At 42.8% G+C, this 58,143-nt stretch overlaps 1 protein-coding gene across 2 annotated transcripts; it reads right to left on the bottom strand.

The window, feature by feature from the left end:
* Nucleotides 1–1,529: 1,529 nt before the first annotated feature.
* mapk3 (mitogen-activated protein kinase 3) lies at nt 1,530–25,747 on the bottom strand. 2 transcript variants are annotated; one of them, XM_045704999.1, is made up of 10 exons: nt 24,990–25,747; nt 8,272–8,411; nt 7,085–7,149; nt 6,871–6,950; nt 6,620–6,746; nt 3,902–3,977; nt 3,657–3,781; nt 2,842–2,927; nt 2,674–2,754; nt 1,530–2,189 (listed from the first exon to the last, which is right to left on the bottom strand). In XM_045704999.1, the coding sequence occupies exons 1-10, from the start codon at nt 25,281–25,283 to the stop codon at nt 2,034–2,036; spliced, it is 1,230 nt and encodes a 409-aa protein (XP_045560955.1). In that variant the 5' UTR covers nt 25,284–25,747; the 3' UTR covers nt 1,530–2,033.
* Nucleotides 25,748–58,143: the final 32,396 nt, after the last annotated feature.

The following is a 58,143-nucleotide window of genomic DNA, read 5'->3' as shown; positions in this document are numbered from 1 at the left end:
AATAATGCGGTGTGACTCGAGTTTTCGCCATCAGCTGGAAGACCCTTTTTGGTCCGTGTCAGTGGAGGAAAGGGAGAGCGGAGGGATGTTGAGGCGGACCCTCAGTCTGCTGCTCTCTCCCTCCGCTGAGACTGACCATAGATTCAGGCACCATCGACCCAGGAAAAAAAAAAAGCAAATTATTTAAATGTATGCTCACTCAGCTGTGCTGCATAAGTAATACAACAACGGATCTATTACTGGTGTGATCATATACAGTATCCTACCTCAAATTTCTAAACCACAATGCATTGGCAGGGCAATTCAAGAAAAGCCTAAATGCGATGATAATGTATTAGGCCTATAGCTTACTGAACAAACCTCATTGCTACAGTACTGTTTTTAATTGGTTAATGTTGCATAGGCTTACATTTTTTAAGTAATGTAAAAAAAAAAAGTCTAAGCGGTAGATCTCTGCTTGCATTTTGACTCAAAGTGATCTTAACTCAGAAAAGGTTGGTAACCACTGTTCTAGAGTTTTCCCTGTTAACACTATCAATATTTTGCCTTTACTGTGGCAAATTTGATCGAATCAACGCAATATATCCCAAAAAAAATGAACTATGCAAGAGATTTTCTTGTAGGCAGAACGCATCGGAGTTGGATTCTATTGCATTGACATGTACCACTCAGCCCTTGCTCTACACAGACCATTGCAGCTTAACCAATCAGAGCTGCAGTAGGCCTATATGCAAATAGAACATTGCCATATATGGATCTGTGCCATTTACTTTGAACTGGACTGTGTTTACAGCATGAGTGGTTCTGAGCAGATGCCCATGTTTTGAGATCAAATCGAGAGCTGCATGTAGACACGTGTGCACATTTTATTAATATCCTTTGCTAGTTAGCTCAGTTATTAGCCCAGTTATAGATACTTTGTAGTAAGCAATAGAGGAGTGATTGCTTCCTACAAGAGCACAAATCGTGTACATTTCGAGACATCTTTGAAAAGCGAGTCAGGTAAAGAGCTTTTATTATGTCTTAAAGGGGCAGTGTTGTATTTTGTGACAGGCTTGAATAAGCTAAGTAGCCAATAGGCAGAGGGTAGTATAATTTGTCTTATTCTCTGTAATAATGGTATGGGAATAATTATGCATTTTATTTTGTAAAGTGGTTTCTTGCATCAAACAACACAACAACATTTTCAGTCGCCTCCTTGTCTGAAGAACAAGTGGATAAACAGGTTAATGTCAAGTCCTGCATGTTTTTTTCAAAAGTCTCATGGAATGTTGGCCTACATTGAACACCACACATTGGCTGCTACTGTAGGCTGAATGATAGAACAGCTATTTCCATGTTAAAATGTTGTGGGATGCATTTTCTCAATTGTTTTTGATGGTAGGCCACTCTGGAAGGCTTACATTATGCTCAAATAGCCACAGTAGTTTACTTGGCCACTGTTAAAACTGTAACTTAAAGCGGGTACAGCCTCAGCGTTCACAATAAACTCACGCTGGAAGTTGCACAGAATTTTCACAACGTTCAAGTTTGTTTTCAGCAGACCTGAAATTTGCTCAGTGCTGAACATTTTTGGAGGGAACATTGGTTACAACACACATAAACACACAGGCACACACACAACAAACATACATGAACTTATAAAGAGCAGATCCTGAATAACCTTTCAAAATAACACACACACTAACACACAATCAAATTAAAAACTGATGGAAGGCCTACAGTATGAAGGCCTGCTGATCTTGGCTGATAAGAGTTTCATACATTGTCATCACTTCATGTGTCCTTCAATTCGACTGATTGCGGAGCATCTCCAAATCGCATTTCCCTGCTGTTTCCTAACAGTACTCCCTCCCTCCTTTATGCCTCCCCTATTCTCCCTCTGCAGATTTAAGTATGAACACACTCCCCCTGATAAATCTCTTCTGCATGTTTCTGCCCAGACCTCCCACAGCCTTTTTTCCTCCCAGCTGTTCCAGGTGTGTCCTCTGGGCTTCCCTTCCTGTTCTGGCTTCCCTCCCACCTCCAGTCTTTCACTGGCTGTTGCAGACGCTGCCTCCCAATTTTCCCCCGGCAGCGGCCTTCTTGCGTCTCTTGTTGAGCAGTGGGTTGCTGGAGGTGTCCAGGTCTTTGATCTTCACCTGGTCGTAGTCCACACGCATGGTGGCCAGAGCACTGGTCATCTCCTCCTACAGCACACAGAGAGGAAAGGGTTAGGGAGAAAAGGAGGGTGGGCAATAGAGAAGAGAGAGAAGAAGAATCAAAGTGAGGGCGGGTTTATTTAATGATAGATAGAATAAAATAGATAGACAGAAGATAAAGCTCTGCTCTGAATATAGCCTACAGCATAATAAATATGAGAGGAGGCAATAAGCCCTTTGTTTCTAAAAATGGCCTGAGGCCAGACTGTGATGTTTGCCTCCCCCTTGTGGAAGGTCAACCACTCCAGGGTCATCTGGTCTGGGAGCAATTCCATTTCAATATTTTCACACCACAAAAGCACTGAAATTCCGCTCACATTTTGAGATATCTACATGGGAAAACGTGTAATTTTCATTGTACCAACTGTATTTAAAATAATGTCTGGATGTAAAGTCAATGCATTCTATGATTCTGCTGATCCTGGGAAGTTCCTGGATGACCAGAGGGTGTCAGTGTTAGTCTGACGCTGACCTTCACGTCGTCCCACATCTCTCTGTCCTCAGTCAGGACCCGTGTGGTGTGAAGCGGTGTGGAGGGAACAACCATGGACTGCTGCAATGATAAAACACAGACACGATTATATAGTATGCATGCACTGTAAATGCACACACACACACACACACACACACACACACACACATTGATCCAGGGGTGGTTCATAAACTGTGTGATGGTCATTCTGTCGTTGGGGTCTGTCTTCAGCAGCTGATGGATCAACTGTTTGGCTGAGAGAAATCAATTAGAGGATAGAGGTCAAAACACACACAGACACACACCAGGCCCCAGCCAAGGCTTTGTTCTGGAATAAGGCACCAGTTGGTCCATATGAGCAGGAAGCCCTACCAGTGTGAATTCAGAGATTTAGCCAGACTATCCCTGGGATTCAAGAGCTGCAATTCTGAGTTTATGTGCCTTGTCTATGTTTGGGTGTGCTTGTGGATGAGTGTTGTGCTATAAAACGGACTATTTAGAAGTGTGCTTTTGTTTGTCTGAATGAAAGGAATTTCTGGGAGTGACAACATTGGAGGGAATGCAGAGCTATACTAACAAGAAAACTAAAGACAGTGCAGGGATCATCAACTAGATTCCCTCGCAGACCAATCTTTTTCTTGAGCGGATCGTAGGGGGGCCGGAACATAATTACAAATAATTTGCAGACTGCAAATTGACCGCAAGACAGATAACATATTTGACTAAAACATAATAATGTAAAACCTTGCTTACATTTGTATACAACCACATCTCTCTATTATGCCCGAGAATACTTGGGAACAGATTTCCAAAATTAAAATAACTTGGAGCTGATTTTCTGGTATTTTTACCGTATTTTATGTCCAACAAGGAAAATGCATAATTTTTTTGATTAGAAAAGTTGGGGGGCCAAATAAAAACACCCGCAGGCCACCAATTGGGGAACCCTTGTCTAGTGGAAGGATGACCCGACCCAGTCTCACCTTCCTCTGACACCTCAGCCCACTCAGGTTTGGGGAACTCATACTGGCCCATCCTGATCCTCCGTTTCATCCCTGGAGAGATGGCCTGGCCCGTGTTAGAGTAGAACGGTGGGAAACCACACAGCCTAAACAGGAGACAAATGCGTAGAGGTTGATAGTTATTAGGTTGCACTGACTATCAAATGGTTATATAGTATGCATGCACTGTTTAAGCACACACACACACACACACACACACTACTCACAGAATATACATGATGACGCCCAGAGACCACATGTCACATGACTTGTCATATTTCTCCGGGCCCAAAACCTCAGGAGCTTATAAACAGGAAAACAGACAGATGGAAAATACAATTACTTGTCCAATATTATATGCAGAATATAGTGACATACAGTGCATTCGGAAAGTATTCAGACCCCTTGACTTTTTCCAAATTTTGTTACGTTACTGTCACACTCTGATCTGTTTCACCTGTCTTTGTGATTGTCTCCACCCCCCTCCAGGTGTCGCCCATCTTCCTCATTATCCCCTGTGTATTTATACCTGTGTTCTCTGTTTGTCTGTTGCCAGTTCGTTTTGTTTCGTCAAGCCTACCAGCGTTTTTCTCTCTGTTCCTGTCTCTTGATTGTTCCTGTTTTCTAGTTTTCCCAGGTTTTGACCTTTTCTGCCTGCCCTGACCCTGAGCCTGCCTGCCATCCTGTACCTTTTCCCCACCTATTTGGATTACTGACCTCTGCCTACCCTGACCCTGAGCCTGCCTGCCATCCTGTACCTTTGCCCCACCTATCTGGATTACTGACCCCTGCCTGCCCTTGACCTGTCTTTTGCCTGCCCATGTTGTATTAATATACTGTTGTTAATTTGACGTTGTCTGCATCTAGGTCTTACCTCCAAATGTGAAATTTACAGCCTTATTAAAAAATGTATTAAATTGTTTTTTCCCCTCATCAATCTACACACAATACCCATAATGACAAAGCAAAAACAGGTTTTTAGAAATGTTTGCAAAAGGTGTTGAAGCACCTTTGGCAGCGATTACAGCCTGAAATCTTCTTGGTTATGACGCTACAAGCTTGGCACATCTGTATTTGTGGAGTTTCTCCCATTCTTCTCTGCAGATCCTCTCAAGCTTTGTCAGGTTGGATGGGGAGCGTTGCTGCACAGCTATTTTCAGGTCTCTACAGAGATGTTCGATCGGGTTCAAGTCCGGGCTCTGGCTGGGCCCCTCAAGGACATTCAGGGTCGTTGCTTAGGGTCGTTGTCCTGTTGGAAGGTGAACCTTCACCCCAGTCTGAGGTCCTGAGCGCTCTGGAGCAGATTTCCATCGAGGATCTCTTTGTAGTTTGCTCCGTTCATCTTTGCCTCGATCCTGACTAGTCTCCCAGTCCCTGCCACTGAAAAACATCCCCACAGCATGAGGCTGCCATCACCATGCTACACCGCAGGGATGGTGTCAGGTTTCCTCCAGACGTGACTCTTGGCATTCAGGCCAAAGAGTTCAATCTTGGTTTCATCAGACCAGAGAATCTTGTTTCTCATGGTCGGAGAGTCCTTTACTGAGGAGTGGTTTCCGTCTGGCCACTCTACCATAAAGGCCTGATTTGTGGAGTGCTACAGAGATGGTTGTCCATCTGGAAGGTTCCACAGAGGAACTCTAGAGCTCTGTCAGAGTGACCATTGTGTTCTTGTTTACCTCGCTTACCAAGGCCCGTCTCCCCCGATTGCTCAGTTTGGCCTGGCGACCAGCTCTAGGAAGAGTCTTGGTGGTTCTAAATTTCTTCCATTTAAGAATGATGGAGGCCACTGTGGTCTTGGGGACCTTCAATGCTGGGAAATGTTTTGGTACCCTTCCCCAGATCAGTGCTTCGACACAATCCTGTCTCGGAGCTCTACGGACAATTCCTTTGACCTCATGGCTTGGTTTTTGCTCTGACATGCACTGTCAACCATGGGACCTTATATAGACAAGTGTGCGCCTTTCCAAATCATGTCCAATCAATAGAATTTACCACAGGTGGACTCCAAGTTGTAAAAACATCTCAAGGATGATCAATGGAAACAGGAAGCACCTGAGCTCAATTTCGAATCATATAGCAAAGAGTCTGAATACTTAAGGTATTTCTAAAAACCTGTTTTCGCTTTGTCATTATGGGGTATTGTGTGTAGATTGCTGAGTAACATTTTTTATTTAATCAATTTTAGAACAAGGCTGTAATGTAACAAAATGTTGAAAAAGTCAAGGGGTCTGAATACTTTCAGAAGGCTCTGTAAATCTCATTCCTACAGTAGTTTAGAATTTTAACCCAGCTCGCACATGACGTTCTGAGAACCATATGTTTCTTAGAGCTTGGTGAGAGTGTGGTTGTCCTATGTTCACTTTGCATACAACCTTCCCACAACATTCTGGGAATGGTGCAGGACAGTTGCTTGGCTTTGGAACATTCTACGCACATTTAAGGAACTTGACAAAATAACATTATTTTCTTGGTATTTCATGAATTTAACAGAACGTTTCCTAAAAGTTCAATCATGGTTAAATTTAATTAAAATGTTGGTAATGTTCTAGGAACATTCTCCAATTGTTTTGACATTGGGAATGTTCTCAAATATTACAAAGAACATTAAAAGAAAACTCTACCCCAAAACAATTTTTTGTTATTTGTTTCATTAGTGCATTGTTGATATTACAAAATGTTTTGTATGTCAGCAATCAAGTTTTCAAGATATGTAACTTTCAAAATACAGTAATCTGGCCTGTATGATGCGTTTTGCATCATACAGACGTTCTCAGAACTTCCTTGCAACCTAAAAATGGACGTTCCCAGAACAGGTGAAATGTTCACTTCCGTTCTCCTAAACGTTTAAAAAACATATGGCTTCATTCCCAGAACCAATGGAAAACCAAAGATGTACGTTCCCACAACTTCCAAGGAACCAAATATGTTAGCTGGGAACTTACCCACATAGTAAGGGGTGTAGCAGGGGGTCTGCAGGAGGTTGTGTAGAGTGGTCTCCTTAGCGAAGCCAAAGTCTGTCAGTTTGAGAGTACCGTTGCTCTTCTGATGAGTGTACAGCAGGTTCTCAGGCTGAGGGAGGGGAAGTGAAACGTATCTGTCATTAACTGTACGCATAGTATTACTAAATGTATGGCAACTCTGTCATTATCTGCTGCTCTTATCTTTATCTGTGTGTCAGTGTCACATTGCTCACCTTGATGTCTCTGTGTGCGATGTTCATGTTGTGGAGAAACTCGATGGCTGTGCCAATATCCCGCATGATCTCTGAGCCCTCTAGATGAGAGCAGAGTTGCACAGTTTCAGGACAACACTGTCTGTAACATTACACATATACAGTATAGTATGTCCATTCCCAGAAACAGACTCAATCCTTTTTCCTTGGCCCCCTCCACTCTCAGCCCCTTCACCTCTCTCAGTGAAAGCTTGGTCTCCTCTGGCCTGGATCCGGCTGAACAGTTCTCCCCCTTGCATACTGGAACAAGAGAAACACATACACTGAGTTAATATTGAGATGCTGTCATGGAGTTATCATTCGAAACATAACACTGCCTATAACTCTCCCACATTAGACATTTTTCAAAAAGACAAACTCTGCTACTTGAATAAAAAGCCCTAAAATAATAGTGAAAACAGGAACCATTTAGATGAAGATGATGTTTCGTGGGATAACGTTAGACTGGGAACAGAACAGTCTGCTATGCACAAGCACTTCATCTGTCCCTCTGTCTTTCCATTTTGTCATTATACACATAAACATCCATACAGACTGGGACTCCTCTATCCTCCTCAATGATCTTTGTCTTTCGAAAAACACGGTGAATCACTTTCTGTTATGTGGAAAGAATTGTTTATATGCTCTTTTGAGTGTACGTGTGTGTATGCATGTGTGAGAGAGAGTGAACGAGAGTGTAAGGAGGAAGTGAGTAAGAGAGAGTGATCCAAGTCAAACTCAGTTAAAGAATATTCTCCTTCATTAAACTAGCTGAGCTTAGCTGAGCTCAGCTGCCCTCCTCTCAACCTCTCTGAGACAGAAAAGAGCTGACCACAAAGACAGATTACTTTACAGGGAGCAACACACGTCACACCCAGCTCTGAATCATCACACTCACTGTCTATGACTTGCCAGTACACTATACTCCCATTTCTTTAGAAATGCAGCTCATTGGAAATCAATGTCAGTATCTAAAAATTCCACATACACACTTGAGTTAATGCATTATCTCACTGCTCCAACCATGTGCTCTTCATTTCCTTAAAACTTGAGTGGTCTAGACTTTGAGAGAATACAACAGTATATCAAGAGCGTCTGTGTCACCTCTGAGTACTGAGGAGAACCTGTGGTGATCTGTGAGGCACAGGTGGAGCCCCAGCCGTGGCCCAGTCCTGCCCACATACTTGGCCTGCATAGACATACCAAGGCCATGTGACTGACCTTTCCGTCAAGCCTAATGGTATCAGAGAGAAGCTATGAGCGATTGGCTCTATGTCAATAGTTTATGGCTAGTTGCTGAAGACAGAGAAATGGGACTTGTATTCCCACATAGCAGAGGATTCTGGGTAATATAGTCAAAGAGCTGACAGGACAAGATCCTACCATTCCATGATGATGAGCAGGCACTTCTTCCCATGATGCATGTTCTCGTACAGACTGAGAATACCAACGATGTAAGGCCCCCCCGACACCCGCCAGTGAAGCTCAACCTCCTGCCGCGCCTTGGGACTGTCATAGAGGATCTGTGTTGGAGTGAAGTGTGGAGAAGGAGTGGAGTACAGGAAGGGCAGAGAGTGAGATTGAATTACTTCATTTAAGTGAAACAATTGGCATTCCAACCAGGCACTCGTTCTGTCCTGAAGGGAATTGATCAATCATGACAAAAGAGGCTGGTTGACCACGCAGCCGAACCTGATCCATTTAAATGTCAAAGTATTCATCACGATGACACTTAACAACTCCCCTGATCTGCCTGACCTGTCCGTAACAAGACTTCAATATTATCTTTTCCCTCTTTCAGTTCCCTACCACAGTGGGCCGTTAAGTCATTTCACACACACACACGAACACACACACAGTAGATAGCTGGCAGGCCTTGACATAGCACCCGTCTTCCATTCCATCAGAGGATATTTTTGGGTGCTGACAGTTACAGAGTGGGCTCCTGCTGGATACCATGCCAGTCCAGTCACAGAGCTGCAGCTGAGAACACAACACAACACAGACAGTCTGGCCACCACTCATCCTTTTGCCACAACCTTACATGCTCTTTACCTCACTTTTTACAGCTTCAATTATATGACAACGTGGATGGTGAGAAATGTAGAAGCTACTGTACATACATTTCTCTTGCACTTGAAGAAGGAGTTTCATCTAGAAAGTTGTGGTTTTAGAATGACTGGCAATAAACAGACTTTTATGGTCTCATTCGATAATAGAAGCCATAACTGGGGAACCTGACTCCCTCACTTAACAGATAGTTTCTTGAACACAGGGAAAGTATGCAAAAGTTGGGATTTGGCCCTAAGAGACTTGCTCTCATCGTATCCTCGTTGCATCATCCATCCAAACGGAATAGCATATGAGTGGCCAAAGCACATGTTGTGAAGAGCAGTTAATAAAAGACCCAGGTGAAACTTCAACCAGAACAATCATAAACCCTTTTTTAAGATGTACAATGTTACTATAGGAACTAGGTTTCATATCAACTTCACACAAAATAATGAGGGATTCTTCATCTTTGGGTATTCATCTTGTGAATGAGTGTGTTTTTATGTGTGTGTTTATCATACACATGTGCTTAGTTGTGTTTTCTTTGGCATGAATTAGTGTGTGAGTGTATTTTTATATCTATGCCTATAGTGATAGTCTTTCTCTAAAGAGGAAGGCCTTCCCCTTTTGTTGGATGTGTGTTGAAAGTGGAAGCGAAGGACTTCCGTTGGCCTCTTTAACTGATGTGTGTTTAAACTTCATCTCACAACCCACAGTACCCAGGGTCACTATAAAAGAGTGGTCTTCATTTCTGTCCAGTATCTGGAGAGGATGTGAGAAAGAGTCTTGGCTACTTTATTGTGTTTCATGGGTTCTCATATGAAGATACAGATAGCTTAGGGCCCTGTGCGCTTCATTTCCTGTACAGTGGATAAGAGCGTCTGCTAAATGATTAAAATGTAAATGTAATGTAGGCAAAACTGGAAACGTTGGAAAACTTTAGTACAGGTCCTAAGTTCCTCCAGGAACGTCTGCTAAATGATTAAAATGTAAATGTAGTGTAGGCAAAACTGGAAATGTTGGAAAACTTTAGTACAGGTCCTAAGTTCCTCCAGGAACAAAGGGGATTGAAGGTGCTACACATTTTATATCTGCAGTAATAGTGGAATGATGTGTTGATTTGCCGTGATATTCACCTCTCACCTTTCTACCGCTGGGTCGGCTTCTGTTGTCAAAATGGGATATCTGTTTTGACTTTGTGGCTGGGTTATCTGGTGGAAACCGGGGCAAGCGGCCAATGTAGAAATCTCTCTGTCATTTCCTGCTTGCTAGAATTCTATACCGTTCACTCAATTTCAGCACTGAATAGTGTAGGAAATCATTGTTACATCTAAATGGCATTTCACTAACAATTTTTTTTTTCTTCTTTTTACAGCTATTTGAAGCTTGTGGACCAAAACCGAAAGTCAGTGGTGGAAAAAGTATCCAATCATCCTTGAGTAAAAATAATGATACTGTACCTTAATAGAAAATAACTCAAGTAAAAGTGAAAGTCACCCAGTAAAATACTACTTCAGTAAAAGTGAAAGTCACCCAGTAAAATCCTACTTCAGTAAAAGTCTGAATATACAAAATATTGAATATAAGTATCAAAAGTAAAAGTAAAAGTATAAATAATTTAAAATTCCTTATATTAAGCAAACCAGACGGCACTATGGATAGCCAGGGGCACACTCCAACACTTAGACATCATTTACAAACGAAGCATTTGTGTTTAGTGAGTCTGCCAGATCAGAGGCGGTAGGGATGACCAGGGATGTTCTCTTGATAAGTGCGTGATTTGGCCCATTTTCCTGTCAAAATGTAACTAGTACTTTTGGGTGTCAGTGAAAATGTATGGAGTAAAAAGTACATTATTTTCTTTAGGAATGTAGGGAAGTCAAAGTTCAAAAGGCACTCGCACATCTGAGCAATCTTTTTGCAGGTGCATGGTAACAGTTGAACAAGATGAAGGAAAAAGGAAAGCGCACACTGCTCTTGATAGTATCACTGATATTTAATAAGCTTACGTATCGGCTTGACAGCCTTCGTCAGAGCTTTTGTGATAAAAAAAAAAAATTGCACCCTTATTTAGACCTAGCCCCACCCACATCCATCCCTCCTAACATAGCATTGTGTCCTGGTAGCCACAGAGGAAATCTCATATTTTCCTTCATATACCTCCATAGACCTTCTCACGCACACTGGCACATGCAGCATCAATAGCTTTACACACTGCTGCAAATGAGGAAGTTTAGAGACTGTTCAAGGTTGAGGGCAGTCTGGATATTGATGTGTGTGTGTCTCAGTAACAGAGCTTGTTTACCCTACCTTTCCCTCTATAATTGTTTCCAGCCAATAAAGCGGAGGTCATACAATTGAGTAAATAGAGCTGAGAGATAGGTGTGAGAGTGCAGGATATATAATGCTGTAGTAAGTAGTTATGGAAGAACAGATGAAACTGGAGAGAATGTTAAGAGATACTACTGATATTAGATTAGGAACCTTATCTGATGCTCAATAGATAATAAGATTCCACTTGAAACTAAATGTAGCTAAATCTATAGTATTTCCATATAGGCTACACAGGCATCCATTGTACTAATACCGCTTTGTGGTATGTAGCCGGGTATAATCCTGAAATATATATTAACCTGAACTGAACATGTTTTTACTATAATGCTTATCATCACACCATCCCTCCCTGACCGATTAACTGTTTTAATTCTCATAACCAACTTTTCTGGGGCTGGGCTCAGGTTAACTCTGCTACACACTACATTTTTAGCCATTAGGCAGACACACATTGATAGATTTTTCACCTAGTTGGCATGGGGATTAGAACCAGCAACTTTTCAGTTACTGGCCCAACACTCTTAACCACTAGGCCACCTGCCTCAAGGCTAACTGCCACTACAGTCTCTCAAATCACTTTCATGTGAAACGAAACCATAGTATTTTAAGTGGGCCTCAACGGAAGCACAGATGGACCACAATCCTGCCAACCATGCCAAAAAGTGGTATAAGCCAACTACAAACATAAACAAAAGCTGAGGAAGCTGAACAGTGAGCTAAAACCACATAGATGCAAATCCATTAAATGAGATTAATCAAAAAACTCTTTGAAAGAAGAAGGGCTTGGCTATGAAGAGAGTGAATTAGAGTTCCAGAATGAAACATTCCCCAGCCAAATAAAGGTTCTAATGGAACAAACACTTGAATGGAATCTCAGGATTTCCTTCATGGAATAACACTGGGTCTTTTTAGGCTAGACATAGACTCTTAGAGCTTACAGCCAGGCAAGTCTAAGACGAGAGAACCCTGATCGCTGTAATTGAATCAGATTAAAAGGATGGCTTCTCTTCAGGTCTAGTAGAGTGGATTAAAACTATACCCATCCATTACACTTAGCGCTTAGGAGTGGACTTAATTAAAAAGTGACTGAGCTGGACAGCTGTTCATCCCAATGACTCGTTCTGTCGATGGCTGTTTGTCTTGTGGTTAAAAACAAAGGAAAAATCTAGTCGTAAATTACCAGGTGTCAATTTTATACTTTATGCACAAGGCTCACCCAGGCTTATACAAACAGAGGCTGGCTTCTGTACGATCACAAAAACACAAAAGCAAACTCACAAACACCACCACACCCCTGACAGAATATTTTCCAATCCACATTTCACACTTTGTATTTTATTTGGTATACTGTGGGTGGTGTCCATTCCCTGCAGTCAATATTGAAATGTTTTCCATTGGTCACATTCTACAGGCTCTTAAATTGGATCTGAGTGAGAGCCCTTGTAGGACAGCTTTGCCCTGCGGCTCCATGGGTAGTTCCTGGTCACTGTGACCAGAGAGGACGAGGCGAAGCGAGAGGGTCAACTCCACCCAAAATCTGTCCTCACAGATTAAGCAGGCTTGGTGAGGAGTTTTTGTATGGGGGCAATGAGAGAGTGTCAAATTTGGTAAAGATACAAGTGAATTGCTATTTTGATAGGTGAGGCTTATTTGAGCAAACAGAAGTTTCATAATGCTTACGTTTTCTACGAGTATATTGATATGTTTTCTACAAAAGATCAATGGCTAGCTAGAACATTCCCACCTGATCTCGCCTCCTCCAGCCTGTCTTTCACCTTTGCGGACATGTATTTCCATTAGTAGAGAGGTCAGTCGACCATCTTGTCAATATAATAGATCATATTTGCTGTGACCTGCTCTGGGTCCTCTCTGACTGTGGGAGTTATGATCAGGCACCTGGTGAGACACCCAGTTGTGATTGCAATTAAAATGCTTAACACAGCTTCTTACCTGTAATAGGCAACTATACCAGACAATGTCAGTCAACAGGCCAACTTTCAGTCATCCAATTTAAAATTCTCATTACTTATCCACAGCATCCGTCAGTACTTGTAGCCTAATTATCCACAGCATCCATTTGCCAAATGGTGTTTTCCTGACTGATTGCACTCTGCTGTATGTTGTCCCGAACACTGAAAATAACCTCTAATAATAATAGTTATTGTAAAAACATTTATTTGGGGGGTAGATCAGCTTTAATAGTGCAGATAGATTGTAGCTTCCATCAATGTAATTGTCTGCATCATTTCCAATCCCCCATATCTTTTTTTGTAAATATATATATATAATTTATATATTTTTGTTATATATTTTCCTTTATTATTTTCCCCTAACCCTACCACCCCTCCCCTAATTGGAGTAAACTAATGGACAACAACACTTAGGCTTCTACTTCCAGCTTATACATACTATATACATTTTAGGGACATGGTATATTTTACAATAGTTATCTTTTGTTTGTTATTAGTTTCATCCTTCAGCTACACTCAACCCCTTCCATCTATCTCTGAACACCATCCAGATTTGATTTCTATTTGCCATATATTTTTCAACTGTGCTGTGATGTTTCACAAAAGTTCTGAACCTTTCTATTCTAATAGTTTCTACAGATTGTAAATTAGAGATAAACATTTTTGCTAAGAGTATTATTACATTATTGATCGATTGACTATGATTTTCAAATCACCCAGCAGTGCTATCTGCAGAGTTAGCTCCAGGTAAATGGTGCCTGTGACCAAAAACAAGCCACATATTGTCACGCTTGTCGATGGAAATGGAGGACCAAAACGCAGCAGGTATGTGTATGCTCATCTTGCTTTTTAATAAATACAAAATGAACACCAAAATAACAAAGAACTAGAACGAACAACAACAACAACAACAACAACAACAACAACAACAACAACAACAACAACAACAACAACAACAACAACAACAACAACAAACAGTCTGGCAAAGCATAAAGCGCAACACAGAACAATCACCCACAAATAACAAACACAAACACACCCTCATATATGGGACTCTCAATCAAAGGCAGATAGACAACACCTGCCTTCAACTGAGAGTCCCAACCCCAATTAACCAAACATAGAAACAGACATACTAGACAAATCATAGAATACCTGAAAACCAAACACTGCCCAAAAACCCCGGAATACTTAAACCAAATGCCCCTTCAACAAAACACACCACCCCGAACCACATAAAACGAATACCCTCTGCCACGTCCTGACCAAACTACAATACCAATTAACCTTATACTGGTCAGGACGTGACACATATGGACAATACCGACACAAATGATCTAATGATTCTGTCTCTTTGCAGCAAAATCTGCAGAGCTGGGAAGGTTGTATCCCCCATATATATATATATATATATATATATATATATATATATATATATAACATTCTATTGGTTGCAATACTTTTTTATAGCAATTTAAATTGAAAAACTGTAAGTTTAAATAACCTCTAATAATTGAACGTGAATGACCAGATTGATTTGAATTCAGGACAATTCCAGACACATATTACTCTTTTTTCTGCCATCCCCTGTAAAATGACCTGCTCTCTTCCCTTCTCCTATCTCTCTCTTCTCCGATTCTGTACTGTATCTAATCTTTTTATCCTGACCCACGCCCCCCTCTTGTCCTTTGTGTGTGACTATATGCTCCTGATTAGGAGATTCTGATCCGGCTGGATTACTGTAGGACAGCCATTTGTAAAAAGGCGAATCCGGACCAAGAACAGGGTCAATACGGACCAAGGGTCCTGACTATAAAAACAAAATATATATATTTATTTTTTATGAATTCAGTCGGAATTCAACTTCTGGTATCATATGAAGACACATAAAACATAGAAAATGTGTAGAATTGCCACAAAAGAGCTTTAAAACTGCTACATTTTCCCTTCCTTCCATGGCAAAAGTGTAGAATTGCAGGAAATTAGCTTAAAAACTGCATATTTTTTCTCTGCCAACAAGATGGAGGTGAACAGTTTGGGTTTGAAAGGGTTGTGCAGGTGGGGGTTTGTCACTACGCCGATAAATAACATTATCCATCTGGACCTTTGCCACCGATGACCAGACCTTTTCAAATAGTATTTGAGTACCCCTGCTGTAGGCAGTAAATCGCTGCCTCTGTAGCCCTGTACTGACAAGTGACAGCTTTCCATTGGGCAGAACAACGTGAGTTGTGTGTGTGGTGTGTGATCAGAAAACCTACTGAGTTAAAGCATATGTTAACAGTGTCTTGCATCATGCCATTGTGCTAAATACTATATGGTCAGATCACACACAAGGTTCTTGTTGCTCAACCAGAATAGTAACATGCAAAGCACACACGTGCTGGGGTTGGAACCAGTTCAGAGAACAGAACCAAAAACGATTACATTTTTCAAGGAACAGAACCAGAACCGAGAACAAAAGTGATCTATACTGTTCTGGAACAGAACCATTATTTTAAAAGCATGGGAACTGGTTAATAACGTTATTTAACGTTCTGGGCATTTTTTTCCCAGTCCCACAAAAAACTAAACAAAGCACCTACAGTATGCAAAGCCCTCACTCACTCAAAAATATTTTACAGTGTCTGCCTGCCTGCCAGCTGAAAATCTTTCCCAGTGTGTGTGTAGACTGCCTGCCTCTCCCCCTTCCGCCGAAGTATGCATAGTCTGCTGTAGCTACAGACGTTACAAAAATTAAGAAATTAGGGAGAGAGATTTTTAATTAGAGAACAATAGATTAACATTTTCAACGCTAATTAAGGATACTATAGTTATTACGTTTCACAATTGAATTTATTAACTACAAAAAGGTAAGACATGTTTTTATTTTAATTCTGGTGCCACTCTGCACACACAAGCTTGTTGGCTAGCTAGCTGGTCTAGCTCTTGAAAACTCTAGGCGGCATAATGTGTAATGTAATGGAACGGAGAATCATGATCAAGGGCTATCTCTGGTCCAATGTTAGTTAAACCAACTGTCTGAAGTTCAAAGACATTCAAAGTTCTTTCATAGAAGCCGCTCCTCCATAGTTATAATTCTGTGGACCTAATTCAGATAATGCATGTCATAACAACAAGATGCCCACTTGTCTGCCCAATGCATGTGCATAGCTTGCCTGCACCATAGCAAGCTGCGCTATCCATTGGTGAAGTAATTTAATGTCGAGCTAAATGTAAAAATAATATATATTTCAAAGGTTTAAAAAGGATCAGAAAGGAATGATATAAACATTTATTTATTTTTTTGAACCGGTTCAGAACTTTATTTTGCTGGTAGGAACAGTGGAACGAAACTAAAAAAATAATGGTTCTGTTCAGAATTAAACGATTGGAAAATGATTTTGGTTCCAACCCCTGCACACGTGTAAATCAAAACCAGAGTAACACATTTGTTCTGAGCCTCAGCCCATCCCATGATCCCCCCTGCCTGTCTTCCAGGAACCCAACTCCAGGTGCAGAGTCAGCACCTTAAAGGAAAACTCTACCAAAAAACTGTCTTTTGGTATTTGTTTCATACATCCATTGTTGATATAGTCCTAAAATGTTTTCCATGTCAGCAATCAAGTTTTCAAGATATGCAGTACCAGTCAAAAGTTTGGACAACTACTCATTCAAGGGTTTTTCTTTATTTTTACTATTTTCTACAGAATAATAGAATAATAGTGAAGACATCAGAACTATGAAATAACACATATGGGATCATGTAGTAAGCAAAAAAGTGTTAAACAAATCAAATATATTTTATATTTGAGATTCTTCAAAAGTAGCCACCCTTTGCTTTGATGACAGCTTTGCACACTCTTGGCATTCTCTCAACCAGCTTCATGAGGTAGTCACCTGGAATGCATTTCAATTAGCAGGTGTGCCTTGTTAAAAGTTCATTTGTGGAATTTCTTTCCTTCTTAATGCGTTTCAGCCAATCAGTTGTGACAAGGCAGGGGTGTTATACAGAAGATAGCCCTATTTGGTAAAAGACCAAGTCCATATTATGGCAAGAACAGCTCAAATAATCAAAGAGAAACGACAGTCCATCATTACTTTAAAACATGAAGGTCAGTCAATACGGAAAATTTATTCAAGTGCAGTAGCAAAAACCATCAAGTGCTATGATGAAACTAACTCTCATGAGGACTGCCACAGGAAAGGAAGACCTACAGTTACCTCTGCTGCAGAGGATAAGTTCATTAGAGTTACCAGCCTCAGAAATTGCAGGCCAAATAAATGCTTCACAGAGTTCAAGTAACAGACACATCTCAACCACACGTGTTCAGAGGAGACTGAGTGAATCAGGCTCTCATGGCCTGTAGAAACTAAATACATTACAACGGAACGATTTGATTAGTTTAATGTTAGCTAGCTACATAGTTGTCTTTGTATCAAAGATAAAGGTAAACGCAGCCACTGCTAGCTAGCCAACTCTACCAGCTAGCAGTACTGTATCATTTTTAGTCAATAAGATTTTTGTAACGTAAGCTTAACTTTCTGAACTTTCGAGTTGTGTAGTCCACTTGTGTAGCTAGCAGGACTGACTTTGTGTTAGCTAGCCAATGTTTAATTACTTCTGCGTTATGAAAGGAACTAGACACGGACACGAATGATCCATTGGTAGTTTGTTGTAACCAAGTATTGGTGCTAATCGTGTGTTATTGGATGCTAGCATGCTAGTTAGCTACGGCGTCATAGGACACGGTGCACTGAGTGGGTTTCACGGAAGAATACTGTACCAAGTTATCTAGCTGAATAAACTAAGTTTGAGCCTATTCCTGGAAACATTGAACCACTGTAGTTTACATCAATTATATTTCTAAAGTGGAAGTTGGAAAAGTTCTATGAGTGTTTCAGTGAATGGTTAGCGAGGGAGGCCCTGCGCTCTCGCTTCCCCAGTTGTTTAGTTAATTTTCATTCCAATCTCCTTTGCATTAGCGTAGCCTCTCCTGTAGCCTGTCAACTATGTGTCTGTCTATCCCTGTTCTCTCGTCTCTGCACAGGCCACACAAACGCCTCACACAGCGTGGCCGCTGCCACTCTAACGTGGTGGTCCCCGCGCGCACGACCCACGTGGAGTTCCAGGTCTCCGGCAGCCTCTGGAACTGCCGGTCTGCGGCCAACAAGGCAGAGTTCATCTCAGCCTATGCTACCCTCCAGTCCCTCGACTTCTTGGCGCTGACGGAAACATGGATAACCACAGAAAACACTGCTACTCCTACTGCTCTCTCCTCGTCTGACCACGTGTTCTCGCATACCCCGAGAGCATCTGGTCAGCGGGGTGGTGGCACTGGAATCCTCATCTCTCCCAAGTGGACATTCTCTCTTTCTCCCCTGACCCATCTGTCTATCTCCTCATTTGAATTCCATGCTGTCACAGTCACTAGCCCATTCAAGCTTAACATCCTTATCATTTATCGCCCTCTAGGTTCCCTTGGAGAGTTCATCAATGAGCTTGACGCCTTGATAAGTTCCTTTCCTGAGGATGGCTCACCCCTCACAGTTCTGGGTGACTTTAACCTCCCTACTTTGACTCATTTATCTCTGCCTCCTTCTTTCCACTCCTCTCCTCTTTTGACCTCACCCTCTCACCGTCCCCCCCTACTCACAAGGCAGGCAATACGCTTGACCTCATCTTTACTAGATGCTGTTCTTCGACTAATCTCACTGCAACTCCCCTCCAAGTCTTCGACCACTACCTTGTATCCTTTTCCCTCTCGCTCTCCTCCAACACTACTCACTCTGCCCGTACTCAGATGGTATTGCGCCATCGCAACCTTTGCTCTCTCTCTCCTGCTACTCTCTCCTCTTCCATCCTATCATCTCTTCCCTCTGCTCAATCCTTCTCCAACCAATCTCCTGATTCTGCTTCCTCAACCCTCCTCTCCTCCCTTTCTGCATCCTTTGACTCTCTATGTCCCCTATCCTCCCGGCCTGCTCGGTTCTCCCCTCCTCCTCCGTGGCTTGACGACTCATTGCGAGCTCACAGAACAGGGCTCCGGGCAGCCGAGCGGAAATGGAGGAAAACTAGCCTCCCTGCGGACCTGGCATCTTTTCACTCCCTCCTCTCTACATTTTTTTCCTCTGTTTCTGCTGCTAAAGCCCCTTTCTACCACTCTAAATTCCAAGCATCTGCCTCTAACCCTAGGAAGCTCTTTGCCACCTTCTCCTCCCTCCTGAATCCTCCTCCCCCTCCCCCATCCTCCCTCTCTGCGGATGACTTTGTCAACCATTTTGAAAAGAAGGTTGACGACATTCGATCCTCATTTGTTACGTCAAACAACACCGCTGGTCCTGCTCACGTTGCCCTACCCTATGCTTTGACCTCTTTCTCCCCTCTCTCTCCAGATGAAATCTTGCGACTTGTGACGGCCGGCCGCCCAACAACCTGCCCGCTTGACCCTATCCCCTCCTCTCTTCTCCAGACCATTTCCGGAGACCTTCTCCCCTACCTCACCTCACTCATCAACTCATCCTTGACCGCTGGCTATGTCCCTTCCGTCTTCAAGAGAGCGAGAGTTGCACCCCTTCTCAAAAAACCTACACTCGATCCCTCTGATGTCAACAACTACAGACCAGTATCCCTTCTTTCTTTTCTCTCCAAAACTCTTGAGCGTGCCGTCCTTGGCCAGCTCTCTTGCTATCTCTCTCAGAATGACCTTCTTGATCCAAATCAGTCAGGTTTCAAGACTGGTCATTCAACTGAGACTGCTCTTCTCTGTGTCACGGAGGCTCTCCACACTGCTAAAGCTAACTCTCTCTCCTCTGCTCTCATCCTTCTAGACCTATCTGCTGCCTTTGATACTGTGAACCATCAGATCCTCCTCTCCACCCTCTCCGAGTTGGGCATCTCCGGCGCGGCTCACTCTTGGATTGCGTCCTACCTGACAGGTTGCTCCTACCCGGTGGCGTGGCGAGAATCCGTCCTCTTCCTCCCGGGGAAGGACTGCCCGTTCCATGATCTCGCCATCACGGTTGACAACTCCATTGTGTCCTCCTCCCAGAGTGCTAAGAGCCTTGGCGTGACCCTGGACAACACCCTGTCGTTCTCCGCTAACATCAAGGCGGTGATCCGATCCTGTAGGTTCATGCTCTACAACATTCGCAGAGTACGACCCTGCCTCACACAGGAAGCGGCACAGGTCCTAATCCAGGCACTTGTCATCTCCCGTCTGGATTACTGCAACTCGCTACTGGCGGGGCTCCCTGCCTGTGCCATTATACCCCTACAACTCATCCAGAACGCCGCAGCCTGTCTGGTGTTCAACTTTCCCAAGTTCTCTCACGTCACCCCGCTCCTCCGCACACTCCACTGGCTTCCAGTTGAAGCTTGCATCTGCTACAAGACCATGGTGCTTGCCTACGGAGCTGTGAGGGGAACGGCACCGCCGTACCTTCAGGTTCTGATCGGTCCCTACACCCAAAGAAGGGCACTGCGTTCATCCACCTCTGGCCTGCTCGCCTCCCTACCTCTGCGGAAGCACAGTTCCCGCTCAGCCCAGTCAAAACTGTTCGCTGCTCTGGCACCCCAATGGTGGAACAAGCTCCCTCACGACGCCAGGACAGCGGAGTCAATCACCACCTTCCGGAGACACCTGAAACCCCACCTCTTTAAGGAATACCTGGGATAGGATAAAGTAATCCTTCTAACCCCCCTCCCCCAAAAAAATATATAGATGTACTATTGTAAAGTGGTTGTTCCACTGGATATCATAAGGTGAATGCACCAATTTGTAAGTCGCTCTGTGGTGTGGAGGCTGTGCTTTGGCAAAGTGGGTGTGGTTATATCCTACCTGTTTGGCCCTGTCCGGGGGTTTCATCGGATGGGGCCACAGTGTCTCCTGACCCCTCCTGTCTCAGCCTCCAGTATTTATGCTGCAGTAGTTTATGTGTCAGGGGGCTAGGGTCAGTCTGTCACATCTGGAGTATTTCTCTTGTCTTTTCCGGTGTGCTGTGTGAATTTAAATATGCTCTCTCTAATTCTCTTTTTCTTTCTTTCTCTCTCTCAGAGGACCTGAGCCCTAGGACCATGCCTCAGGACTACCTGGCTTGATGACTCCTTGCTGTCCCCAGTTCACCTGGCCGTGCTGCTGCTCCAGTTCCAACTGTTCTGCCTGCAGCTATGGAACACTGACCTGTTCACCGGATGTGCTACCTGTCCCAGACCTGCTGTCCCAGACCTGCTGGAACCCTGACCTGTTCACTGGATGTGCTACCTGTCCCAGACCTGCTGTTTTCAACTCTCGAGAGACAGCAGGAGCGGTAGAGATACTCTCAAAGATCGGCTATGAAAAGCCAACTGACACTTACTCTTGTGTTACTGACTTGTCGCACCCTCGACAACTAATATGATTATTATTATTTGACCATGCTGGTCATTTATGAACATTTGAACATCTTGGTCATGTGCTGTTATAATCACCACCCGGCACAGCCAGAAGAGGACTGGCCACCCCTCATAGCCTGGTTCCTTTCTAGGTTTCTTCCTAGGTTTTGGCCTTTCTAGGGAGTTTTTCCTAGCCACCGTGCTTCTACACCTGCATTCCTTGCTGTTTGGGGTTTTAGGCTGGGTTTCTGTACAGCACTTTGAGATATCAGCTGATGTAAGAAGGGCTATATAAATACATTTGATTTGATTTGATTTGGATAAGAGCGTCTGCTAAATGACGTAAATGTAAAATGTAAATGAATTGCTGCAAAGAGACGTCCTTGGGCAAAGAAACACAAGCAATGGACATCAGACCAGTGGAAATCTGTCCTTTGGTCTAATGAGTCCAAATGTGAGATTTTGGTTCCAACCGCTGTGTCTTGGTGAGACACAGAGTAGGTGAACGGATGATCTACACGTGTGGTTCCCACCGTGAAGCACGGGGGAGGAGGTGTGATGGTGTGGGGGTGCTTTGCTGGAGACACTTAGTGGGTTTGCACTTAGTGGGACTATCATTTGTTTTTCAACAGGACAATGACCCAACACTCCTCCAGGCTGTGTAAGGGCTATTTGACCAAGAAGGAGAGTCATGGAGTGCTGCATCAGATGACCTGGCCTCCACAATCATCCGACCTCAACCTAATTGAGATGAGTTGGCTTTGGGATGAGTTGGACCGCAGAGTGAAGGAAAAGCCTCCAACTAGTGCTCAGCATATGTGGGAACTCCTTCAAGACTGTTGGAAAAGCATTCCTCATTAAGCTGGTTGAGAGAATGCCAAGAATGTGCAAAGCTGTCATCAAGGCAAAGGGTGGCTACTTTGAATAATCTAAATTATAAAATATATTTGGATTTGTTTAACACTGTTTTGGTTGCTACATGATTCCACATGTGTTATTTCATAGTATTGATGTCTTCACTATTATTCTACAATGTAGAAAATAGTAAAAAATAACGAAAAACCCTTGATTAATAGGTGTGTCCAAACATTTGACTGGTACTGTGTAACTAAACAAAATGTATCATGTTGGCTGTATTTCTGTATTTTGGAAGTTATATATCTTGAAAACGTGATTGCATGACATGACATGAAAAACATTTTGAGACTATCTCAGCAATGGACTAATGAAACAAATACCAAAATAACGTTTTTGCGTGGAATTTTCCTTTAACTGATAGGCTAGTTGAAGGTCAATTTCACAGCCAGACAGCCAGCCAACAGGGACGTTGCCAGGACCTGGCTTTCAGGGCTTTAGCTTTAGCCCCGAATGATTTTGGGTCATCCCCGAGTATGTAGCGCTGCCGGGACGGTGTAAAACAAAATGATTACCTGAATATGCCGCTTAGTTCATAGAGCTGTGGTTACTTGAAACTCCTGAAGTCATCCACACTTTATAATCAGCGGTATAGTGCTGCTGTTGGGCAGCGGAGCGATGCTTCGCCACTTCTCAGTATGGTGCTGTGTCTCACACGATCAGTTAATGATTCATTCGTTCTCTAGATAACAAAGCGAATATAATAGCATATATGATGTTAGGCTACTGTTAGACCAAAAACACCACGTAATTTCTTATGACAATTTAGGATGATTGTGCTGAAATGTAAAAAAAAACTCACCAACTCATAAGCTAAATATGCTTTGATTGAAACAAAATACAGGTGGCTCTGTTTAACTCCATCTGCTCTAACATTTGATTAAACATTAGTTAGGCGACTTAAATCATTTAACAAGATCAAAATGCATATTCCCAAATGGATTGGGATCAAATGATTGTCATTGGCATGCAAATGACTAGCATGCAGATGCAGATCCAGTAAAACGTTAATCATGTTCATTCACGATTGACAATGATGATGGCCTAATGTATAATACGGTAGGCCTAATTTTTTGTTTTAGGATGAAAAAAAGAGAACATTTTCTTCGAGCCACTAGGTCTAAGTGTAGGCATATGCAATCGTGCAATTTGGATGAGGCATTGTATGTAGGCCTAAATTCTCAAATGATATTATACAATCGGCATACATGTAGGTAGTCTACCAACTTTAAATCAGAAAATAGTATGTAATAATAATTTAAAAAATTGTGCTCCGGTAGGCAAAATATATCATGACACCACTGGTTTGCCAAAATTAATGTAACACCAACACGCTGCTTTGAGCCAAGCATGCTACCTTGTCTTTTTGTTTTCACTGAATCTCAGTTTGGATATTAGATTACAATTAGGCTGGGAAATGTTAACTAAATTGGGTAAACATGAGAAAATACGTGATTAGATCGAAACACTTGTTCATTAACTTAATGAAATTATTCTACAGGCTGATATATTATTGTAACAGTCGGCCTAACTATTCAATAACCTCATATGGGTTTACTGACTACAATCCATTGACTTAATAATAAGAAGTGTTGATTATATGGCCTTGAGGAGAGCACAGTACATGGAAGGGGTGCTGTACGTCTGAACGCAGCTGATTGTTGAGTTGTGGCTGTCGATGTGGCTGTCAATGAACAGTAGGCAGTAGCTAAAAGGCCCTTCGCAATATAAATACAAAGATGAGTGAGTGCCACTGTAAAGTTGGTGGGCTATAATTCCAACTCATAGCGTATCCACTATGAGTTGATGCCTGAATGTTATGAACCTCTGGTGATGACCCTGCCAGCCAGCCAGCACACACACACACATAGAATATGCATTACACACACATAGAATATGCATTACACACACATAGAATATGCAATACACACACATAGAATATGCATTACACACACATAGAATATGCATTACACAAACATGGATACCGGTACACACTCGTTACCCATGTTAATTACTGTTATTACACCACCATGGCTTTTCTTTGCTTTTCCTCAATATAATACTTATTTACAATGTCATGCTAGTACTTGGCACATGGTGAATGAGTTTGTATACTGTTACAAAACATGGTTCCAATGGTTTTCAGCTGTCCCCATAGGTGAACCTGTTTTAGTTCCAGGTATGACCCTTTTGGGTGCCATGTATAACCTCTACCATGAACCATGAAGCAACAAGTGTTATTTAAAGGGTTCTCCTATGGGGACAGTCGAATAACCCTTTTATAGATATCCTATTTTTTTCTAAGTGTATAGGCAGAGAGAAATCTGATAAGAAACTCAGATCAAAGTTCCTACGTTAGTTTTTCTAGTTGATTTGATCTTCACTAGGGAATATGCAAGATCCCAATACGACCAAATGGCATCAGGACTCACACTCCGAGTGAGCAACAGCCTATTTCCATTGGTAGGTGATATTACCTTCAGTGCGCACTTCTCCCCCGTCTTCTTATTTGTGCATTCCAGAACCTTCCCATTGATCCCAAACCCAAGGACCTGACTAGATATCTTATAATCGTCTGTCACCGCGTTACGCTTTATCTCCAATTTGGGGAACACGGGCAAGGGGAAGTGCGTGGAATCCGTGTCTTGTGCCGTATGCACTGCGCTGTCAGTGGGGGCTGGCTGGGTTGGAGCTTCTGATGGGAGGTCTGGTTCTGGCTCAGCCTTCGGCAGTTCCGAAGGTTTCTCCATACCAATACCATTTTGTAGCATGGTCTCACAGATGCTGTGTCTCTGTGAGTGGTCCCCCAGGATGAAAAAAACGACCTCAATAGGCTAATATGATTCGCAAGTGAAATGACGCGCTTGCCCGTAATTTACGCCAAGCAGAAATGACTCCCAGACACTGCAAAGGGCGCGCATTCGGTAGTCACTTTCTCTTGGCCAGTTCCTGTGTGCCTTGGGATGTTTAAAACAATAGTCCCACTATTAAAAAAGTTTGATACTAAAAGTTTTCTATAATTTAAAAATGAATTGGAAAAATATTGATATTCTTCAACCAATTATTCAATTCAAGTTCAATTCAATAATCCTGTATATCCACGGTGTTTTTTCTCAAAAACATGTCCACATCTGAGTTGGCTATAGTAGAATGACTTCGGTTAAACTGGCCTCGTCACTTTCCAACGTCCTTTCGTTACATTCACATGGGCTACTGACTGAGGAGCTTGCGTAATACTCTCTCCTCAAGTCATATTTCTCTAGCGGCTGTCTTTTAAAGGAGCAGTACAGTTGACAAATAACCGGTAGTCGGTATAGGGTTGAGTTGAATGGAATCAAATAAAAATGTTTCCCCTGAAGACTAACAACAAGTAGTGTCATGTAGTGTATGTGTTCCTGTGAGTACCTTGGCCTGCCACATGTCAGGTACTTTTTTGATGAACAAGCTGTTGGCCATAAGCACCAGTTCTGATGACCTCACCACTAAGCGCTTTAGAGCCTTCACTATATCACTGAGGCTCTGGGACACGACCGCTAACAAGTGATTATACCTGAGAGAGAGAAGGGTGGATGGATGAGAATTAAAGAGAGATACTAAGGAGAATGGTGAATATGGGGCAGCAGGTAGCCTAGCGGTTAGAACTTTGAGCCAGTAACCGAAAGATCGCTTGTTTGAATAACCGGGCCGAAAAGCTACAATTTGTCAATGTGCCCTTGAGCAAGGCACTTAACCCCAATTTGTTCCAGGGGCGCCGTACTACTGTGGCTGACCCCGTAAAACAACACACTTCACTACACCTATCATGAGAAAAAAGATACCATAACTATAGAAGAGCTCTCTGATATGGAGGATTGGGATGGTAACTGGAACTGGCTTGAGGTTCATGGTGGGAGAAGAAGATGTGGCACTGACAAGATGTTAGGGACTTCGGCAGTGATTTATGACAGGGCTAGGTGACCTGATGACCTCCTGGACTCCTCATACAGGACTGGGTACTTAGTCATCACATCCTGAAAACTGATAGGGGACAAACAAGATGCATTACCAGCCCAGCCTTAATTCGTTCAAACTTACAACACACAATAACTCAACACCCCCATCCCCCCGTGGCGGGCTGGTGGGGCCGTGACCTTGTTTTGGGATATGTACCGAACTGATTAGTTAAGGTATGTTAGCATGTCAACAGAATGGTATCCTGAGCATTTCCTATGAGGTTTTTTTAACAAGAAGAATGTAACAAATGTTCTCTGTTAAGCTTCAACTCAAATCTGTTGGTCTTTGCAAAGTCTAACATCTAAAACAGACTACAGTAAGAGCTATATAAGCATCAAATATAAGTAAGACAAGTTCAAAACCGGTTTCTTGCTGGGGTAGAGTTTCAGTGAGAGAGGACACACACATACACACACACACACACACACACACACACACACACACACACACACACACACACACACACACACACACACACACACACACACACACACACACACACACACACACACACACACACACACAACATAAATAAGGACTCTCTGAACCATAGAAAAATGCATACTCTTGCTAGAGGTATTTGTTTCAGCTGATAGTTCAAATGTATGTAATAAGAATGACATTTCAATGACAATAGGAACCCATTTGGAATATGTGCAGTGTGGGTCAGACAGAGGACAAGGACGTGTAAAGCGTTACAGGGAGAGAAGAGAGATATGTTTCAGGACTGTAGACAGGAGAGAAGTGAATGAATAGTGGGCAGTGGAGAATAGCTAGCACAAAAGGACCAGAGATAAAAGGGTAGGACATGAGAGTAGGCAAAAGAGAAAGAAGGAGAGGTGAGATGAAAAGAGAAATACCAAAGGAAAAGCGGGAAGAAAAGAGAGAGAGAGAGTGTCTTCCACACCTTGTCCTGGTACTCCCCCAGGAACATCTTGATCTGGCTGATACAGATGCACAGGTCACCGTCAATGAACTCATCTGGGATGTTCAACCCCAGTGGGCCGAATTTCCTGAGCTCAATGGCATTCCCGTGGAACAGGCAGAGACAGGAGCAGGGACTTAAGCTCTGCAGCCTGGATAGGAGAGAAGAGGAGGAGCAGGGGACAGTGTTAGGTGAGGTGTCTGGATATGATGTTTTTCACTTGAATTACACAGTATAGTATGGATGTAGGAGGAGCCAGACCTTGATGCAGGTAGTGATGAAGTCATCATTCAGGCTCAGGGAGGTCTTCAACAGGTTAGCCTTGATGCCTCTGGGAGGCTCTATGGTAATCTTATAGCCATTCTGGAGGATAGACACTGGGAACTTGCTGCTGGGCAGGCTGGTGAGCCACACAGGAAAATCCCAGTGTACCTGAAGAGGTGTTGGCAGGTTTAAGAGTGACAAAGGTTCTTACATCTTGCTTTACTGAGTGTACAAAACATTATGAGCACCTGTTCTTTCCATGAAATACAGTACCAGTCAAAAGTTTTAGAATACCAACTCATTCAAGTTTTTATTTTTTTTTTTACTATTTTCTACATTATAGAATAATAGTGAAGAAATCAAAACTATGAAATAACACATATGGAATCATGTAGTAACCAAAAAAGTGTGAAACCAATCAAAATATATTTTATATTTACAATTATTCAAATAGCCACCCTTTGCCTTCATGACAGCTGTCTCACAAAGACACAGAGGTTGGAACCAAAAATCTAACATTTGGACTCATTAGACCAAAAGACAATTTTCCACTGGTCTAATGTCCATTGCTTGTGTTTCTTGGCCCAAGCAAGTCTCTTCTTCTTATTGGAGTCCTTTAGCCGTGGTTTCTTTGCACCAATTCGACCATGAAGGCCTGATTCACGCAGTCTCCTCTGAACAGTGGATGTTGAGATGTGTCTTTTACTTGAACTTATTTGGGCTACAATTTCTGAGGCTGGTAACTCTAATGAACTTCACCTCTGTGGCAGAGGTAACTCTGGGTCTTCCTTTCCTGTGGCGGTCCTCATGAGCCAGTTTATCATAACACTTGATGTTGTTTTTTTCTCTCAAATTTCTTGAAATTTTCCGTATTGACTGACCTTCATGTCTTAAAGTAATGATGGACTGTCATTTCTCTTTGCTTATTTGAGCTGTTCTTGCCATAATATGGACTTGGTATTTTACCAAATAGGGCTATCTTCTGTATACCAACGCTACCGTGTCACAACACAACTGATTGGCTCAAATGTATTAAGAAGGAAAGAAATTCCACAAATTAACTTTTAACAAGGCACACCTGTTAATTGAAATGCATTCCAGGTGACGACATCATGAAGCTGGTTAAGAGCATGCCAAGAGTGTGCAAAGCTGTCATCAAGGCAAAGGGTGGCTACTTCGAAGAACCTCAAATATAAAATATATTTAGATTTTTTAAAACACTTTTTTGGTTACTACATGATTCCATATGTGTTATTTCATAGTTTTGATCTCTTCACTATTATTCTACAATGTAGAAAATTGAAAAAATTAAATAAATACAAACACTTGAATGAGTAGGTGTGTCCAAACTTTTGACTGGTGCTGTATATCTCCAGCTTTGTGTATGTGTGTGTTCTTCTAGGTGAGCCCACCTTATCTGGGTCAATGTTGTCAATCAGTTTCTCCACGAAGGGCAACCAGCTGGGTGCCAGGTGGCAATTCTGGAAGAAGAACCACTTGCCCCTCTCCATGGCACTGTGTATCATGGCCTTAGCCCTGGGACCCTGACGCACAACCACAACACACAGGACCAGTTACACAGCGGTCTCAGATGATACCAACATGGACAGGCTTAGGTTCAAACCTCATGACTTTGAGCCTGGGCCTAGCTCTTTCTCAGTTATTTCTCAGACTGGCTTGCACTCTTAGTGATGGTGAACGTAGCATTTCTTTAGTAGGGGATACAGGAAACAGAGTAGTCCTCTGGCTAGAAATAGACTGTTAATTAGCACTGAGGTGGGGAGACTAAGCTATTCTTAGCATAACAAATGAGAGTTCTCATTGAGAGGACTGATTTATAGTGGGCTGTCCCTTGGGTGTGAATAGTGAATTTTTCCAGGCATTCCCCAGGCCCTGCTGACCTGCCCCTGGCCCAGGGAGATGGCACTCATCTTGTAGAACTTGATGACGTCAGCAAATTTAAGAGGTCAGAGGCTGGGTCAGTACCAGGGTAGAGGCAGACCTATCTGAAGCCTGAGGGAGAGATGGAAGGAAGGAAAGAGGGAGGGCGGTAGGGAGGGAGGAATGGAGGAAGGAGAGAGGTACAGTACAGAAGGGTGTTTGAGAAACATCAAATAAACAATGAGGTGAGCTACATTGGAGAAAAAAAATCTGATGAGCTCTGCAGTGATTGTAAATATTTAAACCAAATGGCTTTAGAATAAACCTGGTAGCAAAGTGTTTACACTGAGATGGATACAGGCCAAACCAAATATAAACCATAGATGGCATTGACAGTGGCAATGAGGAAAATGCAACTTCGATGTCTTCACTGTCCGGAAAGGCAAATGTGAAACAGTGCTGGTACACCACCTGTGGCTTTATGAAGCGCTGACCCAGCTGAGCAGACACAAAGACCTGCAGGTTGTGAGTCATGTTATCAGCCCTCAGGCAGTGTGGGATCAACAGCTTCTGGAAAGAGTTCAGTTGGGTGTTCATTCCCCTGGGACCTGCTCCCAACACATATGTGTGTGTGTGTGTGTGTGTGTGTGTGTGTATTTAGCTGTGACCCTCACAGATTTACACACCTGGGCAAACAACTCAGGTTTCTGCTGGTGCTGGATGCATGTTTGTGTAAAGGACATCACACTGCTTTGCTTAGCGAGTACCACTTCCTCCTGATTCAGCCCGTACCTAGCGTGAACTTAGGACCTCTGCCTTGCTAGCACACGTGACCAGCCTTCTGAAGTTTCACACATCCATGTGCTACACTTGTCCCTCTTAACCAGGTTGTGCAGGTCAGACGGAGTCCAGAAGGTGGCTACTGAGCAACATAATACAGAATAAATAAATTGTTATTGACAGAATATACCAATACATATTTACACATACACAAATGTAAAGTAGCTGATGTATTTCAGTGTTATGTTCATTATCCAACAGAGGCCCTGGGTAACAGTTTCCCAGTTAGGAGTGTTGGACTCATTGCACACTTGGCTCACAGTTCTAGACGCTGTGTTCACAACAACTGGGAACTCGGAAATCTCCAACTTTAACGACAGGTCTGATTTATAATGGGGAAACATGGTCATGGCTAGAAGGGTAATCCAGTTTTTGTCAAATTAACATCAGATTAGACGTTTCATAGCAGGTTAGGAGAACCCTACGCAGCAGGTTAAGAGAATTAAGTTAAGGTTAGGAAAAAAGTTAGGGTTAAAATGCTAAACATTTGAACTTTTGACGTTAATATGACAAAAGCTTGATCCTTTCTAGCATGACCGGAAACAAGCGTATGTATGGCGTGCTCCAAGTTGACAAATCTCTATATTTTTGTGTGTTTTCAGAAATGGTGCATGCAGATGTTTAGTGTTACACTTAGGAAGCGGCTATAAATGAGGCTATAAATGAGGCCCAGGGTACTTTCTGACGTGGGGCGAGTTTGCTCCTCTGTTGCAGTGGGGGTAACTTGTGTTCTGCAGGTTTGCTTGGGGTATGTGGCAAAAATAGTCTACACCAAACCCATGGGGATGGTTTTGGTGCACTTGCTTTTCTTCCATCTTCAGACACATCTGTAGATATCTGCCTTACAAAATAAGCATCCAAAGTTAGTAGGTAGCTAGCTAAGCATTCCAACACTGGAGGGGGTGGAGAAATAAGTGCTATCTGGTTAGTAGAGACCCTACTGACCCTACTGGTTTTCTACAAGCCAATATGTATCTAATGTACAGCAGTTTAGGCTCCTCAGAGGAAGGGGAGGACCATCCTCAGTGAATTTCATACAAATAAAAATAGTAAAAAAAAAAAAAAGTAATAATTTGTAGATAGAACTATATTAAATATATTCACGTCACTAAATAATTGATTAAAACACAGATTTGCAATGAAGGTCTACAGTAGCCTCAATAGCACTCTGTAGGGTAGCACCATGTTGTTGCTGGTGGACAGCTAGTTTCCGTCCTCCTTTGGGTACATTGACTTCAATACAAAACCTAGGAGGCTCATGGTTCTCACCCCGTTCCATAGACTTACTCAGAAATTAAGACAACGTCCAGAGGACGTCTTCCAACCTATCAGAGCTCTTGCAGCATGAACTGACATGTTGTCCACCCAATCAAAGGATCAGACAATGAATCTAGTACCCAATGTGGTGAGTAGTTGACTCATTAGAAAGAGAAAAATACAGTTTTGAAAAAATTTATTTAGGAGAAGCAAGAAAGACAGCTAGCTATATTTCATTGTATTTTATTTTTCACTTTCACTTAGCTAGCGAATGCAGCTAGCTAGTTTAGCCTACTCAAACAGAGAGGGGTGCTATGTTAGCTAGCTGGATATGGCTATCCAACACTGGAACTCTTCCAAGTCAAGGTAAGCTTTAGGTTTTAATTAATGTATTGCAACCAGGGTTCGCCGGGGGTAACTGCTAAACTGCTTGCTGACTGTACACTGTACTTCATGATTGTAGCAGTTGTGGGAGAAAGGTAGACTTGCTGAGGAAAGAAAGATAGAAATACATTAGCTAGCGAAAGAGGAGACTGACAGCAGGCCCTGAGTGGAAATAACAGATGGATATACATCCCCAAGCAGGAACCACGTAAAGGCCAAGCAAGCTGTATGTATGTCTAAATATATGCCAAGCGTAAGCATGCAATGCAGGCATTATTTTCATATCCATATAAGGAGAGTCTAGCCATCAATATGTTAGAGCTAAAAGCAGATATAGGCGTTATCCATTGGGTTGAAAGGAATAGGTGACAGAACGCATAGGGGGTTTTACTTCATTTACATAAAGGATGGACCTATGTATTGTATATGCATAAAAGCAGAGCCGGGGCCTAAGGAAGGCAGTTGTTCTCCGCGGACCGGCTCGGCTTTACTACTCTGTATTAAAGTCTATATTGAATTTACAAGTTCTTGTAAGAAGTGTTATTCTTAAGATAATTTTCCACGACACAGTTTACTAACGTGTTAGTTCTAGTAGCTATGTTGACTATGATGTTAGCTAATATGGTGACAACAATGTAGGCTGTGTGTAGCGGTTAGCGGTTAGTGGTTATGATATGAAGGTTTGGCTTGGAACATTTTTTTTCGCCTGGTCACAGACAACTGATGTGTTGTGCACTGAAGTCCACAAACGAAGGTAAGAGGTAAGAGGAGGAGAGCGCATAGATGCATGAAGGAATTTTACAATGAGCAAAATTATCATGCTGTTTCTATGTGGCTGCTATGAATGTGAACTGTGTTTGCGTGTGATCATTCTGCTGATTCTGTTGAAAAACGTTTCTTAAACGGAAGCAAACAGAATGAACAAAACGATGAATTAGTCCAATTAGTCCAATGCTGATTTAATCCAATAGAAACTCTTGTTTGCAACTGTTGGACTAATGGTTACACCCTAGATCAGCTAGATGCAGGCGAGAGTACGTGTGCAAGGCGGTATTGAATGTGTCCCTGTCTGTAACCAATTTTTCTCTCGTTGTAAACTTTCATTCATAGGCTAGGATATATACCAAACAAAAATATGAACGCAACATGTAAAGTATTGGTCCCATGTTTCATTCCATATGCACAAAACGCTTATTTCTCTCAAATTTTGTGCACATTCTTTGTTTACATCCCTGTTAGTGAGCATTTCTCCTTTGTCAAGATAATCCATCCACCAGACAGGTGTGGCATATCAAGAAGCTGATTCAACAGCATGATCATTACACAGGTGCACCTTGTGCTGGGGACAATAAAAGGCCACTCTAAAATGTGCAGTCACACAACACAATGCCACAAAAGTTGAGGGAGCGTGCAATTGGCATGCTGACTGTAGGAACATCCACCAGAGCTGTTTCCAGATAATTTAATGTTCATTTCTCTACCATAAGCCACCTCCAATGTCATTTTAGAGAATGTGGCAGTAAGTCCAACTGGCCTCACAACCGCAGACCAGGTGTAACCACGCCAGCCCAGGACCTCCACACCCGGCTTCTTCATCTGCAGGATCTTCTGAGACCAGCCACCCGGACAGCTGATGAAACTGAGGAGTATTTCTGTCTGTAATAAAGCCCTTTAGTGGGGAAAAACATATTCAGATTGCCTCGGCTTTGCTCCCCACCCATGGCGGTGCCACTGCCCAGTCATGGGAAATCCATAGATTAGGGAATAATACATTTATTTAAATTGACTGATTTCCATATATGAACTGTAACTTAGTAAAATTGTTGAAATTTGTTCCATGTTCCGGTTATATTTTTGCTCAGTATAAGATCCTCCGCATGGGTATATGGAAAATTTGAGTATCATGTAGTAGCCTAAACCTATCAAAGTAACATTGAGCTGGGTGAATGGAATATGAATAAAAGTCATCCAATACGCTGTAATAGAAATAAGGCCATGCATATAAAAACATTTGTCCTCCCTCATCTAATAAATGTCACCGACTGCCACTGATGTACAGTCTATTACAGTGAATTGCATTGGGGGCTATGGAGGGGACGGAGTGAAAAGCCAGCAGCTGGCCATGCGACACAGTTCTCCTCCAAAACTAACCATATTTGGTTAGAAGAGACCCTACTGAGTATTTCCACCCCACTTTAGCTGAGACAGGTAAAAAATTTTCTCTACAGCCCAATATTCTCAACATACCAATATTCTCAACATACCAATATTCTCAACATACCAGTGTCAACATTACATTTTTCATTATTGGTCTTAAAAAGTATTCATCTGTTTTCATAAATTACTCAATGTGTTTTCTTGTTGGCACAAAAAAGTATTCATCTGTTTTCATAAATTACTCAATGTGTTTTCTTGTTGGCACAATAAAAGTGGTCATTGATTAAAAGTCAATATCATTTGAATGAGTTATCCAGTTTTTAATGTTTTGAAAAGTGGCCTTTTATTTTGAAGGTTGCGTCATTACCATACCACTGTGACGTCATTGTTTTTGCTGCTGGCAGAATACAAGTTGAATGCCCACCATTGACCACAGTCTACTAAATTGACATCGTTCGCTAATGTTGCTGGCTGGCGAAACAATTTAGGCGACATGATAAATAAGTACTGATAGAGTTTGACACTTGCTAAATGACTGTAACTTACATTTTCAATAACATTACATCTAGGGGATACCATGAGTTTTAAGATATAAAACTTGCAACCTGTTGTTGACTTCAAATCTCCTTTTCTTTTTCAAGTGTTGTACTCCGCTAGCCAGCACCTCGCCTAAACAGGTGTGCGTTTCTTTCGCTTCCAGGTTAATTTAAAATTCACCTTCAACTTCCATCCTCTATGTACTGAAATCTCTTGTTTCTAAGTGCGCTACTGGAGGACGCGGCAACAGTTGTGTTCTCCTATCAAACAGCTGGGGGTGCCAGAGCTCGTGTGATGATGATTTACTGCAGGAGCGAGTAGCTAAGTGCACATTCACATTGGAAGAAATTAACACAAGTGAAAGTGGGATGCCTTGTCAGCCGTACAACCGAATGCATTCAACTGAAATGTGTCTTCCGCATTTAACCCAACCCCAGAGGTGCGGGGCTGCAGTAATCGACATCCATGTCATCAGTCGAAAGAACACTAGCATTTCTTTGTTATATTTAAGGAGATGAGAGAGAACTAAATGCTCATTTAGGACAATATTATTTACTACTCTCTGAGAGTATTGTAGGCCTAATACAGGGCTCTAGACAGAACATTCTATGTCAGCCTTTACTATTTAGTGCTACCAAATGTACAGTACCAGTCAAAAGTTTGGACACACCTACTCATTCCAGGGTTTTTCTTTATTTTTATTATTTTCTACATTGTAGAATAATAGTGAAGACATCAAAACTATGAAATAACACATATGGAATCATGTAGTAACCGAAAAAGTGTTAAACAAATCAAAATATATTTTATATTTCAGATTCTTCAAAGTAGCCACCCTTTGCCTTGATGACAGCTTTGCACATTCTTGGCATTCTCTCAACCAGCTTAATGAGGTGGTCACCTGGAATGCATTTCAATTAACAAGTGTGCCTTGTTAAAAGTTAATTTGTGGAATTTCTTTCCTTAATGTGTTTCAGCCAATCAGTTGTGTTGTGACACGGTAGGGTTGGTATAGAGAAGATAGCCCTATTTGGTAAAAGACCAAGTTCATATTATGGCAAGAACATCTCAAATAAAAAAAGAGAAACAACAGTCCATCATTACTTTACGACATGAAGGTCAGTCAATCCAGAAAAGTTCAAGAACGCAACAGGAACGGTACCGGATCACCAAGTCTAGGACCAAAAGGGTCCTTAACAGCTTCTACCACCAAGCCATAAGACTCCTGAACAATGAATCAAATGGCCACCGGACTATTTGAATTGACACCCCCCCCCTTTTCATTTTTTTTTTACTTTAGTTTATTTAGTAAATATTTTCTTAACTCTTTCTTGAACTGCATTGTTGGTTAAGGGCTTGTAAGTAAGCATTTCACGGTATGGTCAACACCTGTTGTATTTGGCGCAGGTGACAAATACAATTTGATTTGATATAGTGACAATCATCATACTGTAACTTCTGACAGCATTGACTCTTCTACAACGTGTCTATTGAATGATCTCCATGAATGATCTCAATGAGGGAATAACCCACATCTGATAACTTTATCAGAGCCCTCGGCTGTTTGATGCTGACAACCTTTCATTAGCAGATGCTGATCATGCTCAGGAGATCAATGAGAAGGATTATTCAGAGGGATCCAAAGAAAACCATATTAGCCCCCAGAGTCTCTGATGGGGTGGTGGTCCTCAAACATGGCTGCCTGCCAGGGTTGGCGGGCGGCCCTGTGGTCAAAGCTGAAGCTAGAATCCACCACTGTCGGCTTTGTCTGACAGATGTGTAGTTCGGAGCACTCGGTGTGTGGAGCTGATTAAAGTCTAACAAGCTTGTCATGGCTTTGATCCACCCAGCGGCCCTTCTCCCAGTCCCTCTCTCCCTGCAGTCCAGCGCCGCAGCAGCCATCCCCATATTAACCAGCTGGCTTACCATCAACCACGATGCCCCCTTCTCTTGCATCTTTCGCCCAGGCTCTCTCCTTGGCTTCCACCCTCTCTGCTTTATTCTGCCTATCTCCTTCTTTTACAGCTCTGGGCTGTAGTGGGGGTCATTCCTGCATGAATGTGACTCCCATTTTACAGTAATGAGAGCAGCATGTGCCGCTGCTAACTTTAGCTCCTCCTGATGACCAGATGTTGGCTGGTGTGATCAAACACTGCCGACTCCCCCCTCAGCAGTGTCACATTGTTGGGGGAACCATAAGAACTGAGTGGTCTCAGTTACACACATACCCACACCTTCTTTCCCTTATAAAACCTACATGCCAACTACAACTGTGGACACACCCTTGTGTGTGTGGATGCACATTATGCTAGCATGCATGTGTGTGTAGCAGGACATTAACGAAATGAGGCATGTGTTTTTGAGTTTCCCAGTTCTAAGTGTCATTCCTCTTGTAATCTTATAACATAGTATGCATGTTGTTTTAATGCACGTTGTTTTAAATTCAGACCTAAACGATGCTGTTTGTATTTCCAGTCAAGGGAACATTGCAGACAGTTTGTAGGCACCATTTGCATATAAAACCCTTCCATACTTACAGACTGAAGCGGAGGGGTTCTCTAGTACTAATCATAGAGATCCCTTATCTGGGGGGGGGGGGACTGATGGGAATACGTGTGAGCATACCACACCTGGACACACTTTAGAAAATGGTCACACCTTGGATTTTACGACAACTTAACTATTGCAACACATCATTCTCAAAGTATTTCTTGTCTTTATGAGGCGTGCACTCACAACAACAACAACAACAACACCAAATGCACTAGCTGAATGTCATATATGCTACTTAATAGATTAAATTGGTACACCGTTAGGGAAGCAAATGTCACTAACACTGCAGTGTTTTATGGCTGTGGGTTTAAAGAAAGGCTGTCTTATAGAGTGTTGGTACTGACGACGGGCAGGTTGGTGAGGGGGTGTGAAATGTGACCTCCGTGCCTCCTGGGGGCATGAAGTGGTTGCCTTGGGTTGGGGCAGGTCACAGGTGGACGATTGGCATGCTCATAACCAGAGCATTTAATGGGTGGCAACGGGGCTTCTCCCAAACCTTGCACCTAGTTCCAAAACAGCTGCGTCTGGTTTCTCCTCTTCATTTGCCCCATTTCTCACTGTGACTTTTAGGGGGAACCAACGTCACGTTAAAGCTCAAAGATCAGAAGCATTCAGTGGAGATGGCTGAGTCACTGGCTTGCTCGCGCTCCCACTCTCCAATGCCGCCTCTAGGGCGCATCACGTCATGCCATGCTTTTTTTGCTATACTCAACTTGAGTGGGTTGAGCCACTGACGTGATCTACCGGTCCGGTTTTGCACCCCCTTGGGCTCGTGCGGTGGCTGAGATCTTTGTGGGCTATACTCTGCTTTGTCTCAGGTAGTAAGTTAGTGGTATATTGATTTCCCTTTGTTGGTGTGGGGGTTACACTTTGGCGAAGTTGGTCGGGTTATATCCTGCCCGGTTGGCCCCGTCCAACTTGGGAGTAACTTTGGATGGGGCCGCAGTGTCCTCCGACCCCCCCACCCTGCCCTGTCTCAGTCCACAGTATCTATGCTGCAATACCCTATGTGCCGAGGGGCTAAGTTCAGTCTGTCCTGTTAGGTTACTGTGTGATCTCAAATTCTCCTGTCCTATGTGGTGTCCTGTGTGATCTTAGGTATGCTACCTATAATTCTCCTTACTCACTCTCTCTCTCGCTTCCTCTCTAGGTCTCCCCTCCCAGAGGACCTGAGCCCTAGGACCATGCCTCAGGACTACCTGGCCTAACGACTCCTGGCTGTCTGTCTCCAGTCCACCCGGACGTGCTGCCCATCCAGTTCTTCTGTTCTGCCTGCAGCTATGGAACCACATTGTCCCAGACCTGCTGTTCATCTCACTCACTCACTCACTCACTCACTCACTCACTCACTCACTCACTCACTCACTCACTCACTCACTCACTCACTCACTCACTCACTCACTCACTCACTCACTCACTCACTCACTCACTCACTCACTCACTCACTCACTCACTCACTCACTCACCGACTCACCTGCTGTCTTGACCTCTGAATGCTCTGCTATGAAAAGCCAACTGACATTTACTCCTGAGGTGTTGAACTGTGTACCCTAATTGGTACACGTTTTGAAGATTGATCTGGCCTAAATGGCCATGTACTCTAATAATCTCCACCCTGCACAGCCAGAAGAGGACTGGCCACCCCTCAGAGCCTGGTTCCTCTCTAGGTTTCTTCCTAGGTTCCTACCTTTCTAGAGAGTTTTTCCTAGCCACTGTGCTTCTGCATTGTTTGCTCTTTGGGGCTTGGGGGTTTGAGGCTGGGTATCTGTATAGCACTTTGAGACAGCTGCTGATGTAAAAAGGGCTTTATAAAATGCATTTGATTGATTGAAAGCCGTCATTGATCCAAAGTTACTGAGTGCACTTTGTTTGTGTGTGTATTTGTATGCGTGTGTGTGTGTCTTAACTGTGGAAATGCTAGATTTATTGATATGCACTCCAGTCTCTCTGTCCTATCTGACCTCTAACCCAGCACTCATGATGCTGGGAGATCTTGTGTCACTGTTGTCCACTACCCTTTATATGACATATCATTATTTTTTTTCTCACCTTTATTTAACCAGGTAGGCTAGTTGAGAACAAGTTCTCATTTACAACTGCGACCTGGCCAAGATAAAGCAAAGCAGTGCGACACAAACAACAACACAGAGTTACACATGGAATAAACAAACGTACAGTCAATAACACAATAAGGAATAAAAAAGAGGGGAAAAAATATATATCTATATACAGTGTGTGCAAATGAGGTAAGATTAGGGAGGTAAGGCCAGCCATAGTGGCGAAGTAATTACATTTTTGCAATTTAAACACTGGATGGGTTATTTACACATGGTGTATGTACAGATGCAGTGATCTGTGAGCTGCTCTGACAGCTGATATTTAAAGTTAGTGAGGGAGATATGAGTCTCCAGCTTCAGTGATTTTTGCAATTCGTTCCAGTCATTGGCAGCAGAGAACTGTAAGGAAAGGCGGCCAAATGAGGAATAGGCTTTGGGGGTGACCAATGAAATATACCTGCTGAACCGCGTGCAACGGGTGGGTGCTGCTATGGTGACCAGTGAGCTGAGATAAGGTGGGGCTTTACCTAGCAAAGACTTATAGATGACCTGGAGCCAGTGGGTTTGGCGACGAATATGAAGCGAGAGCCAGCTAATGAGAGCATACAGGACACAGTGGTGGGTAGTATATGGGCTTTGGTGACAAAACGGGTGGCACTGTGATAGCAAACTGGATGCAGTCTGAGTAGAGTGTTGGGGCTATTTTATAAATGACATCGCCGAAGTCAAGGATCGGTAGGATAGTCAGTTTTACGAGGGTATGTTTGGCAGCATGAGTGAAGGATCCTTTGTTGCGAAATAGGAAGCTGATTCTAGATTTGATTTTGGATTGGAGATGCTTAATATGAGTCTAGAAGGAGAGTTTACAGTCTAACCAGACACCTAGGTATTTGTAATTGTCCACATACAGTGCCTTGCGAAAGTATTCGGCCCCCTTGAACTTTTTGACCTTTTGCCACATTTCAGGCTTCAAACATAAAGATATAAAACTGTCATTTTTTGTGAAGAATCAACAACAAGTGGGACACAATCATGAAGTGGAACGAAATTTATTGGATATTTCAAACTTTTTTAACAAATAAAAAATTGAAAAATTGGGCGTGCAAAATTATTCAGCCCCTTTACTTTCAGTGCAGCAAACTCTCTCCAAAAGTTCAGTGAGGATCTCTGAATGATCCAATGTTGACCTAAATGACTAATGATGATAAATAGAATCCACCTGTGTGTAATCAAGTCTCCGTATAAATGCACCTGCTCTGTGATAGTCTCAGAGGTCCGTTTAAAGCGCAGAGAGCATCATGAAGAACAAGGAACACACCAGGCAGGTCCGAGATACTGTTGTGGAGAAGTTTAAAGCCGGATTTGGATACAAAAAGATTTCCCAAGCTTTAAACATCCCAAGGAGCACTGTGCAAGCGAAAATATTGAAATGGAAGGAGTATCAGACCACTGCAAATCTATGAAGACCCGGCCGTCCCTCTAAACTTTCAGCTCATACAAGGAGAAGACTGATCAGAGATGCAGCCAAGAGGCCCATGATCACTCTGGATGAACTGCAGAGATCTACAGCTGAGGTGGGAGACTCTGTCCATAGGACAACAATCAGTCGTATACTGCACAAATCTGGCCTTTATGGAAGAGTGGCAAGAAGAAAGCCATTTCTTAAAGATATCCATAAAAAGTGTAGTTTAAAGTTTGCCACTAGCCACCTGGGAGACACACCAAACATGTGGAAGAAGGTGCTCTGGTCAGATGAAACCAATATCGAACCTTTTGGCAACAATGCAAAACGTTATGTTTGGCGTAAAAGCAACACAGCTCATCACCCTGAACACACCATCCCCACTGTCAAACATGGTGGTGGCAGCATCATGGTTTGGGCCTGCTTTTCTTCAGCAGGGGCAGGGAAGATGGTTAAAATTGATGGGAAGATGGATGGAGCCAAATACAGGACCATTCTGGAAGAAAACCTGATGGAGTCTGCAAAAGACCTGAGACTGGGACGGAGATTTGTCTTCCAACAAGACAATGATCCAAAACATAAAGCAAAATCTACAATGGAATGGTTCACAAATAAACATATCCAGGTGTTAGAATGGCCAAGTCAAAGTCCAGACCTGAATCCAATCGAGAATCTGTGGAAAGAACTGAAAACTGCTGTTCACAAACGCTCTCCATCCAACCTCACTGAGCTCGAGCTGTTTTGCAAGGAGGAATGGGCAAAAATGTCAGTCTCTCGATGTGCAAAACTGATAGAGACATACCCCAAGCGACTTACAGCTGTAATCGCAGCAAAAGGTGGCGCTACAAAGTATTAACTTAAGGGGGCTGAATAATTTTGCACGGCCAATATTTCAGTTTTTTATTTGTTAAAAAAGTTTTAAATATCCAATAAATTTCGTTCCACTTCATAATTGTGTCCCACTTGTTGTTGATTCTTCACAAAAAATTACAGTTTTATATCTTTATGTTTGAAGCCTGAAATGTGGCAAAAGGTCAAAAAGTTCAAGGGGGCCGAATACTTTCGCAAGGCACTGTATTCTAAGTCAGAACCATCCAAAGTAGTGATGCTGGACGTGCGGGCAGGTGCGGGCAGCGATCGGTTGAAGAGCATGCATTTAGTTTTACTTGCATTTAAGAGCAGTTGGAGGCCACGGAAGGAGTGTTGTATGGCGTTGAAGCTTGTCTGGAGGTTAGTTAACACAGTGTCCAAAGAAGGGCCAGATGTACACAGAATGGTGTCATCTGCGTAGAGGTAGATCAGATAATTACCCGCAGCAAGAGCGACATCATTGATATATACAGAGAAAAGAGTCGGCCCGAGAATTTAACCCTGTGGCACCCCCATAGAGACTGCCAGAGGTCCGGACAACAGGCCCTCTGATTTGACACACTGAACTCTGTCTGAGAAGTAGTTGGTGAACCAGGCAAGGCAGTCGTTTGAGAACCCAAGGCTGTTCAGTCTGCCGATAAGAATGTGGTGATTGACAGAGTCGATAGCCTTGGCCAGTTCAATGAATACGGCTGCACAGTATTGTCTTTTATCGATGGAGGTTATGATATCGTTTAGGACCTTGAGCGTGGCTGAGGTGCACCCATGACCAGCTCGGAAACCAGATTGCATAGCGGAGAAGGTATGGTGGGATTCAAAATGGTCGGTGATCTATTTGTTAACTTGGCTTTTGAAGACCTTAGGCAGGGTAGAATAGATATAGGTCTGTAACAGTTTGGGTCTAGTGTCTCCCCCTTCGAAGAGGGGGATGACTGCGGCAGCTTTCCGATCTTTGGGGATCTCAAACGATACGAAAGAGGTTGAACAGGCTAGTAACAGGGGTTGCAACAATTACGGCGGATAATTTTAGAAAGAGAGGGTCCTGGTTGTCTAGCCCAGCTGATTTTTAGGGAGCGTTTGACAGTGATGAGGAGTGGTCATTTGACCGCAGACCCATTACGGACGCAGGCAATGAAGCAGTGATAGCTGAGATCCTGGTTGAAGACAGCAGAGGTGTATTTAGAGGGCAAGTTGTTCAGGATGATATCTATGAGGGTGCCCGTGTTTACAGATTTGGGGTTGTACCTGGTAGGTTCATTGATAATTTGTGTGAGATTGAGGGCATCTAGCTTAGATTGTAGGATGGCCGGGGTGTTAAGCATGTCCCAGTTTAGGTCACCTAACAGTACGAGCTCTGAAGATAGATGGGGGGCAATCAATTCACATATGGTGTCCAGGGCACAGCTGGGGGCAGTAGGTGGTCTATAACAAGTGGCAACGGTGAGAGACTTGTTTCTGGAAAGGTGGATTTTTAGAAGTAGAAGCTCTAATTGTTTGGGCACAGACCTGGATAGTATAACAGAACACTGCAGACTGTCTCTGCAGTAGATTGCTACTCCGCCCCCTTTGGCAGTTCTATCTTGTCGTAAAGTGTTATAGTTAGGGATGGAAATTTCTGGATTTTTGGTGGCCTTCCTAAGCCAGGATTCAGACAGGGCTAGGGAATCCGGGTTGGCAGAGTGTGCTAAAGCAGTGAGTAAAACAAACTTAGGGAGGAGGCTTCTAATGTTAACATGCATGAAACCAAGGCTTTTACGGTCGCAGAAATCAACAAATGAGAGCGCCTGGGGAATGGGAGTGGAGCTAGGCACTGCACGACCTGGATTAACCTCTACATCACCAGAGGAACAGAGGAGGATAAGGTTACGGCTAAAGGCTATAAGGACAGGTCGTCTAGTGCGTTCGGAACAGAGTAAAAAGAACAGGTTTATGGGCGTGGAAGAATAGATTCAAGGCATAATGTACAGACAAGGGTATGGTAGGATGTGAATACAGTGGAGGTAAACCTAGGCATTGCGTGCCGATGAGAGAGGTTTTGTCTCTAGAGATATCATTTAGACCAGGTGAGGTCACCGCATGTGTGGGAGGGTCCAGGCCAATTGGCAAAATAGGTATTGTAGCCCAAGAAATTGGCTGATGGTCCTCTTCAGCTAGCAGTCCGATATGCTCTAGACAGCTAGCGGGCCATGGCTAGCAGGCTAGCGTTTGGGCCTTCAGGGGACGTCGCAACGGAGGAGCCTGTTGACACCCGGTTGACCAGTCGTGGTGGAATCGGCGGGGCTCCATGTCGGCAGTAAAAGGGGTCCAGGCCAATTGGAAAAATATGTATTGTAGCCCAAGGAGTGGCTGATGGACCTCTTAAGCTAGCCCGGGGCTGGGCCTAGCACAAGGCTAGTTCCAGGCTCACTGGTGCTTGCTTCGGGACAGAGACGTTAGCCAGGGGGGTAGCCACTCGGATAGTGGACCATAATGGACCAGACCATGCATAATCATTAATATCCTGGATATCCTATAGTCATTGGAACAAAAACTCATTGCTCTGAGAGGCCAGGATAAGAGAGTGTATCTAAATAGATGTGTGTTTGTGTACAAATGTATGCATAAGTCAATGTGTGCACTGTAGGCATAGTGTTTGTTAGCATGTGTGGGCAGAAAAAGTAAATCATGCTCAATCAGGCTCAGAATAGACAGCTCAGAATATGTTTGTGTTTGGAAACATGGTTATGTGTGTGTGAGAGAGTCCGTGCATGTACTATGTAGTAGGCATGTACACTGAACAAAAATATAAACTCAACATGCAACAATTTCTAAGATTTTACTGAGTTACAGTTCATAGAAGGAAATCAGTCAATTGAAATGAATTCATTTGGCCCTAATCTATGGATTTCACATGACTGGGAATACAGATATGCATCTGTTGGTCACAGATAACTTCAAAGGAAAAAAGTATGGGCGTGGATCAGAAAACCAGTCAGTATCTGGTGTGACCACCATTTGCCTCATGCAGCTCGACACATCTCCTTCGCATAGAGTTGATCAGGCTGTTGATTGTGGCCTGTGGAATGTCCCACTCCTCTTCAATGGCTGTGCAAAGTTGCTGGATATTTGTGGGAACTGGAACTCGCTGTTGTAAATGTCGATCCAGAGCATTCCAAACATGCTCAATGGGTGACGTCTGGTGAGTATGCAGGCCATGGAAGAACTGAGCCATTTTCAGCTTCCAGGAATTGTGTACAGATCTATTCAACATGGGGCCGTGCATTATCATGCTGAAACATGAGGGGATGGCGGCGGATGAATGGCACAACAATGGACCTCAGGATCTCGTCATGGTATCTCTGTGCTTTCAAGTTGCCATCGATAAAATGCAATTGTGTTCGATATTCCGTAGCTTATGCCTTCCCATTCCATAACCCCACCACCATCATGGGGCACTCAGCAAACTGCTCACTCACACGACTGACCGGTACAGTTGAAACCGGGATTCATCCGTGAAGGGCACACTTCTCCAGCGTGCCAGTAGCCATCGAAGATGAGGATTTGCCCACTGAAGTCGGTTATGACGCCGAACTGCAGTCCGGTCAAGACCCTGGTGAGGACAATAAGCACACAGATGAGCTTCCCTGAGATGGTTTCTAACAGTTTGTGCAGAAATTCTTTGGTTGTGCAAACCCACAGTTTCATCAGCTGTCCGGGTGACTGGCCTCCTAAGATTTCAAATTCTGCCAAATTCTCTAAAATGACTATCGAAGTAGCAAAAGCTCTGGTGGACATTCCTGCAGTCAGCATGCCAATTGCACGCTCCCTCAAAACTTGAGACATCTGTGTCATTGTGTTGTGTGACAAAACTGCACATTTTAAAGTGGCCTTCTATTGCCCCTAGCACAAGGTGCACCTGTGTAATGATCATGCTGTTTAATCAGCTTCTTGATATGCCACACCTGCCAGGTGGATGGATTATCTTGGCAAAGGAGAAATGCTCACTAACAGGGATGTAAACAAATGTGTGCAAAACAATTTGAGAGAAATACATTTCTTGTGCATATGGAACATTTATGGGATCTTGTATTTCAGCTCATGAAACATGGGACCAACACTTTACATGTTGCGTTTATATTTTTGTTCAGTATAAGTTTGTTAGCGTGGCTGGGAAGATCAGCAGTGCTTCAGCTGCATTCGTAAAATAAATAAGTCTGCCAACACAAACCTCTTCAATCAAAACCTCTCTTCTTAAAAATTCCAGTCATTCTTTCTTCTTGTGAATTAACACACACACACACAGACACACACACACACACACACACACACACACACACACACACACACACACACACACACACACACACACACACACACACACACACACACACACACACACACACACACACACACACACACACACAGAGAGAGAGAGAGAGAGAGAGAGAGAGAGTGCAGTATTACTTTGGTAGTATGCCTAAGTGTTCCACATGAGCCCTAGTCTGTCATCCTGCCTCATCCATCCTCAATAAGTCACTGGCTTGACAGCTTAATCTGTGTCATTCATTCTCTCAGATCAAAGAACCTCACTGAAATTTCCATCCATTACACCCACACGTAAAGACAAACATACATGTAGAGTATACACACAAATAGATGCAAACAGACACACACATAAATGTGGACATAGATAAGCGAGCAAACACTGAATTCAGATATGTGATGCAGGCATCCCCAGGGAAGAGCATTTCATTGAAATTGCATCTTCACGGAACAGAGGAACAGAGGAAGCACTTGCAAGAGGAGACAATGGACCACTATAAAACAAACCCTACCCACTGGGCACACACTGGTCGAATCAATGTTGTTTCCACGTCATTTCAATGAAATTACATTTAACCAATGTGGAATAGACGTTGAACTGACATCTGTGCCCAATGGGTAAGAATGACAATTCCCTCTTTTATTGGACCTGAACTAGAACTTTGGAAATTAAACCAAACTTAACAAATACACTTCAAACCAGGCCCGGCTGACATTATGTTAGGGTCAGATATGCAGAGAAACCGCATCTCTTGTTGTTGGTAAAGCCCACCTCAGTGAACTACCTCCCTGCCTGCCCTGACGTCCACTGGTTCAGGGTGTAGGGTTTCACTATGGTGCAGTGTTTAAAGTATCATAAGCTAGATGATAATGAATGCACATTAACCTTAGTGACCGACCTAGGCTCTTAGTGACACCACAGATAGAACTGTATTGACACCCCAAGAAAATATAACTAAGACCAAAGACAATACAGTATGAAGATATGCCAAACTCCAATAGAAATCCCTGATCACACTCGTAGTTGTAGGCGATGTCATGGCAACGTTAGCTAGCATAGCTCATGCGCAGAAACGCGTCATGTACAGGCCATCAAATGAAACCCAGCTAAGATCAAATGTTCCCACAACCTTCGAGACAGTTCCCCTAAGAGTCTCATTAGGCCATTAACTAACGTTTTCATAGGAATGTTCCCATGGTGTGCAAGGAATTTTTCCAAGAGACAATTCCTTAATGTCAAATAGAACTTACCAAGAACGTGGTTACCATGTTCTCAGAACAAGATATTAATGTTTAAGACATGTTTCATGGGAACGTGGCAAAAACCTTGTGTCCAGTTTTCAGTGAGTTAGGAGAATATTCCATCAACGTCCCACCAAACATACACAGAACATGGTTGGAAATATTATTTATTAATCTTTTTATTACCATAATGTGCATAGATTTTTCTTTCCCGTATTTCTAGAACTTTGGCGACTAGCTTTGTGCCTTCTCAGGTTTGATGTGATGTTTCTGGACGAAGAGATCAATGCTGCCTTTGCAGAGTTTGCATTTGACTAAAATGTTGTTCTCTTGCTCCTCGATTAACTCAAAAATGGGACCATTTCCACAATGGTTGCCATGTTCTCAGAATATAAGATATTAATGTTCTAGACACGTTTCATGATAATGTTGCAAGAACATTCCTGTTTCCAGTTTTCTGAGGGTTAGGAGAATATTCCATCAATGTCCCACCAAACATACACAGAACATGGTCGCCATGTACTCAGAACATAAGATAATGTTCTAGACACGTTTCATGGGAACATTGCAAGAACATTTACTTTCACACACAGTGCTTTAACATACTGTTTTCAATTGACATATTGACACATGATTACATTGCGCATGTTAACTTACTGAGTAATTATTATGTCCTCTTCTGGGATTTAAACTCACAACCGCTTGGTTCATGATACTTTGATTTTCCAGCTATGCCACCATGTCTGTGTTAGGTATCAGTTAATCTGACTATTCTCTCATCAGTGATTTGATTTACTTAACATTGATTTTATTTCAGCAATTGAAGGTCTTTCTGTATAGTTGTGTAAAGTTGGTGGGACATACAGTGCCTTGCGTTTTTCCTATTTTGTTGCATTACAACCTGTAATTTAAATGGATTTTTATTTGGATTTCATGTAATGTACAAAATAGTCCAAATTGGTGAAGTGAAATGAGAAAAACTGCTATGAAGCCCCTAAATAAGATCTGGTGCAACCAATTACCTTCAGAAGTCACATAATTAGTTAAATAAAGTCCACCTGTGTGCAATGTAAGTGTCACATGATCTATCACATGATCTCAGTATTTAATATACACCTGTTCTGAAAGGCCCCAGAGTCTGCAACACCACTAAGCAAAGGGCACTATGAAGACCAAGGAGCTCTCCAAACAGGTCAGGGACAAAGTTGTGGAGAAGTACAGATCAGGGTTGGATTATAAAAAAATATCAGAATCTTTGAACATCCCACAGAGCACAATGAAATCCATAAAAAAATGGAAAGAATATGGCAACACAACAAACCTGCCAAGAGAGGGCCGCCCACCAAAACTCACAGACCAGGCAAGGAGGGCATTAATCAGAGAGGTAACAAAGACACTAAAGATAACCCTGAAGGAGCTGCAAAGCTCCACAGCGGAGATTGGAGTATCTGTCCATAGGACCACTTTAAGCCATACACTCCACAGAGCTGGGCTTTACGGAAGTGGCCAGAAAAAAGCAATTTCTTAAAGAAAAAAAATAAGCAAACACGTTTGTTGTTCGCCAAAAGCATGTGAGAGACTCCCCAAACACATGGAAGAAGGTATTTTGGTCAGATGAGACTAAAATGGAGCTTTGTGGCCATCAGGGAAAACACTATGTCTGGTGCAAACCCAACACCTCTCATCACCCCAAGAACACCATCCCCACAGTGAATCATGGTGGTGGCAGCATCATGCTGTGGGGATGTTTTTCCTCGGCAGGGACTGGGAAACTGGTCAGAATTGTAGGAATGATGGATGGTGCTAAATACAGGGAAATTCTTGAGGGAAACCTGTTTCAGTCTTCCAGAGATTTGAGACTGGGACAGAGGTTCACCTTCAGCAGGACAATGACCCTAGGCATACTGCTAAAGCAACACTCGAGTGGTTTAAGGGGAAACATTTAAAAATCTTGGAATGGCCTAGTCAAAGCCCAGACCTCAATCCAATTGAGAATCTGTGGTATGACTTAAAGATTGCTGTACACCAGTGGAACCCATCCAACTAGAAGGAGCTGGAGCAGTTTTGCCTTGAAGAATGGGCAAAAATCCCAGTGGGATCCCAGTAGCTGTGCCAAGCTTATAGAGACATAACCCAAGAGACTTGCAGCTGTAATTTCTCCAAAAGGTGGCGCTACAAAGTATTGACTTGGGGGGGTGGTGAATAGTTATGTACGCTCAAGTTTTCCGTTTTTTGGTCTTATTTCTTCTTCAAAGTGTTAGGCATGTTGTGTAAATCAAATGATACAAACCCCCCAAAAATCTATTTTAATTCCAGGTTGTAAGGCAACAAATAGGAAAAATGCCAAGGGGTGAATACTTTCGTAAGCCACTGTATTAACCTGCTGTAATGATACTCCTGAATCACTGTGATCAATGAATTATTTTCTTAGTGTACTTTTAACAGAGCTGAGATGTACTTATTTAAGTTCATTCATCCTGTTGCTTACACCTATCTATCAAGTTGTTTCAGATTTACACAAGTGCCTAGGGAGGAGGGGTTATGGTTGCTTCTGGACAGGGCTTAACTATACTCGCCCAATAAGCACATGTCCCCAGAGACACCCCTTATTGGGAACGTGGTTAGGGACTTTGTCATTGGTGCTGGTGACCTGGGTTCGTGACCCGCCAGGGGAGTCACCCTACTGTCACATTCTTAGCAGTTAATGTCATTATTGCTGTTTTTAATTGCATTTATCAGACATTTCAAAGGTTGATTTGGAAATGTGGTTAGAACACTTGGAAATATTATTTATGAATCTTCAGCTACTTAAGACATTCACTGGAATCTAGGCTTTGCCTTTTGAATTTGAGAAAATGAACAACTAAGGACAAAATTTGGACTTTTCCCATTGACTTGCTCAACCCCCAAATCCGGTCTGGTGTGTTGAGTCTGCTTGGTTTGAAAACTCTGTGTTATGACCCTCTGCAGCACATATCTACTATGTTTCGATGGTTACCCATACCCACACAGAACTAAAACATTTCAACAGGATGATTGAACTCTGACCTCAGTGCTCACCCGAGCACAGCCCACAAAAACCATGGTCTTCACATGTCTCCGTTATGCCAGGAGACATTACTATGTGGCCACCCACCCAGTCAGCTCAAACCTATAGGCCTGACCACATTTTACTCTATGGATAGTCAACAGTAAAAATAATAAATAAGATGTTTTTGTAGCATATACCAGATAGGTGCAGTGAGATGTGTTGTACAGTAGAGATTAAAAAAAATGGGCACAGAGTGAACAGACCGAGCCATTTCCCCTCTTATCTTTATACTGAATATAGTATAGGGAAATGCAGTAACAAAGACTGACTGTTGAGTAATAGATGAATGAATGTACAAACAAGGGGGACAGACAAAACAAAGAAAGTCATTGATAGTGCCACTGACATGACAGGTGAAGAAAACAGCAGAGAAATTGATCCTTAGAAAGAGACATATGAGGAGACAGAAAGCGAGATGGAGACTGACACCCAGTCCCCCGACACATGGATGTATGACCTGCCTGCACAAACACTGATGATTATAGGGGCAGGGAGATCTCTGATTCTCTGACCCTGCTTTGGTGACCCCAGTCTCCATTAAGCCCCGAAAATAAGAGAGCGAGCAGCAATTAGAGGTAGGGGCATTGGCCAGGTAGCTGACCTCTGGGACCCTGCCTGGCTGGTATTTGACTCCTCATAGCTAGGGGATGTGATGAACCGAGAGACATAGGACAAAATGTATCCAGGAACAAAAGGGACAAAAGAGCATGTACTCCATGTACCATTTCCCCGTTGACTGCTGTCAGAATGCTGTGTTTGCCGGTGAATTTTCTTTTTTGCTTTCTCTATCTTTTCACATTGTAAACAACAGTTTTATTGCCTGTGGGCTGGCACCACACTAGTCACTGCTTTTTCATTTTTCATAGTAAATTGCTGACAAGTCAATTAACATTTCAATGTGTTCTGCATTTCAAGCTTAAATGAGCAGCCAAATATAGATGGCTATACGTGCAGCTTTAAACATAGTTTATAGCGCTCCTTCACATCCAGTTAAACTCTTTCAGCTGTCACCTCTGTGAGCTGAAATTAACCTAAATACAACACCATTCCGAGATCCAAACCATCATTGGATTTACAACAAAACTAGCAGAATTCTGAAGTAATGAATAAACAATCCACATTTGCCATGCAAAACACATCCCAAAATATGACTGGTGTCATAATGTTTGTTAACATTGCAGTAATAGCATCATCGCAACACCATCAATTCCGTTTGCAATGCATCCACTCTCCATTCTCATTCAATTACTTGATCTGAATCTTGGTTCTGTTTAAGAATTGCCACCAAACTTACTCAGTACTTAAGAAAATATAAATATGGAAATGATGAGAGGATATGTAAACATCAACACAAATCATAAAATTTGCACACAAAAAACAATTAAAGATAACACACACACACTATCTTACACTCTGTGAGAGAATCTGAATCTCTTTTTATTTATTTTTTGTACAACATAAGCCATTCTAATAGTCTGTCAAAAAGATGACAGTCTTTTACAATGACACAATCATCCCGATTCTACATCTGTATGTCACTAACTACCAGCGAACAGCTAATTCCTCATAAACAGGATTAACACAATCCCTCATAAAGACATTTTTGACACACGCTGCAGCTTTGGAGAGGGAACAAAGGAGAAACAATGAGATGATGGAGAGAAATCCGACTCTATAGTGGGTATTAGAGTGGAGGAGGATGAGAATGAAGTGAGATATTACAAGTTGGGTAGATGAAGAGAACACAAACTGAAACAAATATTTGAAATGGTGAGATATAGTTAGATGGTAACCACTGAGAAAAGTATTGGCTGGGTAGGCCTACTTGGAATAAATAAGTTGGGGGAAATGAGTTGCGTTTGAAAACTCAAACTCATAATGAACCCACTGCACATCCACTTTGTCCACAGCTGCCACATAAAGACTTGCGTGCCATTTTATTACTTGATTGCCCTCCAATTATGTCTGAATTACATAACTCAATGATATGTCAGATATTGAAAATCATAGAGGCCTTCATGCACAGCCATTCTGTTTAATATAAATGCCCTTATTATACCATGTTGGTTCCAATTTGTGTTCACTGCCTGGAAATGCCATCAGTCTGGTCTGTAAATAGTTTGTATGGTATTAAAGTCGTTTATAGGAATCAATTCCAATTTTGTGGGTCTATTCAACAATTCTATGCTCCTAACATCTGCAATGAGCCATACACCTGAAGAGACATTATGTTTATTCGATTTACAGTACTGAGCGTGTGTGCCACAATGCAAGGAGCTAGGAATGTATCAATAGGTTCAGCAGTGGACTGTTCATTTCCTCACATGCATGTGGTTTAAAGGGAATTGTGTATACTTAACAAACATATAAAATGCAACATGCAACAATTTTAATGATTTTACTGTGTTAGAGTTCATATAAGGAAATCAGTCAATTGAAATAAATAAATTAGGCCCTATCTATGGATTTCACATGACTGAGCAGGGGCACAATCATGGGTGGGCCTGGGAGGGCATAGGCCCATCCACTTGGGAGCCAGGCCCACCCACTGGGGAGCCAGGCCCAGCCATTCAGAATGAGGGTTTTTTTTCCACAAAAAGGCTTTATTACAGACAGAAACACTCCTCAGATTCATCAGCTGTATGGGTGGCTGGTCTCCGGCAATCCCGCAGGTGAAGAACCCGGATGTGGAGGTCCTGGGCTGGCGTAGTTACACGTGGTCTGCGGTTGTGAGGCCGGTTGGACGTACTGACAAATTCTCTCAAACGACATTGAGGCGACTTATGTTATGGTAGAGAAATTAACATTGCATTCTCTGGCAACAGCTCTGGTGGACATTCCTGCCGCCAGCATGCCAATTGCACGCTCCCTCAAAACTTAAGACATCTGTGTGCATTGTGTTCTGCACATTTAAGAGTGGCCTTTTATTGTTCCCCAGCACAAGGTGCATCTGTGTAATGATCATACTGTTTAATCAGCTTCTTGATATGCCACACCTGTCAGGTGGATGGATTATCTTGGTAAAGGAGAAATGCTCACTAACAGGGATGTAAACTAATTTGTGAACATTTGAGAGATATAAGCTTTTTGTGCTTATGGAACATTTCTGGGATCTTTAATTTCAGCTCATGTAACATGGGACCAACTTTACATGTTGTGTTTATATTTTTGTTCAGTATAGAAGCACTGTGGTATATCAACCCTCTGAAGGTCATGTGTTTAATATTGTGCATCATTATCTTGTATTAGAAAGGATTCTTAGGCTAATACAAAGTCAGAGAAGCATGTGGTAGAGTGGATAGGGGATATATTCAACCATGCATAAAGTCCAGATAAGCTATTGTAGTAGGCTATCAAGCCCATCCCTCAAACTTGTCTGGTTCATAGTTTTACGTTTTATTAGTCGTGTGTACAGGACACATACTGTACACACACCGTCTAATGAAATGCTTAAGAAATTATTAAATATTGAATACGAACATAAAGTAAATGGCTCAGTGGAATAGAATAAACATTTAAGCATAAGTATAATACAGAAAGGGACAACTTATAGTCCAATATTTACACGTTTTGGGGAAGGGGTGTTTAAATTGTGCAGTATTTAGCAATAATAATAAGTCTGGTAGCAGCAGTTGTGATGTGTGTAGCATGAATGTATATACTGTGTGTGTGTGTGTGTGTGTGTGTGTGTGTGTGTGTGTGTGTGTGTGTGTGTGTGTGTGTGTGTGTGTGTGTGTGTGTGTGTGTGTGTGTGTGTGTGTGTGTGTGTGTGTGTGTGTGTGTGTGTATGTATGGGTGGATGAGTGGATGTCTGTGTGGGTGTATGTGAGTGAGTGCATGTGTGCTAAGGAGAAGAGACTCAGAGCAGGTGGTCAGTCCAGTTCAAGTCTGCAGCAGTCTAATGGCTTGTACATAGAAACTGTCCCTGAGCCTGTTGGTATCAGACCTCATGCTCCGATACTGTCTGCCCGACGGTAAGGGAGTGAACGGCTCGTGGCTGGGGTGTGTGGGGTCATTGATGCTGTGGGCCATCCTCAGGCACTGTTTTGAGTAGATTTCCTGGATGGGTGGGAGCATTGTCCCAGTGATGTACTGGGCTGTCTTAACCACCCGCTGGAGGGCGGAGCAATCCCCATACCAGGCTGTGTTCGTCTGGTCAGGATGTTCTCGATGGTGCAGTGGTAGTATTTGGAGAGGACCCGGGGTGGCATGCCGAATTTCTTCAGCCACAGTAGGAAGTAGAGATGATGTTGTGCTCTTTTGACAAGAGTGGTAGTATTGTTGGTCTGTGTCAAGTCCTCGGTGATGTGGACTCCGACAAACTTAAACCTGTTGACTCTCTCTACTGCAGTTCCTTTGATTTGGATTGGGGCATGTTCCCTCCTCTGCTTCCTGAAGTTAACAATCAACTATTTTGTTTTTCAAAGTTGAGGGAGAGGTTGTTGTCCTGGCACCACAATGCCGGTTCACTTACCTCCTCCCTATAGGCTAACTCGTCGTTGTTGGTTATCAGGCCTACAACCGTGGTGTTGTCAGCAAACTTGATGATGGAGTTAGTGTCGTGCAAATCCACAGTCGTGGGTGAACAGGGAGTACAGCAGAGGGCTGTGGACACACCCCTGGGGGGCCCCTGTGTTAAGAGTCAGTGTGAAGGAGTTGTTGTTGCCAATCCTCACAGCCTGTGGTCTGCCCCTAAGGAAATCGATCCAGTTGCTGTAATTGGTGTCAAGCTTGGATGGAACAATAGTGTTGAATGCTGAGCTTCAGTCAATGAACAGCATTCTCATATAGGTGTTCCTCTTGTCCAGATGTGTTATAGCCGTGTGAATAACAATGGAAATGGTATCTTCCGTGGATATGTTGGAGCGGTAGGAAAATTGGAGAAGGTCCAGTGTGCCTGGCATGCTGGCCTTGATGTGTGCCATGACCAGCCTCTCGAAGCACTTCATGATGTCCGTGGTGAGCGCGACGGGGCAATAGTCATTTGTGCATGTCACCTTGTTTTTCTTGGGCACTGGGACGATGGTGATCTCCTTGAAGCAAGTGGGGACAAACCCTTGGACAGGGACAGGCTGAAGATATCCGTGAAGACGCCCACCAGCTGGTCAGCATATGCTCTGAGGACACGGACAGGGATGCCATCTGGGATGGCGGCTTTGTGAGTATTCACTCTTTTGAGGGTTTTCCTCATGTCAGCCTCGGAGAGCGAAAGCACCTGGTCGTCCGGAGCAGCGAGACACTTCTGGGATGGCTCTGTATTGTCTGCCTCGAAGCGAGCATAGAATATGTTAAGCTCATCTGGGAGGGAGGTTTCAGTGGCCATCACAGAGCTGGATGTGCCTTTGTTGTCTGTGATAATCTGAAGTCCTTCACACATGCGTCGCGAGTCTGAGTTGTCAAACACATGTTTTGCGGAGTACGTACCTGCTTACCTTGTACACGTCGCGTGCCACTGAGTAATCAAATGATGCAGCACATCATAGTGTGACAATGAGCTACCAAGCCATAAGAATTGAGTGCCCTTGGGTTATTTTCGTCAGCGGTTCAGGTTTCTTCAAACTGGGCATCAAAGAGAACTGTAATAAGGAATTACTGCGGCTGAAAAAAACAGGAGGAAAAAGTAGATAAACTAATTTCCTTCCCTGCCATTAAGGAGGCCCTGGTTTGTGTGCTGTAAGGCTGCTAGCTGGTATGCACTCTGCGGCTGGTTCACATTAACCATGTTCATGAGCCCTTGCAAATAAGCCTACCTCACACACTCTACACACGCTCATTTACGGAATCCTTGTGGATGAGTCTGGAATTCAGTCTGTGTGCCGCCACACTGAAAAAAAAGCCTATCCTATGCAGGGCAATTTTGGTCGATTTTAAATGTTATTGCACAGCCTGGTCTCATAGACTAGACGTAACATTGTAAACATACATTTGAGACACTAATTAGTATTATATGATACGTTTGGTATAGTTACATGAAACAGAAGGTTACTTAAGGTAAAAGCAAAAGTAGGGTGGATGGTCAAGGTGGATGGGTGGGCATATAACACAAACGTCTAGGAATCCAAAGGTTGCTTGTTCGAATCTCATCACAGACAACTTTAGCATTTTTGCAACTACTTCCAACTTTTTAGCTACTTTGCAATGACTTAACATGTTAGCTAACCTTTCCCTAATTAACCCTAAACTTAACACTAACTAAACCCTAACCTTAACCCTAACCCCTAGCCTAGATAACGTTAGCCACCTAGCTAACATTAGCCACAACAAATGGGAATTCATAACATATCATAAGCTTTGCAAATTCGTAACATATTGTACGAATTGCAATTCAATGCATATCATACGAAAGGATGATGGACATGCACAAATTAATACAATATGAACCCTAACATAGCATACTAAATGGAGGGAAACAGATTTACATTTACTGTGTAATATCAAACCCTGAATCCAGGTTGTCTGTTGGATGAAGAGAACAGGGTCACTACATGTGTGTAAAAGGGGTTGGGTAAATGATGATGTCACATTCGTATGGTAATGAGGAAACCTTCAAAATAAATGCCCGCATTTGAAAACATTGCAATCTGGATAACTCATTCAAAATAATTTTAATCAATGGCCACTTTTATTGTGCCAACAATAAAAGGCAATAAGTTATTTATGAAAACAAATAAAAAACATGGTTAAAAAACTAAAAATTAAGACCAGTAATAGAATACTATGTTTACACTGGTATGCCAAGAACACTGGGCTGTAGCGAGAAACTTTTCTACCCGTCTCAAACATGTTTTGTTTTGAAGGGAGACTATGTAGTACATATTCAGCAGCACTTTGTTCGCCACTCCCCCCATAGCCCCAATGCAATAAACTGTAATAGATTGTACATGGGATATATATTGACTTGTAGAGAGAAAACGTTTCTACCTGTCTCAATTAAAGTGGGGTGGAAAATACGCATTAGAGTCTTTACTAACCACATATGGTTCGTTCTGGAGGACTGTGTCGCAAGGCCTGCTGATGGCTTTTTACTCCGCCTCTTCCATATCTCCCAATACAATGCACTGTAATAGGCTGAACATGGGATACATATTATCTTGTAGAGAGAACTTTTCTACCTGTCTGAAATATGATGACTATTCATTTTTGTACCCCCGGCTATACGCTGCATCCTTGCACTGACTGCAATTTTGAGAGCATAAACACTGAATGTGGAGGAGATCATTGGCCAAAAAAATGTGCAGGTAGAATTTCATTCACAAAGACTCTATAATTTCACACATATCGCTGTTTTGAAGCAATGGTTGTGTAGTCTGTCCTGTTTTCACTGCCTTTCTTTACATATGGGAAAGTGATGATTCCTAGAAAGAATTGTACAATAGGGATTTGATTCCTTTACTATTGCTGCAAATAAGCCCTTCCAGCTATATGCTTGAAGATTCCTGACACCTCTTTGTGAATGGACCTTTTCCCATTCCTAAAGGGTCAGTGTAAACACTGACTTACTTGGAGTTCCTCGCCTAAATTCATCAATAGCTGCTTAAGCTGACACAAACACACTGGAGTGTGTCCTTGCTTATTTGGATTATTGGCTGTTTATCTACTTCATCCTCAGAATCATTAGACTCAAGTGTTTCCTTGCTTGTCAGTGGTTGTACATCTGTGTTTTGGAGTCATCTTCACAATAATTTAGTGTGTACATGTTCCTTATCGGTTAAACTACTATCTGACAAGTGCTGCTGGATGTGTACTACACAGTCCCACTCAAAAACGAACCATATTTGGTTAGTAGAGAACCCACTGAGTATGATCCACCCCACTT

The sequence above is a fragment of the Salmo salar genome, chromosome ssa22, assembly GCF_905237065.1.
Source record: "Salmo salar chromosome ssa22, Ssal_v3.1, whole genome shotgun sequence".
Lineage (NCBI taxonomy): Eukaryota > Metazoa > Chordata > Actinopteri > Salmoniformes > Salmonidae > Salmo > Salmo salar.
This window is presented reverse-complemented; position numbering and strand designations above follow the sequence as displayed.

What these genes read in the sequence shown, in the direction of transcription:
- mapk3 (XM_045704999.1), bottom strand. Translation starts at nt 25,283, where the DNA reads ATGCTACAAAATGGTATTGGTATGGAGAAACCTTCGGAACTGCCGAAG. An exon ending in CCAAGCTTTCACTGAGAGAG is followed by an intron (nt 6,951 to 7,084) that starts GTGAAGGGGCTG and finishes GCTCTCATCTAG; the next exon opens with AGGGCTCAGAGATCATGCGG. An exon ending in CTACACCCCTTACTATGTGG is followed by an intron (nt 3,978 to 6,619) that starts GTAAGTTCCCAG and finishes CCTGTTTATAAG; the next exon opens with CTCCTGAGGTTTTGGGCCCG.